At 37.4% G+C, this 72,089-nt stretch overlaps 3 protein-coding genes and 1 long non-coding RNA gene across 4 annotated transcripts; 2 read left to right on the forward strand and 2 right to left on the reverse strand.

Annotated features, from left to right (window-relative positions):
* Positions 1-7,976: 7,976 nt before the first annotated feature.
* LOC145161163 (G-type lectin S-receptor-like serine/threonine-protein kinase At4g27290) lies at positions 7,977-11,315 on the reverse strand. The gene is made up of 7 exons (XM_079080635.1): positions 10,027-11,315; positions 9,704-9,865; positions 9,444-9,592; positions 9,108-9,318; positions 8,778-9,015; positions 8,540-8,690; positions 7,977-8,288 (listed from the first exon to the last, which is right to left on the reverse strand). Exons 1-7 carry the CDS (start codon positions 11,297-11,299, stop codon positions 8,004-8,006), a joined length of 2,469 nt encoding a protein of 822 aa, XP_078936761.1. The 5' UTR covers positions 11,300-11,315; the 3' UTR covers positions 7,977-8,003.
* A 3,745-nt stretch (positions 11,316-15,060) lies between these two features.
* On the forward strand, positions 15,061-16,197 carry LOC145158544 (casein kinase 1-like protein 11). The gene is made up of 6 exons (XM_079077428.1): positions 15,061-15,136; positions 15,222-15,348; positions 15,460-15,533; positions 15,599-15,659; positions 15,758-15,891; positions 16,003-16,197. Exons 3-6 carry the CDS (start codon positions 15,492-15,494, stop codon positions 16,195-16,197), a joined length of 432 nt encoding a protein of 143 aa, XP_078933554.1. The 5' UTR covers positions 15,061-15,136; positions 15,222-15,348; positions 15,460-15,491.
* A 13,552-nt stretch (positions 16,198-29,749) lies between these two features.
* On the forward strand, positions 29,750-31,939 carry LOC145157019 (uncharacterized). The gene is made up of 3 exons (XR_013737046.1): positions 29,750-29,979; positions 30,770-31,281; positions 31,442-31,939. It is a non-coding gene; the product is annotated as an uncharacterized LOC145157019 (long non-coding RNA).
* Positions 31,940-33,862: 1,923 nt separating this feature from the next.
* Positions 33,863-38,243, reverse strand: LOC145158545 (putative F-box protein At3g16210). Its single transcript, XM_079077429.1, has 3 exons — positions 37,486-38,243; positions 34,033-34,075; positions 33,863-33,943 (listed from the first exon to the last, which is right to left on the reverse strand). Exons 1-3 carry the CDS (start codon positions 38,241-38,243, stop codon positions 33,863-33,865), a joined length of 882 nt encoding a protein of 293 aa, XP_078933555.1.
* Positions 38,244-72,089: the final 33,846 nt, after the last annotated feature.

Here is a 72,089-nt window from a genome sequence, read left to right on the forward strand (position 1 = left end):
CTCCCTCTAAGAGCCGCAAGGGAAAGTCTCTTGGTGGATCCTCTTCCAGTGGGACCAAAGCTGGTTATGCTAATCCCTCTACCAACCCAAAAGAAGCGGAGTGTTTCTATTTCCATGATAAAGGGCATTGGAAGCGAAGCTCCCCCAAATACTTGCAGGATGTCAAGGATGGGAAGGTTAAGCCCACCCATGTAGGTATTTATACTATTTTATCTAATAACTCATCACATTCTTGTTCTTGGGTCCTTGATACAGGTTGTGGATTTCACATTTGTTCTGATTTGCAGGGACTAAAAAGAAGTAAGGATATGGAGCATGGGAAGATGAACTTGATCATGGGGAATAGGAAAATGTCGTCTGTCACCAAGATTGGAGTTTATTCTTTATTGCTTAGTAGTGGGTTAGAATTAGATTTGAATAACTGTTGCTACTCGTTTGATATGACGAGAAATATTATCTCCTTTCATGGTTTGTACAAACAACGTTTTAGTTTTTCATTTGATAATGAAATTGGTGCTATTAATGCTTTTTATAATGGTGTTTTTTTTTATTTTAAAGAATTGCCTTATAATGGTGTATATGAAACTGTGATGGTTGTACACAACTTAGGAAATAATGTGTTGCACATTGATTCTTCCAATAGTTTGGATAAGGCATGCTTGTGGCATTGTCGTCTTGGACATGTCAGCAAGAAGCGCATAGGCCAACTCCAAAAGGCTGGAGTTTTGGAGTCATTCGACTTAAGGTCGGATGAAACTTGAGAATCTTGTTTGCTTGGAAAGATGACCAAGTCACCATTCACTGGTACTTGTGAAAGGGGTGAAGGTTTGTTGGATCTCATACACACCGATGTGTGTCGACCTTTCAGAACCGCCACAAGGGATGCTAACCGCTTCTATGTGACTTTTATTGATTATTACAGCAGATATGGCTATATCTACTTAATCAAACATAAGTCAGAAACCTTTGAAAGATTCAAAGAGTTTAAACAAGAAGTGGAGAATCAGCTGGGCAGGAAGATAAAGATGCTCTGATCTGATCGGGGTGGTGAGTATCTTAGTATCGAGTTCCAAGACTATCTTAAGGAATGTGGGATTGTTTCACAATTGACGCCACCTAGGACACCACAGCTTAATGGTGTAGCTAAGAGGCGTAATCGAACCTTGTTGGACATGGTTCGTTCCATGATGAGTCGAGCTTCGTTACCTATCTCATTTTGGGGGTATGCCTTAGAGACTGCCGCCCATACCCTTAATCTAGTCCCAACTAAGAAGGTTGCCAAAACACTTCACGAGATGTGTACATGGAAGGTTCCCTCGTTAGCACACATCAAGGTTTGGGGTTGCAAGGCTTTCGTGAGACGCGAGACTCATGACAAGCTCGAACCTCGTAGTGAGCGGTGTATTTTCATCGGCTACCCACATAAATCCTTTGGTTATCTCTTTTATAGACCGAGTGAAAATGTTGTCTTCGTTGTGAGAAGAGGAGTCTTTCGTGAGAGAGAAATCATAGGCCAAGGGGACAGTGGGAGGAAAATTGACCTTGAAGAGCTTCAAGAGTCAAGCAGTGAAGGAACCTCAAACACAAGCGATCAACCTGAGGAGGAAACTCCAGTTGAACCGATTGATAAATATGTACATCTGAGACGCTCCTGTAGAGTTAGTGTTCCACCTGTGTTATATGATTTTCATATAACATCTGAGGGTGATACATTTATCAGTGATAGCACACTAGTAAATTTGGATGAACCTGCCAATTACAAGGAATCCATGGCAAGCCCTGAGTCTGCAAAGTGTAAAGAGGCTATGGACAGCGATATTCAGTCCATGTATGACAATCAAGTTTGGAACTTGGTTGACAATGTATTTGGTCGTAAGACAGTCGGGTACAAATGGATCTTCAAGAAGAAGACCGACATGGATGGGAAAGTACACACATATAAGGCGCGACTGGTTGCGAAGGGCTTTACTCAAACTCACGGAGTTAAGTATGATAAGACCTTCTCACTAGTAGCGAAGATTAAATCTATTAGGGTTATGTTAGCCATAACTGCATTTCATGACTATGAAATATAGCAAATGGATGTCAAAACCACTTTCCTTAATGGGAAGTTGGCTGAAGATGTTTACATGAATCAGCCAGAGGGTTTTGTCAATGCAAAGTACCCTAATAGAGTGTGTAAGCTTGAGAAATCCATTTATGGATTGAAACAAGCATCTCGCAAATGGAATCTTTGTTTCGATGAGAAAGTCAAAGAGTTTGGATTTTCGAGAAGCAAGGATGAGTCCTGTGTATATGTCAAGGTTAGTGGGAGTACAGTTAGCTTTCTGGTGTTGTATGTGGATGGCATACTACTCATAGGAAATGACATTCCAACCTTATAGGAGGTTAAGTCCTGGCTTGGGAAGTGTTTCGCTATGAAGGACCTTGGAGAAGCTACTTACATCCTAGGGATAAGGATATTGAGAAACAGGAGTAAAAGACTAATAGGACTTAGTCAAAGTACCTACTTGGACAAGGTGTTGAAACGGTTCAGCATGGAGAATTCCAAGAAAGGTGACTTACCCATCTAAGGCAATACCAAACTGAGTAAGACTCAGAGTCCGAGTACAGAGGCTGAAATAGTTGAGATGAGTCGAGTACCATATGATTCCGCAGTTGGCTCGATCATGTATGTTATGACTTGTACTCCCCCTGATGTGGCCTTTTCTTTGAGCATAGTCAGCATATATCAAGGGAATCTTGGTAAAGCTCACTGGACTGCGGTAAAGAATATTCTTAAATACCTATGCAGGACTAAGGACTGGGTCCTTGCTCTTGATAGGAGTGATCACTTAAGAGTCACAAGGTATAGTGATGCCAGCTTTCAGACCGACGGAGATAATTTCCGCTCTCAGTAGGGCTGGGTTTTTTTACCCTGAATGGAGGAACAATAACTTTGAAAAGTTCCAAACAGGAGACTGTAGCTGATTCAACGTGCGAATCAAAGTACATAGCAGCAAGCGAAGCGTCGAAGGAGGCGATATGGTTGAAGAACTTCATCGGTGACCTTGGAGTTGTACCAGCTATAAAGGAGCCTATAGAGATTTTTTGTGACAATGAGGGTGCGGTTGCCTTAACCAAGGAACCAAGGGATCATGGCAGATCCAGGCACATCGACAGGAAATATCACTTCATAAGACATCGAGAGGAAGAAGGACTCCTCGTGGTAAAGTGGGTATCATCAGATGAGAACCCAGCAGATCCCCTCACGAAGGGACTGAGTAGGGTTAAGCATTTGCAGCATGCAAATAGCATTGGGTTGAAGGATGATATTAGTTTTAATGATTAGATAGCTATTTTGAAACTTGTAATAGATAAAATGTAATTGACATTTGATGATTAAATAAAAGGTGTTTTATTTATGAGTAAAGTTACTATCTTGTGTCAATTGTTTACTATTGTTTCATTTTGCATGTTTTGACTTCCAGAATAATTATATTATTCAAATTGTCCACAGTCGATCATACTTTGGAAGTAGGTATTGAGGCAAGACTATCATGAATTTGGCTTGTAGATTGTTCGAAGTGTTTTAGACATAGCAAGAGATTGCTACAACATTCATGAGTGCTCATAAGGCCTAAGTATTGGATTAAACCCACGCTCACTTGAATTACTTCATGGAATTTATCACAAGTGATCGTGAGACGATAATGTCATATAAGTCTTCAAACCAAGATATATGAGTTGTTGACTATGAGTTGGTTGTATATTGATAGTGCGAAAACGCATCAGTGACTTGATGTTATAAAACGCATTGTTGTGTAAGATTTAACAAATAGTTAATATAAGCATATAATGTCGAAGTTTATCTGTTCCTTTTAATTCTTGGAGGATTAAAATCGATATCTTGGGCCCCTCAATGATTTTGTTTTGACTTATGTGTCGGGCCCGGTCGGGACTAAATTGATGTGTTCAATTAAGTTCTCTGTCAAACAAATCGGAAATCGAGAAAAAAACTGCTGGGAAATAAGTATGACATTGTTCCATGTATTTTTCCGGCTCATATCTTGAAGAACAGAGGATTATATGATCCCTTATCTAAAGGACGCGTCACTGACTGGGTCATAGTTCGACAATGGCTATTAAGAGCTACGATTGCTAGTCGGTTTTAAGTCGTACTTGCAGTTATAGTTATTAGACTTATCCAAATGGGAGACTGTTGGATTAGGTGTCTAACCCCAAAACTATAATTGGTATGTACTTGACCCGAGAGTAGCATGGTCCTTTTGGGTTGCCTTTACTAATGCAACTTGATAGGATGGACTTTTGAGAATAAGGTTATTTGTGATTTGTTAATATATTACAAGTATAATATATTAATATGAAATCATATTATTTAATTAGTATTGATCAAGAATTAATTTGGAATTAATTTAGTGATCAAAAGAGACTAATTAAATATACGGGGACTGATTTGATAAATCAATGATTCTTATAGTGTGGGCCAATGATTCATGGTTATTTAGGATGGGCTAAACCAACATGGATAGTCCATGGAGGTTTAACCCATGGAGCCTAAGTAATATGAAGAGTCATGGTGCATTAGGGTTTGCATGGATGTAACCCTAGTACTTGTCACACTATAAAAGGAACTCCCTAGAGCTAAAATCAGTTGCCACATACATTCTTGGAGAGTGTGAATCGATTTTGTGCTAAGCAACTTATTCTCTCAAGCCTCCTTTTGCACTTGGTGTTTGTGACACATTAGAGGCATCACATTTGAGGTGCTAAAGCTTTTGAAGGCCAAGAACTACAAGTCCTATTAAGAGGTAAGTTATCTAACAAGTTATATTGTTCAATTGTCAAATTGTATGCTAGTTAGGATGTATGCCTTGGAAAATCAAATTGCATGTAGAGTTAGAGAGAACATAGATCCAAAGCATCTAGGGTTGCATGTGCACCATAAGGTTGTTAGAGTGCTCAAAATCCTTCAACATGTGCATGATACGAGGGTATTCTATCCCGAGGATGATTGGACCCGTCATAGGCATGCCTGATATTCCAGCCCGAGGCTGATTGGGCCAGGTATGAGTGTTCGTGCTTGTGAGCTGGTTGTTATATGTATGTTGGTTCAGGAGTTAAAAGAAGCATTGTCTTGTCAGAACTAAAAGGTTCATCTCCCAGTTTGTCTCCCATTGTCCATTATATCCCTGGAAATTTGGACATCAGAATGAGCTTTCTCCTGAAAGAATATCTAATCTCTTTTGTCAAGTAAAGGATTGTCGGCAACAACATATGATTAATGATTCTGTTTTCTGGTGGTAACCCTAGCTTTTCAGGGTTGAGTAGTCAGTTTAGGGGATAAGGGGAAATGGAATCAACGATGGTTAGCATGGGCGGTTTGTCGGGGAGTCAGACCGAATTCGAGATTCCAAATTGCAGATTTTTAGGTGAAGTAGGGTTGGTTTGTTGCATGGGATTATGGATTGTTTTCTTCAGATTGGAAACTTTATGCTGGGTTTGGTCGCCTTGAAAAGGTCATGGTATGTTCAAGGTTGTGGGTGTGTCCCTCAGGATGTCGGGCTTGCCATGGATGGTAAAGGATGATTTCGAGGACGAAATCAAATTTTAGTGGGGGAGAGTTGTAACACCACGGTTTTCATGTATTTTCAAATCCTTCCCTTCGTTGTTAATTATGTCTTTTTGGTCCTTGTATTGGAAGGAAATGGCGATGGGAAGCCCTAGTGGCAAGTTTGTAATTTGGGTGTGACAGGAGTATGCTGAGCGTACATATGAGTACGTTAAGCGTACTAGGGTGTACCCTAGTACGCTGGGCGTACTCATGTCCGATGGGAACCCTAAGTTTTAGGGTTTATGGGGTATTTAAGCATCCTTATGGTCATTTATCCCCACCTTTTCAGCCTCCAAAGTCTTAGAACCGTTCTCGCAAGACCCTAACCCTCTAGAGTGTGATTATGAGCCTTAAAGTGTATTCTTGGTGATTTAGAGGAAGGAGAAGTGCATCAAGGAGCTTGGAAGCTTCAAGCAACGATTGGATCAGGTTGGCCCCCTTCTCCATCATTTAAAGGTATAAAGGTCATACCTTTGTGGTTTATTTGTTAAATCTCATGTTTGGGTCTTTTTATGCTTCTTCTTGGTCCCTAATGCTCCATCTTGAGCATGACATGTTTTGGATGTTTTGAGATGTCCTTCTAGACCCTAGGAAGGGTCCTTAGTCATAAAAATGAGGTCCCTTGAGTTATTTTGGCTCCATGTTCTTTGTGGAAGGTCTTAATGGATTAAGACCATGTATTAAGGACTTTTTGGACGACCAAAGTCTTAAAGTTTGAGACTTTATGGTTCTGGAACACTTTTGAGTCATGGATCCATAATTTGGGCTTAAGTGCTTAAGCCATTAAGCACACATTGGACTTTTGGAGCTGCGAGGTACGCCCCGCGCACTTGGTCAGCCTCCCCGTATCTTGGTCAATGCGAGGTCTCGTGTACACTAAACGTACCTCCGGTGTACGCCCCGCGTACGCGACTAGAGTGGGCTTCATTATTTGGGCTTCGGTTATAGACTCAGTTTGCCTTGGGCCATGTTGGGCCATCTGGATTTTATGGTTTGGGCTTTTGTCTTGCTGGATTTTCTTGAGTGAAGTTCATGAAAGGGATTGGGCCCAATTTGAAAAATTGGGTCATAATTGGGGCTTAGAGGATTATTTTGGATCTTGGGCTTTTGGTCTTTTAGTTTAGGCCTTAGTCTTGGGCCATGTTTGAGGAAGGGTAAAAAGGTCTTTTACCCTAAATCGTACTATGGTGTGAGTCAGGAGCTAGTTATTGATGGGTTATCATTTGTGGTATTTGATAGTGCGGGTTGTAGCGGTTCTGCAGTCAGAGATCATTCGAGGGAGCAGTTGTTGATGGAGTGATCCCTATAAACGAATTCCAAGCTTCTTATTTTCAATACTTTCGCTGAGTATCACTGTCAACCGGACCTCCATCTTCATTACATTATTCGATCTCTCTAATTGCTTTCATCCCATACTCGATTTCTCTCCTGGTTCTTGCCCTTTTCGCTACTGAAAAAAAAAACACATTGGTTTGGTTGTTGGTTAATCCGACCTGAAGATTTGACAAAGGCCTAAGCCTACTCCGTTGATCTCTAAAGGTGTTCTCAGTCGCACGCACACAAAACAGAAAATCACCTTTCTCTCTCTCTCTCTCTCTCTCTCTCTCTCTCTCTCTCGATATGATTTTATGCTTTTATGTGCATGAGACTCTCTATCTCTCTCACTCTCTCCCTCTCTCTCTCTCTCTCTCTCTTGATATGATTTTTTGTTTTTGTGTGCTTGCGACTGAACTCCCATAGAGATCAATAAAGTAGGCTTAGGCCTTTGTCAAATCTTCAGGTCGGATTAACAACAGCCAAACCAATGTGTTTTCTTTCCAGTAGCGATAAGGACAAGAACTCATCTTTCCATCTCCCTTTCCCTCTCTCTCTCTCTCTCTCTCTCTCTCTCGAAGCTCAAGGTGTGGAACAACTGGCTTTTAATGGACAAGGACAATCTTAGAAGAGGCTAGGATCGTTTTCCTTTCAAAGAATCTCTATTTGCAGGCAGAAATGGTCCCTGGTCTTTTTCATGTTGACAGAGTTAACCCCAAACACAATTCTTATTCAAAATTGATTTCCGAAAATTACAAATTAAACCCTAGACTATATATGTTCCATAATATTGTTATATTTATTATTATTATATTTATTTATATTATTATATAACCCCTTATACCTTTATATAAAGCCTTTTTTTGTTAACTAACTCACTTAAAGCCTTTTTTTGTTAACTAACCCACTTGCCAATTGTACAAATTTCGTCTTTACTAGTATAATAATCAATTATTATTTATTGTCTCTATATAGAAACCGTTAATGGAAACGAACGTTACAAAATAAAAACATATGTATGTTATTTTGATAATTCAATACAACTTTATACCCAACATGGAGGGTATAAAACTAGTTATCGAGGTTCTAATGTTGTCATCGTGACGCCATTATTGGAAACAAGATAATGTTGAGGCACACTCCCTTCGGCAAAAAATGCAGGTTGTTTAGGTCGAGGCAATACACCTTCTTCACCAAACATCAAAACCACAGATGACATAGTTGGTCTGTCATTTGCATGATGTTGTACACATAAAAGACCGATATGTATCGACCGAAGTACTTCAGAGGCTACAAATGTGTTACGCATATGCACACCAAGCAACTCCACAGCCATACCTTCTTCAAAGAGTCTCCATGCCTAAATGTATATAGATAAAATAAAATTAAATGTATATAGATAAAAATATCTAAAAAACATTTGAGAAAATAATACTATTAGGGAAATAGAAGAAAATAAAAATATATTATTAACAAATTATAACTAAATGGAGAAAGTCTAATTCATTTTCCCAACTTTGTCCATTAAGTCGTTCATTATGCGGTAAATGACACAACACTCATATATAGGTTAGTGGAAATCCTTTCCGTATTGAGTTAAATAAAACTTACATGTGCAAGAAGATTATCGCTCTCATTCTCATGAGAGAATCCTCTATTTTTTTTCCCACTTACTATTTCCATTACTAGAACACCAAAACTGAAGACATCTGATTTTTCGGAGAAAATTCCATCTAAAGCATACTCCGGTGATAAATAACCCCTGTAGGAAAATTTGTAAAGATTTAAATGTCTTGAAAAATATATATGTATATAAAGAAAGTTGCATGGTTAACTAATGGATTCTTACAAAGTTCCAACTATGTTGTTTGTATTTGCTTCGTTTTCATGTTCTGTAAACATTCTTGCGAGACCAAAATCTGATATCTTGGGATTCATGTCAACATCCAGCAAAATGTTGCTTGCTTTAAGATCTCGATGAACAATTTTAAATCGTGAATCTTGATGAAGATAAAGGAGTCCTCGAGCAATCCCATGAATGATGTGAAAACGATCTGACCAACCTAGTATCGAACTTTTGATTTTATCTGCCCAATATAAGTTATTGGTATGATTTACATTATGAAAAAAAATTGAAAGGAAGGTGAAGAAACATGTGTCATAGAAAGTAAAGTTGTACCAAATATGAATGAGTCCAGACTTTTGTTAGGCATGTATTCATATATTAACATGTTTTCATCTCCTTGAATGCAATATCCCAAAAGCTTTACAAGATTTCGATGTTGAAGTTTAGCAATGAATTTAACTTCATTTTTAAACTCTCCAAGACCTTGTCTTGAAGTTTTGGATAATCGTTTCACAGCTATTTCTCGTCCATCATCGAGCACACCCTAAAGATCAAAGGGTATTAATTTCAGATATTGAACAAAAAAGTTAGATTTGTTTTACAAGTATAAATCAATGAAACGTTTATGAGAATAAAAAGAAATACGGGTAGCTTCCTAAACTGTCTTACTTTGTAAACTGGACCAAAACCACCTTGTCCGAGTTTTTTGTCATTTGCAAAATCATTAGTGGATTTCGATATGGTAGTCAGGCTAAAAGACGTTAACTCTGTATCATCATCTTGGCTCTCCATGATATACTCTTCATCAATAGTTTGCACTGGTACATCAGCAAATGGTAATAACAAACCAAACTAATATATGTCAATAAATGATTCACATTTCAAATTATTATATCTGACACTTCCTGTATATATAATCAAAGAATTACCTGGTATTTTCACTTGGGTTCGTTTCTTTTTTCTCCAACCATACAAGATTGCTAAAATCAAGATCACCATAACAAGACTAGATAAAATCGACACTACCACTATGGTTGTTTGCTTCTTTTTTTTGGAACCAGATCTGTAGGTTAATTCCGGGATTGATGGAACTATTAGCAAAACTATAACAAGTTAATAATGTTTGAAACCTTGAACGAACATGAACTGTTATTAGTTGAAAGAACAGGTAAGATTATTAAAAAAAATACACATTAAAAACCCAACTGGACCTTTGAAAGTTGTTTATATATTATCATGAAAATCAGCTTACTTGTCAAGTCGGAGACAGCCATTCTCACGTAAAGGTCCTGGCTTTCATCAACTGTTCGGATATCCATTAGATCATCGAACCACAGCAAGCATCCGCTTCCATTCATTCGAATATCAATATTCGCATACGCGTTACACGAGCAATTTTGCTTGCATGCTGTCTTACATTCACCAAGTGTCATGTTCCTATTGAACCATGCACGCCGAGTGTCTGGCATTTTAACGTTTTTAAACACTCTAAAGCCATCTCCATTCGGACAACCTAAAGCTGTTCTACGGCGACACCCACTTGACCACTGGGAGGCACTCCATTCTTCTAGGTTTCGTGGTTCGAACCCTTCCATACAACTACAAAGAGGTGAGTTATTCGGGTTGCACCTTCCATATGAACCACATAGTCCGAAACGGCTACACATGTCAATGTTCGCGCTCGAGTATAGGAACCACATCTGTGTTCGTTCATTCCAGTTCATTCGTAACGGGATGCCATCTGGAGTTAAGTAGATGTGGGTCACGACTGAACTATTAACAAGTGTGAACCTATAGTACACCTCTTTATCATTCATAATAAAGTCGTGTGTGTATATGGAGTTTGAAATATGACTAGGAATCCCATTGAACGTAAGACCATTCCATGGTCCAAACCTCGAGAAAGGAACAGAATCTCTTTCTATGAACACCTGTGGGAACCCGTTTGTATTCACGAACCCTACATACAGGCCAGGTGAAGGGTCATCGAGGCTCTTCCATGACGTTAACCGCCACTCAAACCCAGAGACCAGGTCCTTCCCTAATTTTGTCCCGGGAAGCAACTTGTCTCCAAGGTAATCAAAACTTTGCCAGATGAAACTTCCCTGACCAGCTGTTCTCACAACCAGATTTCCGGGGTTCAAAAGTTGTGCCACCGGATTTATGGTTGTGAGAGATATCGGGCCAGGGTTAGATGACCAGACAGTGGTGTTGTTGCTACCTGCCATAACCAATAGGGTTCCGTTGGTGTCAACTTTGAAGACACCTGACGTATCCGTTATTGGTTTCTCTCTGTTAGCAACCCACACCACTCTCGGTGGGGATTTGTTCTTGTACCATATGCCCAAATAGCGGTTTGTAATGTTTCCAGGACTGAAAAACCCGAGTTCATACATTTCATCAGCTGAAACAAGGGTTTGCCCGTCACTGAGAGTTTGATTAGCTGCTATGGTGTCTTGTGCCCTACTAATGCCCAAATCGGACATGAGGAGACCAAAAAATAAGAAATAATGAAGGATCTCCATTGAAGTTTTCTTTGGAAAATTGTTACGTACTTCATTTCTTCAATTGCAAATTGTTAATTTATTTATATTCATTTTGTCAAAGAAGGCTGTGGGGGTAAGGGTTGACCTAATTTGTGGTTCTCCAACATTTTACTCCAAAATTTGGACTTACACTTGAGCTTGCATTTGGTCGACGACACCAGCACCACACCCCACAATCTAGATGCTACGTCGGTCATGAGGTTACCTTTGACTTTTTGGGAATACAATTAATTACATTTTATCATCGCCACTATAAAAATATTGAGCTAAATCCACCGTCTATTGAATTCTAAGAAGTTCAATGAATTGCCGCCAGGGACGGATATGTAACGGTCGGCAACACTTATTTTCCCTTTATGCAGTGGAAAATTTTTCGATTTTTCAACTTTTTTAACCTAGTATTTTTCTTGCATCAGCAACACCTACTATAAATTTCTGCGTCCGCCCCTTATTACCGCTAAATCAACATTTTCTCTTTTTATTCAGTTTTACTTTTTAACGGTCAAACTTCATTAAATCCTACAAAGTTTAATACATTTCCATATCATCATCATTATATTTTTAAAAATAATTATAAATTTAAAAATAAAATCCTCCTTAATAATTGAAGATTTTTTTGCCACATGTCATTCTCTCATGAATTTTGACACTTGTCATTTTGTGGCATTTTTTAAATAAATATTATCCGTTTTTCAATTTTTGGTTTATTTCAATTTTTAAAATTAAAATCATATACTTTAAAATATTAAATATCATATATATGATATTAAATTGCAATAAATACATTTCTTCCTTTTTTATTTTAAAATTTTACATTAAAAGATATTTTCTGTTTATATTTTAATGTTTAATCTTTTTTTAAATCAATCCGTATAATATACGGGTCTCACACCTACTTTATAATAGTTAAAAAAAAGTACAATACTAAAAAATACATTAATTAAAATTTACGAAATCTAAAACATTTAATACCTAAAAATACATTAATTAAAAAAACACGAAACCTAAAAATTATAAAAAAAAAAAAAAACAATACCTAAAAATACATCAAATTTTAAGGAACTCTGAACTTCGTGATAGTGAAACAAATTATATACTTCGGCATGATTTAATAAAATATATTTGAGAACGTTTTTTACATAACAGTCGAAATTAATGTCCAATATTTTGATTAATGTAATATTTTATCAAAATTAGTTTGTATTAGATTTGTAAAGGATATATTTCTTTTTCAGTGGGTTTTTATTTTTAAATATTTCATTTGATTTATTTATTTGAAAAATATCATACCTAAAAATATGATATATTAAATAATATAATACCGTTAATTTTATTTGTAGTTTAATTTAAGAAAAATATGGTAATCAAATATAAAAATAATAATAAATATGATTATATATATATATATATATATATATATATCATACATACTTATAAAGCTAGCATTTTTCCTTGAACCTCATGCATTTGAAACCCCCATAAAAATTTGCAAACACCTCATGCATTTGAAACCTCCTATTTTAATGAAGACCACTCAAAAGTCTCTTAATAATGATTAACAATTCAAAGGTTTTATAACTTATATAATATATTTAATAAACAATTAATGGATACTCTACTATAAAAAGGTCAATCTTTTTGAGTAGACACACAAATACAAATCACATACAAAATTCACAAATAAAACAAGTTTAAAGTTTTTTGTGTTGGTTTGAGGGCTTTGAACAATTTTTTGAGCCATGTTATTATGTTGAAGTTTTAAATTTGTAAGTTTGTTATATAGTAATTCTTTTTTGTATTTTCTTGATTTAAGTATTCTTTTAAGAATATCATTGTATGTTATGGTTGAAATTTTAATGTAAATTAGATTAGATTCATGTTATCGATCATATGTTATGGAAGGTGATATATATATAATATTTAATTAACTATTGTATACATGTTTGTATGTTCATGTTGCTTCAAAACAATAATTAATTAAAAATCATGGATATGTCATATTATCCATATTATTCATGTAAGCATTTTTTAAAATGCAAATTGTCTATCTTATCACTTTATATTATAGTATATGTTTAACATTTTAATTATAATAATAAGTGTTTTTTAAAAATTTCTTTCACCTATTAATAATAACAAGTGGTTTTAAAATTAATAAGCAATAATTATAAATAATAAAATCAAATTACATGGATATGTCATATTATCCATGCAAGTCTCTTTTAAAATGCAAATTGTCTATCTTATCACTTTATTATTTAGTGTATGTTTCACATTTTAATAATAATATTAAGTGTTTCTTAAAAGTCTTCTTTAACTTATTATTAATAATAAGTGGTTTAAATTAATGAATAACAATTTTAAATGATAATAACATCAAACTATAAATTACATTTAGCTATAAATAAATTGTATTTTAAATGAACATCTTTATCTCAAAGTTAATGTCAATAACATAACCATTTTAAACATATATATTTTCAATATTTTAACAATATATTTTTAATCTTCGTTGCGCAACGCGCGGGAATTCGTCTAGTATATATATATATAGTTTGAAATTTAATTGAAAAAGAAAAGATTAAATTCATTGAACCATCATCACCCACACTTTATTCAACTTCTATTTAATCCTAGCAATCATCCATTCAACTCTTATTAAACCCTCATTGTGGATGCTCTTAGTGGCGATGAGTGTCGCCGCTAAAGGACAAGAATGTCGCCGCTAATACCTTTAGTGGTGATATGTCGTCGATAAAGGGTCGTTGTTGTTGGCTCGTCGCTAATACCATTACTAGAAAACAGCCCTTTAATGATGTGCAAACAATGACGCGCGCTGATAGAGGACACGCATTTGTGTGTGCCCTAAAAAATAATGTCAATTTTGTAAAATTTGAAGGATAGAGGACACGCATTTGTGCGTGCCCTAAAATTAGTGTCAGAAAAGAAAAAAAGAGGAAATGCGGAGGGCGCCTTTCATAAAATGTGTGTCATCTAAGTGTGTCGCTTTATAATTTTTTAATGAAACACGCGTTTTAAGGCGGGATTTCACCCACCTATTGGATCCCAAAAATTAAAATCTCCGCCTCTTCCAATTAGCAAGAAAAAGCCCTAGGACTTCGTCGGATCTCCGCTTACGAGTGGTGGTCGGAGGCATTGCACGATGGATGGGTTTCATTAAATAGTTTGGGATCTTACAAAGAAGAAGACGACTCAATGGGGTGAAACATAATTCCGAATATGTAGATGACTCCTTGGATGTGATTCAAAACGTCTCTCCAAAAAAGCCCTAATTTCTGACCCGCCACCTCCTCCATCCCTCACCAGTGCCTTCACGTATACATAGGCCCATCACTCGCATACAACTATAAATATATGCGATTTAGGGTTTCTCTTTGGCCTTCATCATCTCAATGGTTCACCAGATAGCGATCCATTTATGAACAAAAGGATTTAGGAAGCAATCAGAAGTTTAATCAGAGATATGGTGAAGTTTAGTAAAAGCCAACTTGATTTTGATCCTTCAAAATGAGTTCGATCTGTTCAAAGAAGTACAAAATATGATTGTAAATTTCATGTAAATTTCAAAATGTGTTCGATCTGTTTACCGCACTATACCACCCTGTAGTCTAAGAGGGTAACCCTAAATCTATATCTTAGTATCTCGCAAGTCGCAACTCCACTTTCCCTTCTCAGGCTTTCAGTGACCAACACTACACTGAAGTGAGGAACATCTCGAAGCAGGGGTTAAAAGCTGGCACCAAGAAGCAGAAATATGATAAAATTAGTGAAAAAAAGATGCTTACTCCCATTGAGGTATTGATTATTATTTACAGCAAATATACTTTTAAGTACTTATTCTCTTTTAGTTTTATTTTATTTATTTACTTTTACCTTACAGGTGCTTTGCAAATCTTATCCTACTGAATTCATACAATATTTCCATTATTGTTGATCTTTGCGATTTGAGGACAAACCAGATTATTCTTACTTGAAGAGGCTTTTCCGTGAACTTTTCATTAGAGAAGGTAGAATTTATTTATATTTTTTAAATAATTATATTTTTGTATATTATTTTCTTAAATACGTATCAGTATATTGAACAAGAAGTGTTCATGTGTCAAACTTTCTTTATTCAGGTTATCAGTTTGACTATATATTTGACTGGACCATGTTAAAGTATCCCCATGTGGGCTCCAGTTCTAGAGGAAGGGTAAGTTATTTGTTTGTTAATTTTCTATCTTTTCTGAAATATTTATTTATCTTTATTATGAGCAGACAACTGCAAAATTACCATTGAACCCTGGAATATCAGCAGAGAAAGCAGAAAGGACCCCAGGTTTGTTTAGATTTGTTTTTTACTTAATATACTTCTATTAATTTTTTTATTTTAATGAGAAGGAAATCTTAATGGTTGATTATTTTATACCATTTTAGTGAAACAAGAGGTTCGAGATAGATTTTCAGGGGCAGTTGAGTCATTTACTAGAAGAAATGGTTCTAGTAGCGGCTTGCATGGTGATCAATCAAGGCATAGATCTTCAGAGAATGTTACACCCTCCAAGGATGCAGTGAGTAAAAATTAAAAAAATTGTCTTTGCTTTTTTACCTATAAAAGCAATGTTCTTACATTTGAAAAATTGCTTTGACTTTGGATGATATTTATAAATTTTGACTTTTAGGTGCATGGTAAGTCAGATAGAGGGCGGATATCACGAAATGGAAGCAGCTCAAAAAGAGCAGTGATGGGAAGCAGCAGCAAACCAAGTTCATCTGGTGAGCCTTCTAAGCGGTTGGGTTCAGGAAGTGGTCGCATATCAACAAATATTACTTCTTCTATTTCTACTACACAAAGGCTACATTTCCAGAGGCCTTAAAACCTCATGGAAATGTAGTGGCAGCTGCAGCTGCTCGAGTCCACTAAGGAAACAAAGATAAAGAAGGAATCCATATAAACTTAAAGGTATTTGTATTTCTCTTTGCTTAATACAAAAAATGGGTTTTATTTTAATTTGTCATTAAAATTTTGATTTATATTTTATGATTTTTGTTATACAGGGATTTACGATCAGAATAGGACTCACTGATCCACTAGTTCGGTACCAAGCATACACTGATTATGGACTGGACATGGGAATAATTAAGGACTCTAATTACAAACAAATAGACAAAAAACTTCCATTATGCAAAACTGCAATTAAACTTTTTGGTAATGTCTTGTAAGCATCATTTTCTGATCTTTTTTGGCCTTTTTTTTAATCTTTTATTTCATAAATTGTTTTGTTTATTTCTCAGGCACTGATGGAACAGTGGCTTGCACTCTATGATCCTGCTGGTTGGCGTGTAGGAATGCAATGATTTTTTATGTGGATATTTTTATTATATTTAGAAACAAATGTTTTCTCAAATTTACTTTATACATGATGTAATTATAAGCAAAAAATTTCATAATAAAAGATGATTAGAAGATTAAAACCAAATTAAGGCTACAATAAGAAATATTAAAATTGTAACTTAATTAAAATGTAATTATAAGCAAAAAATTTCTAATTGTCGCCGATAATGCTATCTGTCGTCACTAATGCCTCGTTGACACTAATGTCATCTATTACGACTAAAGGTGTCGCCACTGATTGTAGTTTTTTTTTTAGTTTTTATGAAACTGTTCAATCCAAATACATAACAAACATTAGAAAAATATAAAAACTGCTATGAAATATTAATTGCAGAAAAATAGATCGAAACATTAAAATTTAATAATACAACAACAATATCAAAATATTAATCCAAACATTCAAGTTAAAAATATGTTATAATTTTACAAAACATTACATAAATTCAAAAATTAGATACATGTCATCATCGATTGTAACGTCCAAAAAAAAAACCAAAAATATCATTTTTAAATTTATAAAACGATAATCCCAAAGACAACATCATGGAATCCAAGGTGGAACAAAGTGTTTCAATGCATCATAAATATCAGAGTAAATCATAAAATGTGGAAACGGTGATGTGTGCACTACAATCATCCTGGGCTCCCCTCGTTCAAACCAGAAGTACCTGAAACATAAACTGAAAACCATGAGCACAGAGCTTAGTGAGTTCCCCAAATACCACATACCATACATATCAACACATAATGGCCCCCTCCCATCATAGGGCCCCGCCCGACATTGCTCCCCCCCCCCCCCCCCCCCGCGGGCATACAGATCTGTCTATCAACGGGCCCCGCCCAATGAGTGTAACGGGCCTCTCCCTAACTCGCATAATGGGCCCCGCCCACTGAGTATAACGGGCCTCACCCTAACTCGCACAACGAACCCCGTCCCGCATACAAGTATGCAAGCATAACTAGTAGTAGCATACAAAATAACCTTTGGGCCCCGCCCACTAAGCATACGAACACATACACATGCAAGAGTCACACAGACATCTAACACCCTAACATAATAAACCCTTGGGTCGGCATTGGTGCCTTCAACCCGCTAAACATGGTGAGGGAGACTTACCTCAGAGTGCTGAATCTCACAGATAAATCTTTGGCTGCTGGTCCGCTAAAATCTCCGTGCTATAAACATGAAATACCATCCAATTAATAATTGGATCCCGACTCATACTAAGAGTCCAGAATAGGATAAAATACCATTTTACCCTTTACCTAACTTGGCCCAAGGCCAAGTCCCAACCCAACTATCCAAAAGGCCCAAGTTCCAAAATGATCACCCAAAGCCGAAATATGGCCCAATCTTCCATATTGGGCCTAAATCCCATCGTGGGCCTTCGACCAAAAGAGTCCACAAAATAGCATCAGCCCAAAGAATAGAATTCTCATGGCTCAACAAAGCCCTAGACTCCTAAGGTCCAACATGGGCCCAATACCGAAAAGCCCAAACTTCCAAAGCCCACTGTTGAGTATGTTGGGCATATTCAGCTCGTACGCTTAGCGTATATGCTCTAGGGCTAGTACGTGCAGCGTACCAGCTTGTACGCCCAACGTACTCCCCAGTTATCCATCCCACATCATTAAGCACTTAATCCGCTCAGCCCTTTCTTCATATTCACAGATCCGACTTCCTTAAGGTGTCTTATCATGTAGAGTTGGCAACTTTTCATGCATGCACGGCTTCATGGGGTTCTAAAGCTCAAAAGAACTTAACATAGGGTCTTAACACATGCATGAGTCCATAAACACCTCCAATCTTGCATTTTTTATGGAAAAAAGGACCAAAAGAACCCTAGATCTACCATTAATCACTTCTGGAGTGAATCAAGAGGCTCAACAATCACTCTAAGGACTCAAAAAGACACAAAATTACACATAACTAGATCTAGCATCATAGATTAGCAAGATGGAAGATTTTTACTACAAAAGGTTAGCAAATGATGAACTAATCCCAGATCCTCAAGATCCAAGCACAACTCCAAACGGTTCACTTCTTCTTCTCCTTCACAAAGCACCAACAAACACACTTTATGTCACAAAACTCTCAAGAACTCACTAGGGTTTCGATTTCTTGACAAGGGAGGGTGGACGCTGGCTAAACATGACCAAAAGAATCTATCTTAAGGTTTAAATAGGGTGTAATACCCTATAAATTAGGTTTTCATAATCCACACGTACATCATGCGTATGCCCACCGTACGTGGACTGAATGCACGATCCTGAATGCACTAGTATGCCCAACGTACAAGGAGTATGCCCAACGTACTCCAGCTTTCCTAAAGTTGGCAATTTTGCCTCCTAAGGACCAATTCTGCAAAACATTACACACCAAGGGTCTAAACTAAAAAGTAACGTGAATCGGGTGTTACAACTATCCCCCACTTAAATTATATTCCGTCCTCGAAATCATTCCTTACCATCCCAGGTATGCCAGACAGCCTGAGCAAATCAACCGCCACCCCGATACGGACCGAGTAAGCAACCCCGGGCATTCAACAACCTTCTAAAAATGCAATCGAACCCAACCTTAGTAGGGTTCCCAAATCCTGGTGATGAATGGATCCTTACACAACTTAAGTTAACCCTTGAAGAATGACCATTTCTACTCTACCCGAGATCTGAAATCTTAAACTTGTCTGACTCCCCGACAGACAACCTATACTGAACCAGTGCTAAATCAAGTCAACTTTGAATTCCAAACGGACTACCCAACTTCTGATTACTTGATGTTCCCATTGGAAAACATAATCACTGACCATGCGTTGCAGCCGGAAACTTTTCACTTAACAAAAGGGATTAGATAATCCTTCGAGTAGAAGACTCATCCTGAAGATAACAAATCCATGAATATATTGCACCACAAGAGACAATCTGAGAGTTAAACCTTCTAGTGTTGAATAAGTCACCAATTCCTTAACTGCCGAACCGAAACACTATTGCTATAATTATGAAGTCCCATAACTTGCCAGACCTACACACATGTAGAATCATTCTAAGGCACGATCACAAGGGCCTTTTCTACCATCAGAACTGAAAACATCCCTTTTTCCCTAAACCCTTTAGTTGTTGCCTTTGGCATACAGATTCCTTAATTCATATCTTGCTGAAAGAAAGACCTTGCATACATACTCACGATTCCCAATGCTAGTTTCAACCAAAAGCCAACTCAGTAATTCATTCGTAACTAGAGATCTAAAGATTTTCACTTGCATTACACCCGAAATCTTCTGATTCACGGAAACCCTTCACTAAACCTAGATATAAAGATTCCCAAACCACTGCTGAGACTACCATTCTCATACCTGGTCCAGCCACCAGGTTCCTGAGAGTCCCACTGACAAGGCTACCTTAGCCTATGCATAACTCCATGCCACTCACTGACCACATATCATCCCTACTAAAACCATGATCCAATACCATAACCCAAACGGTCTCTGTCAGGTCCCACCTGTATTGCCATAACCACTCAAGCCTCACCCACGGGACTCACCCAATCTAAAGTACACAGGCCCAACCCCTCCTCGGACCCCAATGGTCCTCCTCCTATAACAGAGAAATGTTCTCCGACAATCCGGATCGCCTTGCCCAAGGCACGGACTGAACCTACCTTATACCACGACCCCCAGACAATGGTATATCTCAATCTAGCGAATGCTACGATCCCATCGCAGACTTACAACACTTCCATACTATTTGTTACTCTAGTAAATGTTACGGCCACCTTTCAGTCTTACGACACGTATAATCCGCCATCGATACCACTCGTGGTCTTATCGGACTTATACCATATCAACCCCAAATATCATGAGTTGAACCCACATCCAACTGAGTTACAATCAGGTGCTCGGGTCATGCTTTGAACCCTAAAGCCTTCATCGAACAAGAACATGCAGCAAGGCTCTAACACAGCCCTCAACCTGGATACATCCACATGCCTGCTATACATCACAAAGAAGACGTTGATCAGTTATTGGAAGTTTCCTGAACTCCCAACTTACACAACTTCAATCCAAATAGCCACTTGAGTCGTCTCCCCTCCTGATTGGGATGTGAAACTTACCCTAGTTTCACACCTGATCCATCTCCCGGAATTCTGAACGATTATCCCACACTTGGATTTGTCGAAGCTCTCCCAACCCACAAAATTCGGTGGATTCCCAACCCATATTTCCTTCTTATTGAAGGGTTTTGAGCATTCTAACACTCAGGGCCGGTCCAGACGGTGGGCAACCCGGGCGACCGCCCCGGGCCCACGTCTCCAGGGGCCCAAAATTTATGGGCTATATAGCGCATATATATATATATATATATATATATATATATATATATATATATATATATATATATATAAATTATTACCTAAATGATTTTTAGGGCTGAAGTTGGTTCAAACTCAAACTAGCTCAAAAGATAAACAATTTAACTTGCTTGTTATTACTAATTGACCGCGTTTATAGTGAAGAATAAATGATATTTTTTTTGAATCTTTAGTATATTTGTCTTTAAAGGACCATTTTTTTCTTTTCGCCCTGGGCCTCATATACGTTTGGACCGGCCCTGCTAACACTCCTATGGTGTACATGCAACCCTATAAACCTTGGATCTATGTTTTCTCTATTATACATGCAAATATTCAATATTCCAAGGTTTCATCCTAACTAGCATAACAAGAAGTATATACAATACAAGAATCTAGTAGAATGACATACCTTTTGATGGAGCTTGAAGTCTTTAACCTTTAAGAGCCTAGTGCCCCAAGTGTTGCACCTCAAATGGTTCACACAACACCAAAAAACCCTTGGAATAACTTGAGAATAAGGATACTTGCACCAAATCGGTTTTGCCCTCTTGTGTACACACACTACTGTCATTTCATGAATTAGGGGCCTCTTTATATAGTGTGGAGGATTAGGGTTACATTCTTGTAAACCCTAATACCCATGACCTTTCATTTCCATAGGATCCATGGGTTAAACACTCCATGGACTATCCATGAAAGTTTAGCCCAACCTAAATGAACTTGGCCCATCCTATATATATATATATATATATATATATATATATATATATATATATATATATATATATATATATATATATATATATATATATATATATATATAAGAGTCCATATTTAATTAGTTCTTTTTTATCACTAAATTAATTCTTGATCAATACTAATTAAATAATATGATTCCATATTAATATATTAGAACTTATAAAATATTAATATAAATCATAAGTATCCTTTTTCTTATTTTGTCTGTCTAATTGTTCTGATGTCATGCAACCCAAATGGACCATGCCAAATTGGGTCAAGTACATACCAATTTTAGTTATGGACTTAGACACTAATCCAACAGTCTCCCACTTGGATAAGTCTAAAACTATTATTGCGTATGACTCCAAAACCCGACTAGCAATCGTAGCTCTTAAAGCCGTTGTTGAACTCTGACATAGTCAATGACTTGTCCATTAGATAAGGGATCATATATTCCTCCATTCTAGATATCATATGGACTAATACATGGATTATAATCATTCTCTCTGTCCATTTGTTGTTTCTCGATTTCCGATTTATGACGACTGACTAATTGAACAAATCAAATTAGTCCAGGCTTGGCCAAGCACTTAGGGGTGTCATCACTAAATCATCGAGGGGCCCACATATATCACTTTTATCCCTCCAAGGGTAAAAGGAATGGATAAACTTCGGCTCATATGCTTGTTCTACTATTTGTGGAATCATACACAAAGGCATGTTTTATAACATCGAGTTACCAATGCGTTTTCATACAATCAATGTATAACCAACTCATAGTCAACAACTCACATCTCTAGGTTTGAACAATATAAGATATTACCGTCTCATGATTCACTCATGATAAAATCCATGAAGTGAGTCAAATGAGCATGGGTTTAATCAAATACTCGAATCTCATTTAAGGAGCACTCATGAATGTTGTAGCAACTCTTACTATGTCCAACACCTTAGACATCTACAAACCCAATTCATGGCAGTCTTGCCTTAATACCTACTTCCAACGTATTATCGACTGTGGATGGTTTGAATAACTTAGTCATTCGGGAAGAATGACCTAGTTATTCTGGAAGTCAAAACATGCAAAGTGAAACACAAGAATAATTGAATCCATTATGGTCTTAGAACTTATGAATATAAATAGAACACCTTTTATTTATCACCATATTGATTACACATTATTCATTGAATAATGTTTCAAATCTTAATACTTGAATTAAAACAATAGCCATGCCATGCTCCAAGCATGCACACTATGTTTGTCCAAACAATAGTTATACCATACACCAAGTATGCACCCTATGTTTGTCTATGATCCTTACTTTGTGGAATAGATCAATTGAACATAATTTCAATGATTCTCATTTCACAATCTCAAAACATTATCGTAAATGTAAGAATTCCAAATTCCTGCCATTTACCGAAATTTGTTAGATTCTAAACTTATATGCATTGATCCTCTTGTAATGACTATGCACAAAATCACAAAGACTTGGCAACAGACATTACAAAGTACTCCAATGGAGATCAATTCCATGGAAACAAAGTCTCAAATTCAAAGTACATTCCTTTGAACATCCTTCTTGCATTAAGTTTTTCTAATCTTACACAGATTGAATACCTTCCACCTATGGAGACATTTCCATATTCCCATTTTGACTATCACTTCTGAACAAGAGTTGCCTCTTTTCAGAATATGTCAATATGGTCCTTTCCAAGAATTTGCACCATACTTCCAACTGTCCATGAGCAACCAATCTTATGTAAAACTTAGATTGTCCTCGACAATTGCTTAATCACTTTAGTCATATCCAGTTCTAGTACTTTTTCCCTCTTAATGTCATAGGCATTTGGAAGAATTTAGAACAGATGAATATTATAGCACATGCAATCGATCCTATATCCGAAGCATATGGGACACGATTCATGATGTCTCACATAAAGACATGATTCTAGATCAGTCTTTTGCTACAATATTTTTTATTTGCCATGTTTTCATAATTCGACTATGAAAAGGGATTTCGTAATCATAATTGAATTTGAGAACGCAATATATATAGAATTTCCTTATGTTGAACCATTCCAACATAAAATTCATATATATATCCTTGACTAAAGATGATTAAAATCTCAATCTAAGCTTTTAGAATTGAAATGAAGTATAATTTCCTCTCCCGTAGTTATAGCAAAACAAATTTTCCCAATTGAAACTTTTGTTTTCTATAATTAACATTGCTAACTTGCAACACTTATCATAATTATCATGCTCCCACTAACATGATGATTATTAACACTTATGCTCCCACTAGCTTTGACATGTACTCAGAAATCAGCTAGACTTCTAGAAATCAATACGTTATTGACTTTCTTACAAAAGTTCAGATTTCTGATACGAGATGCTTTGATAAAACTTTATCAGAATCATACACCTTTCCATAGATAGCTCACATGTGTGTCTAAACAATTTTTAGAACTATGAAAAGGGATGTCATAATCATAGTCTCAATTGTTTAGACCTTTGCCATTTCTCACAAGTCTATGTTAGTGTGTCGGTTACCCACACACACTCCACTAACGACTTTGAGAATGCAAATATCACAATTTCTATCTACTTAAAATCTACTTAGTGAAAGCGTTTCCTCACCATCATTTTCATGAATCGGAGAGAAACCTTATGACACTTAGACTTTATGGTGTATGTGTTCCTATCCATGTTAATTTGTCAAAACCATAATCACAAGACAAGGTTAGTGACAAATCTAAACTCATATGGACTGAACTTGTGCAATCATAACTTCTTGCCACTTGGTAGCACAAGGCCTACCATTGCTTCCAGGTTGTTATGCAAACAGTTGAGAACTTGTAGAACTCAGATGCATAGTCAACTTTAACTGGAATGGGCACAGAAATAAGAATATGTCAACACGATAGGTTACAAACCTCAAGTCGTGTGCTAGTGATAAACTACAGATTTTATTCTTGATTAGTTCTTGAAACTCTTTCAGGATCTTTAAGACTCCCACTGTCTTCTTGACATATAAGACTCTCTCGCCAAGAACCATTCCTCGACAGACAAATATTCAAGAGATAGTGCGGATTCTTTATCAAGACAAACACTTCACATAATTGGCCTTAGTTGGTCTTTAATTTATCCAAAACATCACAACTTACCAATTTCAAATGTACCAAAGTAGAAAACCTTTTAATCTACATTTGACAAGTGTTATAAGCCTTCTTTAAGATATGTGTCACTCAAGTTACAATCTTGGAGTATGACTCTAAGAATTGTTTTGGAACGAAGTATGACTCATCTTCTTGATTTAACCATTTCAACAATTCAAGATTCCTCTTCTTAGCCATAGGAATGTACTAAGATGTCCTTAGATGACTAATTGTGATATGATTTCGTAATCATTAATATGATCACAAAACATGATACAAAAGTACTCTCCCATCTTTTCAGATTTGAGAAACTTTTATCTTTCTGCCTAATTTGATTCTTCTCATTCGTTCTCCCATACATCGAAACTTTTCCAATGTTTCAGAATTATACTTAAACTTGTAAGTATAACCATATTTACTAAGCTTTAGTAAATCATGACGAATAGTCATATCGATCTTTTGTGGTGGACTTGACCAGTGCACAAGAATGTGTACTCGATCCCTTAGTCCTTCACTTGACTCACATATACATGTGAACAAGGAATTAGTCTTAACTTTCCAAATATGAAAATTCTCATTCATCATATAATACAACTTGCATGATTCTAAGTTTCTGTCCAATTAAAACTTGGGTGATGAGAATCTTTCCTTATTTGGTAAATTTAGGCACTACCACAAAAGAAAGAACCAAATTCATATTTCCAATATTGCTAGAAACATACAAACATCAATTTTTTCATAAATGCCATTGCAAGGAGATATAATAAGATAAAACAAAATTTTATTTATAAAATGCGGAAAAAACTTTTTCCTTACAATGCAACTTTAAATGAAAACTATGCTATTACATATTTCCTAGCAATCTATCATAACTCCTAAGCAGCAGCTCAAAAATCCGATCTTCAAATCATGCGATTGAAATCCATATTTCGCGATCAGATTCAGCATACTCTTCCTTTAAGTTTCCTTCCCTTTGTTTGATCCTACCATACATCAAAATGTAATCTAGTCACATCATGTATTAAGAATCAACAATTACAAACTTAACAGAGTTAGATAGTGGACTTACCTAAAGCAGAGTGAAACTTTTTTACTTTACCATCCTCATGATATTTTAGGTAAATAGGGCAGCTTCGCAACCAATGCCCCTTCCTTTGGCAATAGAAACATATGGACTCTTTGGCAATGGTACATGGGACTATCTCAGACTTAGCCTTTCTCTGTACCATTTGGTCAAACAAGTTGACTATGGCCGATCCCTTTCCATTGGGAAGAGAAAGCTTTTTTGGATATCCAATGTTACCATTGTCAATGTCCATGGAAGTTTGGGAAGTTGATCTTCTAATCAAATTTGCTTTACCAGTGCTCCAAATCATTGTTGATTCAGCAGCATCAAGCAAATAGGTAAGATCATTAAGGGTCATGTCATGGTCTGTCATATAGTAGTCCTAAAGGAACTCACTATGTGACTTAGAAAGTGATTGAAGACCCTAGTCAACAACCAACTTCCTCAAGACTTTGACACCCAACTCTCCCGGCTTGTCAATATGTGACTTCATCTCCAAGATGTGACCATACATAGACTTTGCTTGCCAATAGGGCTTGAGTGACCTTGAACTATTCAAGAACTTGTGGGTTAGGGAGAATAATTGGAGGAGGTAGAGGAAGAGAAGTATGATTTCCATTATCCAACCACGAAACATCATTTTCATTAGGAAAGTTTGTTCCAAGAGATTTGGGAAGATCATAACTGTCTGAACCAGACATCTACAATGGGAGAAATTCAAGTTAGTTGATTTAAAGTCCTTAATAGAACACCCAAAATGAAATATTAAGGCTAGGACCCAACACAATATTTTATAACTTGGAAGAGGGATGCCGTAATCCAAGCTATAAAATATTTGAAGGTAGGTGAATGACGATTCACCAATTTCCACCATGAAAAACGAAATAGGAATTAGGTTTTAATTGGTTTGAAACTCCTAGATCTTTTGAGATTCATTGAACTTTTCAATGGCATATTTAAATCTCGATTGTGCCCTTTCAAGTTTTGTGACTGGGATGCCGAGGATCACAAAACAAGGTGTGAATAACCATGTAAATATACTTGGTACTCTTAATTTTTATCACCTAATCGATGTGTCGGTTAACCACACGCACTCCACTGATCTATGATAAACCTTAAGCCACCCTTTGCCAACCTTGTTAAATCCAAGTTAGTGTGTCAGTTAACCACACACGCTCCACTAACGACTTAAGCAAGGTGTAAAGTGTAATTTCATGGGTTAGCACCAAATTCACATTTTCCTAAGTAACTAAGATAAGGAATTTATAAGTGTTTAGTTACTTAGTATTTATCATTATACTTTTAATGAAGGGAGAATTATAGTCTTGTCCTACCCGTTCGGCTAACGGCCCTCCATCAGTCAAGGAAGCGGTGGGTGAGAGTGGACACCCATTAAACTGCCATTTTATAGGTAGTAACCTTATACCCCACTTATAGACCGGCTTCGTGAATGAGGCCTACTAACGGTAAGACTGACTTTGTTCTTATACATATATATAATTATTAAATATTAATATTATAATAGTATAAGGGTTGAATTTTAACTTTTAAAATTCAAAGGGTTTAACTTGGAATTAAAGTATTCATGAGGGGAAACTTTACAAATTCTAAAACTTGAGGGCAAGTTTTGAACAATTCAAAAACTATTCAATTCCATAACTTATGAGTTTAAAGTAGTTTTAATGAAAAACTCTTCAAGTTCCATAACTTGAGGACAAGTTATGGAAGACTTTAAAGCATTTACAAAATGAGACTCTTCATTTTTATAACTTATGGAAATCGTATGAGTTTTAAAAATCATAAATGTGACTTTTCATATAACTTGAGGACAAGTTACAAAAACACATATTATGAACAACTTTTAGATCAATTTGGATTGAAAACACATTATCACATAACTTTTCTATTAATCTAAATCAACTCATAAGAACAAGATAATTCAAATCAAACAATTTTTCATGAAATTAGCCTAACCATTCAACTAATACAAAACATGAATCTATTGACAATTATATTTGAAATTGGATTAGCATGAACATTACCACATCAAAAACAGGTTTATAAGTTCAAAAACAGCTTAGGGTAATGTTCCTAGTCCAATTCCAGCCAAAAAACTCGAAAATATGCAAACTGGAAGACCAACTCGTCAAGTTCTATAAGGAACTCGTCGAGTTCATGCTTTAACTCATGAACTCGTTGAGTTTTTGGCCAGAACTCGCCGAGTTTTCAGTCTGGGCAGATTCTTGGTTTTGAAAAATAAGTTGCATCAAGTATAATTGAAAACAAGCCTAGGCTCTGATACCACTGAAGGGTTTTGAGCATTCTAACACTCCTATGGTGTACATGCAACCCTATAAACCTTGGATCTATGTTTTCTCTATTATACATGCAAATATTCAATATTCCAAGGTTTCATCCTAATTAGCATAACAAGAAGTATATACAATACAAGAATCTAGTAGAATGACATACCTTTTGATGGAGCTTGAAGTCTTTAACCTTTAAGAGCCTAGTGCCCCAAGTGTTGCACCTCAAATGGTTCACACAACACCAAAAAACCCTTGGAATAACTTGAGAATAAGGATCATTACCACTAGAGTTTAGTCTAATATTCACCGAGACTAATTTTCCTTTGACAAAACCTAGTATCATTACCACTAGAGTTTAGTCTAATATTCACCGAGACTAATTAATATTCTTGTTATTATTACTATTATATAAGCACGAAACAATATTTCTCAACCACTATATACAGAAAGGGGTCAGACATACACTACAAGAAATAGGGGCTTCTGTGACTAAAATATCAGAGACTGATTAAATCAGTCATAGATACCATGTATCTGGGACTGATGAATTAGCCTCAGATACTATCAAGGACTGATTTTAATTTTTGAACCATTAGAGACTAGCCAAACTTATTCGGGACTAAAACTGTGTCCTTAATATGTTTACGCCAATTTAGGTGTTGTGGGAAACACATTGGGACTGAATTTCGGTCTTGTATAGTCTAGTACTAATTTTGACTTTGTAGGGGAAAGTTACACGGGACTGAATTTCAAACCCTAATAAAATTGTGCCAATTTTTATTGTGTATAGAATTTATTAAGGACTGAATTTCAGTCATCGATACAACTGCACCAGTTTGTCCTTTGTATGAGAATCTTTTTAAAGACTGAATTTTAGTCCCTAATAGACATGCATTATTTGACATTCAAACAAACACCTATAAGTGACTAAGTGACTGAATTCTAGTATCACAAACTAATTATTTAGTCATAGGTGTCATATATCATAGACTGATGAACCGATTTAAGTTTTGTAGTTTATGCCATATATCATAGATTAATACGTTTGCGCCAGTTTAGCTTTGGAGGTAAAGATATAAGGGTACAATTTGTAATTATACCCATCATCTAAAAGCGTTGTAATATATTTCACCCCTTAACCCTTTTCCACCCCTACTCCCTTCTTTGTATTATTCATGTTTGGGGAAATTAGGGTTTGAATTTGACAGAGAGACGGTGTCAATGCATTCCCTCACTAACCTTATAATTTCGTTGTTCATATTATTAATGTTTTATTATATTTTTATTGCTACAAATTTTAATTTATTTTAATAAAAAAAATTGGTTTCTTTTCTTCCCCGCCTTCACGTCAAATATTTTAAAATCTCGCTTATGTCCCAAATTGTAAAAAGAGGGAAAAAAGCCCTCCTCCTCCTCACTTACGTATGTTCAAATATATAATGAAGTTACTTTTCATAAAAGGGTGGCTTTTGGTTCTCTTTCGATTTTGGTTCTCTTCCGATATGTGAGTTACCGACCGAACTCCACCCTTGGTAAAAAAAACAAAGCGGCCATACCTCTACCATCTCTGACAATGTCTCCGGCCGGCGACTCCACACGCAAGTTCGATTCCACTGTCGGCGACTCCACTAAGAGGTTCGATTCTACTGCCTTGTATAGGTCTAATTTTTGAATGTAACCTTCGATTTATGGCTTACACAGGTTCGATTTTGAACTGTAATATTTTTTTAGGTTCTCTCTACGGATTCTTATTTGATTATATTAGGTTTCTAAAATTTCTTATCTACATTTGTATGCATTTCAATTGGCTGTACAGGTTCGATTATGCCTTGTATAGGTCCGATTTTGAACTGTAATCTTCTAATCATATCATATCTATTAGGTTTGTTGTATTTCTTCATGATATTAGGGATTTCAAGTTCAAAATTATTACAATAGCCATTATGAATTTCTGATATTCTTAAATATGATGTTTATGATATTATTTTTCTGTAATTATATTGGTTCTCATTTCTGATTTCTAAAAATCTGATGAAGTGAATATCTAATTTCTGAAATTGCAATGGTTATGATATCAGATTTCTAAAATTATGATTAATTGAAATTCTTCTATATATATATATATATATATATATATATATATATATATATATATATATATATATATATATATATATATATATATATAATTTACTTTTTTGAAGTTACAATGGTTCTTATTACTAATATGTGTAAATCTGATTAAGTTAAAATCTTGTAGTTCTAATGTTAGCCTTCATAGTTACAATGCTTCATATTTCTAAAAATCTCATTATAGGAAAAACTGAAAAGTTGATGTTTTTGATATTAGTGTTTCGATAATGTTTGATCTAATTGAATTAAGTATGAAATTATGACATTTCTAATTGTTTCGTTCATTTTTCAGGCCACTTTGCAGCATATGGACTACTCTAGTGGATAGATAATTTCGGGTTTCATCCTGATCCATGAAACTCAAGTGGCTGGGCTCTAGTGTCATATAAAGTCCTTACTTTTTTGAACCAAAAACTGCACTACCTCTATATGCTTATCCTTAAATTCTCACCTGTTGTTAAATGACTATCCTCAGAAAAGAAATGGTGCAATTGAGTAAATAGACTTTGTTCCAATAATTATTGATTGAAGGTAGTCAAAACATAGATTTATGATTTTAATTAGCAAATGGGAAAAACATAAAAAAAATTGTATATTTTGTTAACCAATTGTAATTGTAGTAGGTTCCATATGGTGGTTTATTTTGTTTACCTGTAAATGATCATTTCTTTTGATTTATGTAATGTGAATATTTAAAAGGGGACTAATATACGTATTTCTTTTTCATGCGGCTTATGTAGGAATTGCAACCATGGCGGGTTCCGTATGGTGGCTTATTTATTCATGTCAATAAAGTAAATTAAAGTAAATCTCTTTTCTTGTCTGTTTTTTTAGACATGTTACAATAAAGTTTTTTTTATTCTTTTAAGCTCTTGTTCCATAAAAGTGGAGTGAATATTTTTCATTATCTATATTAATTTTATAACTAATTTTAATATGTTGAGTTTTTTTTTTAATATTTTAGGTACAAATTGTCCAAATTAAAGAGGTGGTGCCTACTAAACTAATTTTAGCCGGAATGATCATCACTATGATATGGAATGTGTTTAAAGCAAAAGATTGGTAGACTGTTTGTAGGAAGCATTAAACATTACTCTATGGAGGGGAGACATCGATAAAGCAAGGAAGAGCTCAAAGTTACTAACAAGAAGCTAAAAAAACTGAAGAAAATATAAAAAAATAGCAAAGTGTATGATCTTGAAGTTCTTAGACTATCAAAATGTACCCTGCCCTTCTGGTGAAGATGAAGATCCTATACACGAGGATAAAACGCATCTATCAGGTCCCGATTCTTAGTCAAGATCTACTTTACTTATTAGTGATTTTATTGTTAGTCTATTATAGTTAATCGTTTTAAGTTTTAGATTTGGAGATTGTCGAATATTGTTCATTTCTTTATATTATTTTTTTTGTTTTGTGTAGTTACATGAATTCCAATGTGTACACTAGTAGTTATAATATCTATATGGGAAATAAAACTTGTTCAGTTTTCAACTATTGTTACTGCAGAATATCAATCTTACATAATAAATATTAGTCCTATAAATGACATATCGGAGACCAAATATATCAGTCATAGTAATTTTTTCAGTCTGAAAAAAATCATATTCGGGGCTAAAGCATATTCTTTCTGAGACTAACATTCTGCCTTTGATAATTCATATCAGAGAATCACACATGACATGTAAATATGTAACAAATGAATTTTAATGGAGACTAATTGATATATCATTAAGGATTGATATCTAGTCCCAAAATAAACATATTGGAGACTGAATAAGATTGTATAAGGGATTGATGTTCAGTCCTTACAAGATAACATCAAGGACTGATATTACATAAATCCAGGGAACCAGAGGAAATATATTAAAGACTGGCCGAGATAATATCAGAGGCTGATTTTCTGTCTTTAATACTAACACATAGCTGAGACTGATTTTCAGTCCAGGATACATAAAATATTGATTATCTAAGACTAGCTCTCGGGGACTGGATGGGGACTAGTGAAATCAGTCCCTGATGTGCATCAAAGACTGATTATTAATCAACAAAGACTGATTTTGTCAGTCTTTGATACCCTTTTTTCTTGTACTGATAAAACACCGGAGGGCGGGACCATTTTGGCATATAGCACTTCTGAAATCCAACAACCCTATGCGGCCCTTTAAACCAGATTCCCCGTACCGCGAGTGGTTAAAAGATATCATAACGACACTTATATAACTCATAATAATAGCCCAAATACTTATTATAAGGTCCTAATAATATTATTATATTAAAACATAAGATATACTAAAGATAGGGTAGGCGTAGCTCACTTACAGCGGGTTTTTCGCAAAACCGGGCTTCGCTGGAGCAGCGTTCTCGAACCGAAAGGCTCTTTTCTCGGGACTCTAGGAGCCTCGGGGCTTCCTTCGGGTGCTAGGGGGTTTACCTAGACTTTAGGGGCCTTAAGGGAGGCTAGAGAGAGTATAGAGAGAGAAAATGAAGTTGGGATGGTGTGAAGAATGAGGGAACCCGACACCTCTATTTATAGGCTGGAATCCTGCTCTACTCGTAGAGTAGGAGGTACTACTCATCAAGTCCATGGCCAGGTGTCACCATCTGGTGGCTTGCCTTGGGGAGAAAGCCTTGGCCCATATTCAGCCACGTCACCCGATTTCGCACAACACTCTGCCGACTTCTAAACCCCGTAACGTTCGCATACGAGCTCCGTTTTCGACGTTCTTGATATCCACGCGTAGGTAAAAACAAGATCTACAACTTTCATTTAGACTCCGTCGGCTAAATCTCGACCGATCTTAAATTTAATAGTAGGAGGAGATTATATTGTTAAATGTCCGCGTAAAATTCATAACTTCTACATACAGACTCCATTTTCGCCTGTCTTTTTATCGTTGAGTTCCTATTAATGAGATATTCAACTCTTATTTAGGTCGCGTAGGCCAAAAACCGCTCGAACTAAAATTCGAGTTTCGGGTCGTGCACTGCTATGCCAAATCTTAGAAAATTCATAACTTCCTCATACGAAGTCAGATTTGGGCGTTCTTTTTATGGACGCTCTCGGTTTAACGTATACTACAACTTTTTTTTAGATCACTAAGGCTAAAAGTCTTTTATCAAATATTCACTATTTACGTCTCCCGGTGTCGTGCCGGTTTTGCCGTAAAACTTCGACGAGCCATAACTTCTTCGTTATAACTCGGATTTCGGCGTTCTTTATATGTACGGAACCCTTGAGACATATTCTAAAGCTTGGTTAAGATTATTTAGAATTTGTCGAAAATTCGTTTTCGACCCCTATTATCTCTAAATTGACTAGCCCAGATCTACGAGTGTTACACCTAAGCCTGATGATACTCGGTCTTCGGGTCACCACCCCACATTAGGAAACGATTCGAAAAAGGGTGTTACATAACTGCCTATGAGACAACCTTAAAACACTTCCATGTGTAGCTTCTTGAACCTGCAATTACACAAACAATGAAGTAATTCTAAATAATTACCTATTTTTGATTTTTCAAGCACTAAGCATTTCAAAACAGTTTTACGAACCTGTATAAAGAGTTCTTTTGCAACATCAGATAGACCTTTTAACCTGGAACAAATTTCTTTAAATTTTTTGATGAATCAAATACCTATAAAAACATATACCAAACAATTAGTCCTTCAGTGCAATTAAGATGAGAAAGGATAAAAAATGTAGGTCATGGAAGAATCAAGAAGAAGATTACCGGAGAAATTATAGGTATCCCAAAGAAGGATTATATGATCCTTCCATTGACAACATGTTGATTTCAACTTCCAACTTCCATTCCAACACTAAAATTAGATTAAATTAAAGTTGGATCTTGATTAAAGAAAAAGACTACAAAACAACTACACAATATTAAGAAGCAAATAAACTTCAGATCTACGTGAGCACTTTGCTAATCTGATGGCATGTTGTTGTTTACTAAAAGTGATGGATCTTTCAAAAAACAAATAAAATCAACCGATACATACCCAATTTAGTGACTGCTACTTGTTAGTTCTCCCCGTGTGGTAACAACAATATGCATTTGTGTAATACTTGGTAATGACATATGAATGGTTTTTTGACGACAACTCCTAGTCATCGGAGACGGTAAAAACCGATTGGCACATTAAAAATAACGATTTAAGAAAAAAACAAATAAAACATAGGAAAATAAGAGATGAATTATTACATGTGCCTGTTATCCAAGAAGTAGCAAACCCTAAAATCAAAACAGGGCGCGTGCACGAGTGGATAATAGCTTCGGTTCAGCTTCAGTTCATCACGTCAGATCTTTCAAATTTGTTATTAGAAATATTTTAGGTTTTTTTCATAAGGATAATGTGGGATTGTTACGATGATGGAGGAGGCGAAATGGTGGATTTGAAGAGAGATATATGTTGAGATCTAGGGGATTGTCGTTTGATATTTAAATGATTGGCAAGATTCTTGATGATTTAATTTTCTTGAACGATTGTGGTTACCTAAAATTAAGCGGACATTGATTTTATGGAAATTATGAATAGTGTGATATCAGCAAAAGAAACAGGAAGACAACATATATTTTCTTTAAATTACGGAATTATTAATGGAATGAAAAATTAATTAAATTTATTATTTATTACTATTATTTGATTAATTACGAAATGACAAGTGGAATATTAAATAAATCAAAAAATCCAGAAAATGTCATGCGTTCAAGTACATGAAAAAGTGACACATGTTGTAAAAAACTAGGGATAATGACTTGAAAGGGTAACGAACTTTCGACTTTGTTCACATTTAGTCACTAAACTTTTTTTCGTTATCTATTTGCCATTGAACTATTGAAACTGTTCAAATTTTACCCTTATGACCGGCTGTTACCGGTCATAAGGGTAAAATGTGAACAGTTTCAATAGTTTAGTGGCAAATAGATAACGAAAAAAAGTTTAGTGACTAAATGTGAACAAAATCGAAAGTTTGTTTCCCTCTAAAAAGTTCAATGACTAAATGTGAACAAACTTCCTCTTGTATTATGTTTTAGCAAATTATTTATTTTTGTTAAATTGTGGCAACATTTGTTGATGAAGAAATCTATGAAATAAAAAAAAACAAAACCCCGAAAAATATATTAAAAAAAACGAAAAATCGAAACCGAAATAAAAACCAATGGTTTGGTATTTTCCAAAATAAAAAATCACAATTTTCCAATCTGATTTTGCTTTTACAAAAATTCAACTTTCGGATTTCCATATCTAAATCCCTCCCCCTTTTTATAATCGACAAATGATTATAAAACCAAAAAGGGAATGAGAAAGCGCTCAATTCAGAATTTTCTATCCAAAACTCCCCCTTTATGACATGAGAGATAGAGAGAGAGAGAGACATGTAAACACCTCTATATAAGGTGGGTTCATACTACATTTAGAGGTGTGCTTGAGAGATGTAACATTGAGAGTGTTAGTGTGTGTTAATTATGTAGATTTAGATCTAGATCCTTTTTTGTAAACACCTTTCATAATCGAATGCATCTCTTAAACACCCAAATCACCGTGTTCTTTAATTCCGTATGCCAAACCAATGGTCATAATTCACATCAGTGAGAATGGTTCATTTTTTTGTAAAACCAAAATCAGATTGGAAATTTTGATTTTTTATTTTGGAAATGTCAAACCATTGGTTTTTTATTGCGGTTTCGGTTTTTTGTTTTTTTTTTAAATATATTTTCAGGGTTTTGTTTTTTTATTTCATAGATTTCTTCATCAACAAATGTTCCTACAATTTAACAAAAATAAATAATTTGCTAAAACATAATACAAGAGGAAGTTTGTTCACATTTAGTCATTGAACTTTTTAGAGGGAAACAAACTTTCGATTTTGTTCACATTTAGTCACTAAACTTTTTTTCGTTATCTATTTGCCACTAAACTATTGAAATTGTTTACATTTTACCCTTATGACCGGTAACAGCCGGTCATAAGGGTAAAATGTGAACAGTTTCAATAGTTCAATGGCAAATAGATAACGAAAAAAAGTTTAGTGACTAAATATGAACAAAGTCGAAAGTTCGTTACCCTTTCAAGTCATTATCCCTAAAAAACTACTCTTTTAATAGAATAAAAATAGAAGTAAATTACGGAATTCCTTAAAGTTTATTACACATATCATTCTAAAAAATATTATTTTATTTGATTAATCATAGATAAAAAAGAAGTAAACAAATAGTCCTAGACAAATTTTATAATTGGTCACTACTCATTTCCTTTAATCGGCAGTTAGATTTAGTTGTTGTTTTAAGAGATTTATAATTTTTATTTTTCAGAAGATAAAACAAAAATTAAATAAAAAACTAGGAATATAAATCATATTTTTCTTCCGGCAACAAAAATATGATTTATATTAAAAAACATACTAATTAATAAAAAATTTCTAATTAATAAATTTTATCGGAGATGTTGCCTTCTCTACCAAAAAAAAAATTTGTATGCCTATTACGAAGGTCCGGGCCTCAAGAATCTTATTCTTCCTTATATATGAAACTCAGCCCCAAAGCTTATCAGAAACATTTTCATATCAAACCTTATATATAAAACTCAGCCCCAAAGCTTATCAGAAACATTTTAATCTTGATTAAGAGACAATAAGATAAACAACATGGAATCCTAGCAAATCGAAAATGTCTCCAAATCGAAATGCAACTAATTAAATTCCAAAGCCAAAATTAATATCAAACAAAACACATATATGAAGGTGAAACCAGACTCTCTATGTACTCAATGCCATATATCGTTCGAAAATTTTTAAGACTTATCGATTTACACGATCGTTTTAATGTGTCATAGATAAAGATCCGGAACGAGCCATCCATCATAATGATTCTTCCATGATCCAAAATAGAAATTGGGTAAAACAGGTTGCGCCAATTAATACATTTTAAACCGAATCTGAATGAAAACGCTTTGGACCATGAGTTATGTTCCTTCATCAACAAGACATCAAATCTGTTAAACCTGATCATGCTGATGATACAAATACATCCATTTATTGAACCCAAAAGAGTGCAATGACATCGATCAGGTATATCTATCTTTGAAACCACCATCTCCTTAATATTCAGACACAAGATCACCACCATGTCGTATTTATAAGCAACCCAATATAAGAATCCGTTTAGAAACGTACCACCGATATCTTCGTGAAACCCATATTTTGGAGAGAAGTCTTTTCGTGTGATCCATGAACTCTTTTTAAGATCGAAGACATCAAAAGTGTTCCAGTCGCCATAGAAATCATCATGAACTTCAATTCGAACAATTTTCAGGTCATCTGGGGTTGCACCATAGCCAAATCCAAATGCATAGGTGGCGCCATTAAATGGATACGGTGGATCCGGGATTTCCTTCGACGCCCGGGTCAATGGATTGTATAGAATCATATGAGGGTTTTGGAACTGATCACTAAGAACTAAAAGGACTATCCCATTAAAGGTTCCTACAACGGTGACATCTATACCTTCTTGGTGTCGAAAAGGAAAAGGAAGCTTGACTATCGAATGATCTTGGTCGTTAGTTGATACATTGTCGTCGATAAGATGAAGAGGTGAGGTGGGGAGGATGATCATTCGACGTGATCTCGACTTCATAAAGTAAGGATCAATAATCAGATGATTCCAGTGTCTGGATACGCATCTAAAACGCAGTAAGGACTTTGCCGGAAGTCGAACAAGTATATCGTGAAGAATGTCATCAGGTATATCGATGCCGGCCATCGGAAAATTAGAATGACGACGGAAGACGGAAGAAAATTGCGCTGCAAGAAAGAAGATATGGGTTTAAAAGTATGATTAGGGTTTAGGCATATAAATCAATCTCCTTCCTTTAAAAAGCAATTAATTTGAAATGCAAATAAAAGTCTAATTATTTTTATCTTTATGAACTTTTTAGATATTAATTGCACGAAAAGCTGTGTTTATAATCTCATCTCAATCATGTAATAAAATGGAAATGTTATATTTGATTAAGGAAATTCTATTTATAGGCGATCGGAAAGTCTCTCATTTTATGCATTAGAATTTATAAATTCATTTGATTAAAACTTATAATAAACACTATATTAATATTGTATAAAATGACATTTAACTTACTTTTTTTTTTAAAAGTTGTTTTGACAATCCAAAAAATTAACTTATTAAAAAAAACTATTCACACTAATTTTTAATTAAATAAGTTTATGCAGTCTTTTAATACTCTTCTAAATATATCATTTATATTAATTGTAAAAACATAATATTATAACATAATTTTAAAGATAGATTTAACTTTTTTTTATATATGTTAGTTTAAGATATTGATCGAATTCATTATGTTAATTGTAAAAGTAATATAAAACTTTGGAGATGGGCATTATCATGGCATTTTTTATTTATGTTTTTATATAATTTTAATAACATTTTTTTTAATTACTTATTCTTTGTTTATTTTTTATTTGTTTTTTAACGTTTATTTTATATGAATATTATTTAATTTTATTTGCTTAATATATAAAAGTAAATAATAAGACAAACTTTTATTTTGATGATCTCATCCATAACTTCAAAATTTAGAAGAATAATGAAATAAATGTCATAATTACAAGTCAATATATTTGATTTTCAACATTATTTAATTACGCATTGATTATATACATATCAAAGAATTAGACGGTCATTCAAGATCTTGTCATGATACTATTTAAAAGTCACATCATGATATGCGAAAATATCAATGATAATATTATGAATATGATATATGACATAAAAATTATATTTAAACATAATTAATCATAGATATTTATTTAATACTTGTTTTTAGCATACAATACATTCATCATACCCTGCCTGTCATCAGGCCCCGCCCGGTATACATATCACATACAACGCATGTAAGAGTCACACAGACAACTAGCATCTTAACCGTAATAAATCATGGGCCGACATTGGTTTCTTCGACCCGCTAAACACTGAGAGGAGACTCACCTCAAACTGCTGGAAACCAGATAACTGCGTGGATTGCTGATCCGGAAAGTCCCCGTATTAATAATCAATAAAACTCCAATTAACAATTTGGCCTTAACTATAACTTATGAATCCCATTTATTTGTCCAACTCCCAGGGTAAAAGACCATTTTACCCTTTCTTTACTTGTCCCAACAACCAAGGTCCAACCCAATGGCTCCAAAAGCCCAATATAACCCAAATTCCTACATGAGGCCCAAAACCCATTATGGGCCTAAATCCAAGAAGGCCCAAAGCCTAATAATCCCTAAGGCCAAAAAGACTATTGGCCTAACAAGGCCCAAACCCTAAAAGTCCAAATATAGCTAGGGATGTCAAAAAGTCATGTGGGACCCCGTTCCCATAGGTGCCCCGTCCCGTTTGGGGTATTTATTAAAAAAAATCGGGGGTGGGGGCACGGTTAACCCCCGTTTTAATTTCGGGGGCGGGGGTGATGGTGGGCAATCCCGTCCTGAAACCCCCATGAGAACCATGTTAATAAATTATACATATATTTACATATATTAGTTATATAAATATAATAAACAATAACATGATTTTGAGTTTCCGAAATTCAACAAAAAAACATATTTTTAAGTTGTTAGTATAATGTTTTTAAGATTCCATAACTTTTTTATTTTTAACATGTAAAATTTTGCTATAAATAATTATCTGTTACCTAAAAAATAGCTTCTTTTAGTCCAAAAAAGGTAGCAAAAAATCAGTCGGGGCGGGGGCGGTGGTAATAAGGGGGGTTCGGGGGCGGGGGCGTGGACGAGGGAACGAGGAAATTTTGGGGGCGGAGGATACACTCCCCGTCCCGTTTTCCCCTGTTGACATCCCTAAATATGGCCTAAAATGCAAAAGTCGACAAAAAGTCAAGCTGCTGAGTACGTTGGGCGTACTCAGACTTACGCCCAATGTACTCTTTCCGGGGCCAGTACGCGCAGCGTACGAGCTGGGTACGCCCAATATACTACACAGACAACCAACCCTTCCATTAAGCACTTAATCGGTTAAGCCACTAAGCCAAACTCTCATATCTGATCCTAAATGGTGTCTTAACACATATAGTTGGCAACTTTACACTCTTTCATGATTTAATGGGGCCGAAAACTAAAAAAAGAACCATAAGAGTAACTCTAACTCATGCATGCTCCAACATAACTCATCAAGGTTGCATTTTTATGAACAAAGGACCTCAAAAATTCCAAGATCTACCATCCCTAGCTTCTGGAGTAGCTCATACTCTCAAGCATGGTGTAACGACGTAAATTTTAAAACAATTTTTCGTTTTTCAAACACAATAAAACTCATATAATATTCTCAAAATCTCATGTGTATCCAATGTCATCACAATAAAACATATCCCAGAATCTCAAAAACATAATCCTATGCCAGTGTGTACAAATCATGCCGGCACCTTCCCGCGATCCCGAGAACAACCTGAAACACATAACACGGTAAGCATGAAGCTTAGTAAGTTCCCCAAAATACCACATACAACACATACGCCACTCAAGGCTACAGTACGACCCTCCGGTCGATGTGTCCCAGCGGGACCCTCCAGTCCCGTAGCTCGTTGGACCCTCTGGTCCGGTCATAGCTCGTTGGACCCTTCGGTCCGGTCTGTATCGTTGGACCCTTCGGTCCGGTCTATATCGTTGGACCCTCCGGTCCGGTCTATACAACACATAGCATACATATATCACAATGTACATAATCTCATACATACACATAGCACACAAAACCCTCCGGTCTACACATAAATACCACTCTAGGTAATGTATAGTGAGAAGACTCATCTGGCAAGCCAGCAAATAACAGTCTCGTACTCGGAAATCTCGAACTAGCCTCCGCCTATCACATAGGATAAATATCTCTAATTAATGCTCTATTAATACTCGCCTATTCTAAAGGCTACCCGCTTTCTCTGTCTAACTCTTGAAGTGGATAAAAGGCCATCCTACCTCTCCATGGTTTCCATTACTCACGTTGACTAAACCCCAAAGTCAACAGAAGTCAACTTAAGTCAATAGTCCATGTTTGACCTGACTCGTCGAGTGCACTCATGCAACTCGTCGAGTCCCCTCATTTCCTCAGAAGTCTCCAGAAAGTCCAGCTCAGCTCGTCGAGTTGACCCCCAACACGCCGAGTTATCGCATGAACAAACTCATTGGGACAAACCCTAACCGACTCGTCGAGTCAGGCCATGGACTCGGCGAGTCCCTTCGATCAGATTCCTCATTCCAACGATTTAAGGCAGATCCATCACCCCAAACACTAGATCTACCATCCTAAAGGTCGATTGACACGTAAAGCTGCAAGCTTTACGTTTAAACATGGCATATAGGGCTCATAATGCCAATATAACTCTAACAAGGATAATTAACCACAATAACTCTTATATGGCTAAATAAAGCTATCATCTTTGGACTCTCTGGACCTCACAGAGTCCAGATCTGAAATCTAGACCTCAAAAGGGACCTTATGCATTCAAAGTCCCAACAATGGTGGAAGAAACCCTAATCTTCCATAGCAACATGATCTAAGCAAAATAACAAGAAAGGTGCAAGCTTTTACCTCTTACTCAAGCCCTTGCACGGAGGTACACCAAATCCACTGATTCTCTAGCTTCCTTGTTGGATGATCTCCTCTTCTCCTCAAGAGATGCACTAGTCTACTCCAAGTTTTGGCTTCCAAGACTCTCATGGCTCTCTATTCACGTTTAGGGTTTTCTCTTAAGGAAGGGTAGCCGCAAATGAGGCTATAAGTGCCTTTAAATAGGTCCCAAACCCGGGAAATTAGGGTTTCTCTGCCTAGTACCTACTCGGCGAGTCCCACCTTTGACTCGTCGAGTCCATTCATTAAATTCATGCGAGCAACTCGATTCGACTCGGTGAGTTGGACCCTCAAATCGTCGAGTCTCTCCTTCAATATCAAGATTAACATACACAATGATATCCCTGAAAATCTGGATGTTACAATTCTCCCCCACTTGAATTAGATTTCGCCCCCGAAATCACTCCTCAACAACATATAGATCTAATCCAATAACCGAACAGCACCATCGAAAGGATCTCACACCACACAGCTATCTTCCTCCCTGGACACCTGAATCCATACAGGAACTCTCTCTGGAAAAAAAAAAGACAGACCCATCTGCTACTACCCTACCCCTATTGCCTCTCCAGAATCTGGAAATTCTAGTGGTCTGTCACACAGCCAGACCGCACTCTCAAGATATCACCACGTTATTCGCTCCTCGAATAACAAACCCTGATAACTCACTGCCTCTCTGATTCTCTAGTTGGGACTGATAAAAACAAGTCCATGCCCAAAAATAGCTACCGATCACTCATCCCAGACATGATGTCAATCCAGATCATATACCAAGGAATGAAATGATCCAATCACACCAGGGACCCATCCACTACTGCAATCAAAACCCGTTTGAACAACGAGCTCTCTACACCCTGGCCTCAGACACAGAAATGATCATGCTTGCTCATAAGCATCCTCCGACATTCAACAAACGAAAACCTTAACTCCCTTCTCAATATCCCTTTCAAGACTGAGCACCAGGTCATCTCCTGACCCAGCAGGTTGAACCTCCAAAGGTTACCCATTGCACTAACCCAACCGTCTCAATGGTTTCCTCCTCCATATAACTATACCGGCCCATTGTGACACACAAGTCACGAAGTTCGCTTTACCCCAAGCGAATGCTACACCCCCAACTGAAAATCAACTCAACCCCGACCTCTGTCGTCTACTGCTCATAGTTCCATGCATCTCGCAGTACCTCTCGTACCCGAGTACTGACCCACACAGGGCTAAGACATCAGATGATAAACAATTCCCCTCATCATGGGATCCACATCAGAATCCAGAATCTCATTCCGCCTACCAACGCACCACCAGAGCCAAACTCAGACTCAAGAGTTTGGTCTGACCCAGAGTTGGAACCACTCGATTCCAATGAAGCACTCAACTCACGACTCATGACTCGCAACCCGCGGGTATACCTCTTCTCTAATTCCCTTGGGTTGCGACAACCACAACTCAAATCAGAGTATAACGATCCCCGACAAATATAGAGACCTCCGTCTCTTTCCTGATCTGGCCCCCAGGCTCCCGAATACTCAATCCAATAAGGCTACTCAAGCCTAAGAACTCTCCTGCGTCATGCTCTGATCAACAAATAATGCGACTCCCTGCCGCACCATGACACCCCCTTACTGACTAGTGAGTACTACGGCTCCCCGCAGTATCACAACACCCTCTCGCTGACTAGTGAGTACTACGGCTCCCCGCAGTATCACAACACCCTCTCGCTGACTAGTGAGTACTACGGCTCCCCGCAGTATCACAACACCCTCTTGCTGACTAGTGAGTACTACGGCTCCCCGCAGTATCACATCACCCTCTCACTGACTAGTGAGTACTACGGCTCCCCCGCAGTATCACAACACCCTCTCGCTGACTAGTGAGTACTACGGCTCCCTGCAGTATCACAACACCCTCTCGCTGACTAGTGCATGCTGCAGCTCCCTGCAGCCTCACCGCACTTTCTCTTACCACCCATGGTCTCAACCTCAAGTCGGCTCCACACGCTGCATCCATTAACCCACGTTCCACGGCCCAATCATAGATAGGTGCACACATACCCAACCAAAAGTAAGTGTCACTACTCCTGACGGCCATCGACACGACAACTCCTTTTCTCGCTGCAATCCTCATTCTTTAATAATCTCATTTAACATCAACTAGTCGATGTGCTTCCCCCGGATACTTTGGTACACCAACACAGAATCTCACGATGTCTTGCCCAATCCACTGTTCTTATATTCACAACCTCGTGCTTGGATACCGCAATGCTCTTTCGGAACCTCTCAACCGATCTTCCTCTCGCACCACTTGAACCTTCAGAGTATTCCATCTCCCAACTTAAAACATCGAGGCATCGATAATGACTCAGAACATGTTGTCGAGAACCCGAAACTCCCCCTCTACTGGCCACTAATCATACGGAACTACTCACCTGTGACATCCCCAAAATCACGGCCAGAAAAGACCAGTTTCATTTATGCTTTTAAATAAAATCAGAGTAATCCTTTGATTAAAAGAGTTGTAGAATTTGTTCCCAAAACAAAATATGATAAGAATTTATCAAAGCATTTCATAAAGAAATGTATTTTTCATTATATAACAAAATCTCGGGATGTCATGTTTCGATACAGACCAAAAGCATAAACAATACAAAATAGACCTTGCAACAATTACATATAACAACAGGTCTATAATCCAAAAAAAATCTTGACAATGTCATCCAACTTATGCCCTTGCGCCACTACCTGTAATACAACGAAAATGAGTGGGTCAGGCTTGGGAGCCTGGTGAACATATAGGGTTTTCGACCCACAATAAATAATTATATTTAATTTCACCAACCAACAATAACCCGATTACCCATTCTCGTTATCCTCACTTTATGTCCCTAAAACAACAACTATTACAAGGGACCTAATCTAGGATTTTCATCGGGACGAACATTACTGCAAAGGGGCTTCCTTAGCAATAGATGTCCTAAAGGCAACCATGAGGGGGATAGAGTACACCGGTGAACACATCGTTCACAACACCTACAGGTTATGAGCCTGCTAGTGTTCCACTGGACTGTCTAGAATGAGTCTGTGGTCGTCATCCATACTCCGCTAGATGACTAGATCAACAACGACATCGAGGCCTCTCATCATTTTATTTCATCACACACCAACTGTCTACCCATGTTCTACCCAACATATTAGTAGATAAAATATATACATTTATATACAACTTAAAACCTGTACAAAACATCCATTCAACAACTAGTTCAAATAAGCAAATAATATATAAACACAAAGCACGTATTTTATAAAGAATACTTCATATCTATGTGTTAGAAGAAAACGAATATACACTCACTTGATAAGACAATGATCGGACAGCACCTCGTTTCTTAAAATAAATTTTCCCGATAAAACCGGGATGTTTTCCTTGAAAATCGGGCTTCTCGTGGGCAGAGTTTCGGCTCGGAAAATTCACTTCTCGGGATCTTCGGGGCTTCGGGACTTGCTTCGGGTCTCGGGAATAATAACTTCCTCATACGTAGTCAGATTTGGGCATTCTTTTCATGCACGCTCTCGGTTTAACGTATTCTATGACTTTCGTTTAGATTACTAAGGCTAGATATCGCTCTAACTTAAATTCGTATTTTACGTCCTTCAGCGTCGTGCCGGTTCTGTCGCGAAATTTCAACAGGTCATAACTTCTTCGTTATAACTCGGATTTCAGCGTTCTTTATATATTCGGAAACCTCGTCACGACTACTACAACATTATCCATAGATATCGGCTTTATCTAACATTTCATTTTGACGCTTATTTTTATTCTTAATTCAATTAAGACACACAATTAAGCACAAAGCACATAATACTCAATTTAATACACTTCTATTATTTCAAAATGAGTTACAAAGGTTAACCTAGACTATTACAACAACATTAATGCTTAGCCTGGAAACACGGGCGTTACATCACCTCGACCCTGAAATTGGTTGACGAATCAACTGTTACCCCTTTCAGGGGTATAGATTACAATCTATACCTTCACTTGCAAATCTCAGCTATTGAATTCGTAATCTAACGACCCGATCGCACTCGAATTCGACATATGTTAACCCCGAGAAGCATAGGCCACGAAGAATCTTCCAATTCACTCATCCTTTCTCAACACATACCACATACATTACCTCCCTCTGCACCTAGCCTCGATCACCAATAACCCTGGACTCATGAATCCGCACCGCAGGTCTCTATATCCAGATATTTAACCTCTCTCGAACAAGTCTCTGATCCCCTCAATAAAATTGTCACACCCCAAAACCGGAACGGCGGAAACGTTCTGGGGCGGAGGACGTTATGTACAGTATCACAACACAGAAATATAGTAAACAAGCAAACAACATCATCCATTGCATTAATAATATATTTTAATACAAGTGTGTTCTGTACAGTTTATAAGACACCAAAAATAATGAATCAAAATAAAAGATGAGTCTTGAAAGTGCTCCATCTTCTCAAAAGCTGGCATCGGTACCTGTCTACTAACGACCTGAGAATACAAGTTATTTTGAAAGAGTTTATCAGCTTTAAAGCTGGTGAGTTCATAAGCACTTTAGTGTCATTGTTTGTATGTAAATGTTTGTAAGCATTTGAATGTATGAGTTTGTAAATGTTTGTAGTAATTGTTTGTATCTCTTAGAAAATCCTATATTTTCTACTAAAAGTAGCCTTCTACCAAGGCATAAAGTGTGTTGTGTGTTTGTTTGTTTGTAAAAGTATATATCTTTCCCAAATGTGACTATCATTAATAAAATATAGTTTGTACATTATTGTTTATGTGAAGATCACAAAGTAAATGTAATGGGGAAAATAATGAAGTACTGTAGTTTTATGTTATAGTAACTACTGCTGTACTAACTACCTTAAACCAATTGTTAATTAAGGTATAATGTGATATAATTTGTAACCATACTTGATCGACCTAGTAAAACACGACACACGAAGACGTCGAAATGGTATGACATTCATCACCCGAAGACCTGCAGGTCCCACTGTAGCTAGCAGCAAGGTGTAGGACGGTCAGTCCAGTATAGATCTATACACGAATCCACGCTCTCCCTTCAGAAGACTCTGGTTACAAGACGAGCCATGAAAATTGCCATGCCCCGAAGTAGTGCCTCACATTTATGTTATAGTGTGTATGTATTGTATGTACTAGTGTAGTGTATGTCCTCTCTGATTCTCATCATAGTACGTTCTGTTTGTATATTATATAGTGTGTATGAATAGTATGTACTAGTGTATGATCCCTCTGTATAGTGTATAGTATGTTCTCTCTGCATAGTGTATAGTATGTATCGACTCATGTATGAACCGACTCTTTGTATGTTTCATTGTACTAGAAATTAGCAAGTAGTATATCTCTAAACTATACATATTATAGTTTACTAGAACTGTTGTTTGAATGACTTAGCAAGCTTATACACCTTTGCTACCCAAAGGTGTTGGAACTGAAGTAAAAGCTTTATATCCATACATATATACATAATATATAACTAAGGATCAAATGACACTCGGACAAACAACAGAGTACTCTAACTCCACAACCAAACAAGGAACAGGAATTAAAGCGAGTTATCAGTCCTAAGTCCTTCAAACCTTACTTATATAACTATATATGTACTGGACATGGTTTTGACAATATATAAGTTTAAAGAATTGAAAGTAATGGTTTAGTAATTAAGAACAAATTTTATAATAAGTTTAACATGTAAAAGAGTCTGATAATCATTTTGAAGTAGTTTTGTTGACAAAAAAGTTAGAAGTATAGTAAATCCACATGTTTGATAGTTATAAATCACATGTGCTTGATATTATAACTAAAGTGATTCAACTTGTATTCCCCCCCCCCCATAAAAGCATTTAAAAACATTTAAAAGGTTAATTAAGGGGTATGAACTCACCTGTAGTGAGTGATGCGACTGTAAGATCAGTTTAGGAAGTTGAGTGTCAATTGCGGACTTGAGCACAAACGAATCCTATCAACCATATAATGACATATGTATGTATACAATTAGTGTTGGTAACAACTAATTATTGAATTAGGACCACCTTAGGGACTAGTAAACACTTATATTGAAGTGTTACAACCATATATGATTGTATATAAGGGGTATATGGCTATACAAGGGAGTGTATGGTCAAAATACACCATTTGTGTGTGTGTGCGGCCATGGTGTGTGTGCGGCCGCACACTCCCCATGAAGTGTGTTAAAACGTATTTTAAGGCCTTAGGACTCATCTAGGAAGGTTTCTTACTTCATTCTCTAGCCTTATATGGAGTTCATTGCCATTTTAGGACCTAAAAAGGGTGTGTATGGTTGAACATGGTGTGTGCGGCCGTACACATGGTGTGTGCGGCCGTACACTCCTAGAGATTATGAGAAATGGCGTTTTTCCTGCATATCTTCAAGTGTTCTTGGCATATAACAAGCTATGATAAGGGTATGCACGATTTAGAGGCTTAGAAGTATGGTTAAACTCCAAAAAGTTTAGTATGTGTTCTTGGTGTTCTTGGTGTTTTTGAAGATCTGACACCAAAAATGTGTTTTTCATGGATCAAAGTAGGGAAGAAGGCTAGTTAAGTTCAAGTATCAACTAATCAAAGGAAGGATTACTTACTTTTATGAAGATCAAGATGAAGATTTGGATGGTACTTGAGAGAGAAACGTGTTCCAGCTTTGAAGGAGTGGGAAAAGTGTTCAAAAATGACTAAGTGTGGCATTTATAGGTAGGAGAGTGCGGCTGGGTTGGGTGTGCAGCCGCACACACCTGTGTGTGGCCGTACACTCAAGTGTGCCGCCGCACACTCCATGTGTTGGAGTGTTTGGCCCGAGTGTGCTTGATATGCATCGTGATATCCCATTTCTAGGCTCCTACCTTGATTGTACTAGGTTTAGAACACTCAAATAGACCCTAAATAGTGTTAAAAGATAGCAAAACGAGTCTAACTTTGATTGAATTGATTTATTGTACGAGATAGAAATTTCAGGTTGTCACATCATCCCCCCGTTAGAGGGAATTTCGTCCCGAAATTAGAGTTTAAGCAATTAAATAGTTACAAATAACTAAGCGAAAAGATTAGGATATTTCAATTTCATTTGATCCTCGCGCTCCCAAGTGAATTCTGGTCCTCGCTTGGCATTCCAGCGAACCTTCACTATTGGGATGCGACTTTGCTTCGTCTGCTTGACCTGTCGGTCCATGATCTCTACAGGTTCTTCCACGAAGTTAAGACTCTCGTTGATCTCGATCTCGTCGAGCGGGATTACAAGAATCTCGTCGGATAGATACTTTTTCAAGTTCGAGACGTGGAAAGTAGAATGTACGTTACTAAGTTCGCGGGGTAGATTGAGTTTGTAAGCTACAGGGCCGATTCTAGCGAGAATCTCGAAAGGCCTTACGTATCTTGGATTTAGCTTTCCACGCTTTCCGAAGCGTATCAAGCCCTTCCAGGGTGAGACTTTCAAAAGGACTCGGTCTCCCACCTGGAATTCCAAAGGTTTCCTTCGCTTGTCTGCGTAGCTTTTCTGTCGGTCCCTAGAGGCTTTCAATCATTCACGAATCTGAACGATCTTCTCTGTCGTTTCCCGTATGATTTCCGGACCTGTGAGAGTGCTGTCAGGAACTCGTCCTTTAGCTAACTGGGTGTCACCCACCTCAGCCCATCACAAAGGGGATCTGCACTTTCGGCCACAGAGGGCCTCGAATGGAGCAGCCTTTATGCTCATGTGATAACTGTTGTTGTAGGAGAACTCAACAAGGGGAAAATGAGTATCCCATGCTCTCCCAAAGTCGATCACACAGGCTCGCAACATATCCTCTAGTGTTTGGATAGTTCTCTCACTTTGTCCGTCGGTCTGTGGATGGTAAGTTGTACTCATGTCCAGCCTCGTCCCTAGGGAATTTTGTAGCGACTGCCTGAACCTCGAAGTGAATCTACTATCTGTTGGGTTATGAGCATTCTAACACTCCTAAGTGTACATGCAACCCTAAATACCTTGGATCTATGTTTTCTCTATTATACATACAATTATGAACATCCAAGGTATTATCCTAATCTAGCATACAAAATAATAAATATAACAAGATAGAATACATACCTCTTTGATGTAGAATGTCTTCATGAAGCTTGAGTGCCTAGTGCCCCAAGTGTGACACCTCAAATGGTTCACACAACACCAAATACACTTGGAATAACTTGAGAGAAACTTGAACACTCCTTGAAATCGTCTAGCCCTCACACTCACACATTAGTGCACGATTTCTTGACCCATGGGATTCTTTTATATGGTGGCTATTAGGGTTACACCATGTAACTCATAACTTTACCCATTCCTTATGCTCCATGGATTTTAACCTCCATGGAGTATCCATGGGTCACCCCATGGACTTAGTCTAGCATAAGGAATCTTGGATCACAAGCCCACATATATAAGAATGAATGATTTACACAATCAACCCATATATTTAATTAGTCTCCTTTTGATCACTTAATTAATTCCAAATTAATTCTTGATCAGTACTAATTAAATAACCTTATTAATATATTAGAACTTATAATATATTAACCAACCTTAAGTGTTATTTCTCTCATTATAGTCTATCCAAATGCATGATGCCATGCAACCCAAATGGACCATGCCGGGTCGGGTCAAGTCTTACCAATTATAGTTATGGACTTAGACATTAATCCAACAGTCTCCCACTTGGATAAGTCTAAAACTATTATTGCGTATGACTTCAGGAACCGATCAGCAATCGTAGCTCTCAAAAGCTTCTGTCGAACTCTGACCTTGTCGATGAACTCTGACCTTTGTCAATGACTTGTCCATTAGATAAGGGATCATATATTCCTCCATTCTAGATATCATATGGACTAAGACATGGATTATCAATCATTCTCTCTGTCCATTTGTTGTTTCCCGATTTCCGATTCATGATGACTGACTGATTGAACAAATCAAATCAGTCCTGGCCTGGCCAAGCACTCACATGTATCATCTTTAAATCATCGAGGGGCCCACAGATATCCCTTTTATCCCGAAGGTAAAAGGAATGGATAAACTTCGACTCATATGGCTTGTTCTACTACTTGTTGAATCATACACAAAGGCATGTTTTATAACATCGAGTTACCAATGCATTTTCGTGCAATCAATGTATAACCAACTCATAGTAACAACTCATATCTCTAGGTTTGAAGAATATAAGATATTATCGTCTCATGATCACTCGTGATAAAATCCATCAAGTGATTCAATGAGCGCGGGTTGAATCCAATACTCAGAACTTATGAGCACTCATGAGTGTTGTAGCACCACTTTGTCTACCAACTTGGACCTCTACAAACCAACCCATGACAGTCTTGATTCATATCTACTTCCAACATATGGCCGACTGTGGATGGTTTGAATAACTTAATCATTCAGGAAGAGCGACTTAGTTATTCTGGAAGTCAAAACATGCAAAGTGAAACACAAGAATAAATGAATCAAATATGGTATCAAACCCTATGAATATAAATAAACACTTTTATTTATCACCATACTGATTACTCATTATTCATTGTTTCGGTTTTATCAACTTTATACTTGAATTTAAAACAATAGTTGTCCCATGCTCCAAGCATGTACACTATGTTTTCTAAACACTAGTCATGCCATACACCAAGTATGCATACTATGTTTGTCTATGATCTTTACTTTGTAAAATAGATCAATTGAACATCACTCCAATGATCCTCTTTTCACAGTCCCAAATCCTTACTGCAAATGCAAGAATTCCAAATTCATGCCATTTACTGAAATCTGTTAGATTCTAAACTTATATGCATTGATCCTCTTAATGATTATGCACAAAGTCAGAAAGACTTGACAACAATCATTACAGAGCATTCCAAAGGAGATCAGCTCCTTGGAAACATCCTTCTTTCATTAAGTTTCCTAATCTTACACAGATTGAATAATTTCTAACTTTGAAACATTTCCATATTCCATTTTGACTATCATTTCTGAACAAGAGTTGCCCCCTTACAGATTATGTCAATATGGTCCTTCCAGAATTAACATTATACTTCCAACTGTCCTTGAGCAACCAATCTTTGGTAAACCTTAGATTGTCCTCGACAATTGCTTAATCATTTTAGTCATATCCAATTCTAGACCTTTTCCCTTCATAATGCCCCAGGCATTTGGAAAATTTTAGAAAGGATGAATATAGCACATGTAATCGATCCTATATCCGAAGCATATGGGACACGATTCATGATGTCTCACATAAAGACTAAACCAGTCTTTTGCTATAATATTTCCATTTCAATTTGCCAAGTTCTCAAAATTAAGATTATGAAAAGGGATGCCGTAATCATAATCGAATTTTAGAACGCAAATAATGGACCCATATATATAATTTCCTTATGTTGAGCCATTCCAACATGAAATTCATATATATATCCTTGATTAAATACGATTAAAATCTCAATCTAAGCTTTTAGAATTGAAATGAAGTATGATTTCCTCTCCCTTAATTATAGCAAAACAACTTTTTCAACCCCTGCAACCTCACGAATTGAAACTTTTGTTTTCTATAATTAACATTGCTAACTTGCAACCTTTGTCATAATTATCATGCTCCCACTAACATGATGATTATTAGCATAACACTTATGCTCCCACTAGCTTTGACATGTACTCAGAAATCAGCTGACTTTCTTACCAAAGTTCAGATTTCTGATACTTGATTGTTTTGATAAAACTTTATCAAAATCATACACCTCTCTTAGATAGCTCACATGTGTGTCTAAACAATTTTAGAACTATGAAAAGGGATGTCGTAATCATAGTCTCAATTGTTTAGACCTTTGCCACTTCTCACAAGTCCATGTTAGTGTGCCGGTAAACCACACACGCTCCACTAACGACTTTGAGAATGCAAATATCACAATTGCTATCTAGCTAAAATCTACTTAGTGAAAGTGTTTCATCACCATCATTTTCATGAATCGGAGAGAAACCTTATGACACTTAGATTTAATAGTGTATGTGTTTTTATCCATGTAAATTTGTCAAAACCATAATCACAAGACAAGGTTAGTGACAAATCCAAACTCATATTGATTAAACTTGTGCAATCTTAAATTCTTGCCATTTGGCAGCTCAGGTGCCTGCCATTGCTTCCAAGTAGTTGTGCAACCAATTGAGAACTCTCAGAACTCCTATGCAAAGCCAACTTGAATAGGCACAAAAATTTCAACACGATAAGTTATAAACCTCAAGTCGTGTGCTAGTGAAGGACTTTAGGTTTTATTCTTGATTAAGTCTTGAAACTTTCAAGAGCTTTAAGACTCCCACTGTCCTCTTGACATATAAGACTCCCTTGTCAAATATTCAAGAGATAGTGCGGATTCTTTATCAAGACTAACACTTTACACAATTGGCCTAAGTTGGTCTCTGTTTTATCCAAAACATCACAACTTACCAATTTCAAATGTACAAGAGTAGATAACCTTTTACTCTTACATTTGACTAGTGTTAACAAACCCTCTTTAAGATATGTCACTCAAGTTACAATCTTGGAGTATGACTCTAAGAATTGTTTTGGAACGAAGTATGACTCATCTTTTTGATTTAACCATTTCAACAATTCATGACTCCTCTTCTTAGTCATAAGAATGCACTAAGATGACTTTAGAGGACCAATTGTGATATGGTATCTTAATCATTAAGATGATCATAAACATGATACTAAAGTACTCTCCCATCTTTTCAGATTTGAGAAACTTTTATCTTTTTGCCATACTTTGATTCTTCTTATTCGTTCTGTCTCACATTGAAACTTCTCCAATGCTACAGACTTATACTTAAACTTATAAGTATAACCATATTTACTGAACTTAAGTAAATCATGACGAATAGTCTTCTTGATCTTTTGTGGTGGACTTGACCAGTGCACAAGAATGTGTACTCGATCCCTTAGTCCTTTCCTTATTCACATAAGGAATTAGTCTTAATTTTCCAAGCTGAAAGTTCTCATTCATCATACTATACAACTTGCATGATTCCAAGTTTCGGTCCAATTGAACCTTGGGTGATGAGAATCTTTCCTTATTTGGTAATATTAGACACTACCACAACCGAAAGAATCAAATCCATTTTTCCAATATTGCTATCAATGGAATCTTATAAGCAACAACTTTTCACAAATGCCATTGTAAGGATACTTAAAATAAATAAAATCAAAACCTTTTTCTTTTATTTTAAAACTTTGCGGAAAAACTTATCCTTACAATCCATATGAAAACCTTGTTGTTATCTATTCCTAAGCAATATAAATATCATAACTCTTAAGTAATAGCCCAAAATTCTGATCACCGAACCATGCGATTGAAATCCATCTTCGCGATCAGAATCAGCATGTACTTAATAGAGTTAGACAATGGACTTTACCTGAAGTAGAGCCAAATTTATTGACTTTAACATCCTTAGGTAAATTTGGCAGCTTCGTAACCAATGCCCCTTCCTTTGGAAATAGTTACCTATGGACCCTTGATAATGAGACTATCTCAGACTTCGCCTCTCTCTTTACCATTGGGTCAACCGAGTTGACTATGGCCGATCCCTTTCCATTGGGAAGAAAGAGCTTTACTGGATATCCAATGTCATCATTGTCAATGTCCATAGCGTTTTAGGAAGTTGATCTTAGCAAATAGATAAGATCATTAAGGGTCTTGTCTTAGTCTGTTTCATAGGATTCCCAAAAGAACTCACTATGTGACTTAGAAAGTAGTTGAGCCACCAACTTTCTCAAGACTTTGACACCCAACTCTCCCGGCTTGTCAATATGTGACTACATCTCCAAGATGTGATCACACCTAGACCTTGCCTTGCCAATATGGCTTGAGTGACCTTAAACTTTTTAGGAACTTTTGGGTTAGGGAGAATAATTGGAGGAGGTGAAAGAAGTATGATATCCATGGGACACCATCTTCATTTAGGAAAGCTTGTTTCAAGAGATTTGGGAAGATCATAAATGTCTAGACCAGACATCTTTTTTGGGAGATATTCAAGATAGTTGATTTAAAGTCCTTAATATGACACCCAATATGAAATAGTAAGGCTAGGACCCAACAAACTATTTTATAACTTAGAAGAGGGATGCCGTAATCCAAGCTATAAAATATTTGAAGGTAGGTGAATGACGATTCACCAATTTCCACCATGAAAAACGAAATAATTTATTAGGTTTTAATTGGATTTGAAAGTCCTAGATCTTTGAGATTCATTGAACTGTTCAAAGGCATGTTTCAATCTCGAGTGTGCCCTTCAGGTTTTGTGACTGGGATGCCGAGGATCACAAAACAAGGTGTGAATAACCATGCAAATATACTTGGTACCCTTAATATTTACCCCTTAATCAGTGTGCCGGTTAACCACACACGCTCCACCGATACTATGATAAATATTAAGTTACCCTTTGCCTACCTTGTTAAGTCCAGGTTAGTGTGCCGGTTAACCACACACGCTCCACTAACGACTTAAGCAAAGTGCAAAGTGTAATTTCATGGGTTAGCACCAAATTCACATTTTCCTAAGTAACTAAGATTGGGTATTAATAAGAGTTTAGTTACTTAGTATTTATCATTAATACTTTTAATGAAAGGAGAATTATAGTCCTTGTCCTACCTGTTCGGCTAACGACCCTCCACCAGTCAAGGAAGCGGTGGGTGAGAGTGGACACCCATTAAACTGCCATTTTATAGGCAGTAACCTTATACCCCCCTTATAGACCGGCTTCGTGAATGAGGCCTACTAACGGTAAGACTGACTTTACTCTTATACATATATATAAATATTATTAACTTATAATATTATAAAGTATAAGGGTTGAATTTTAACTTTTAAAATTCTAAGGGCTAACTTGGAATTAAAGTATTCATAAGTGAAAACTTTTCAAATTCCAAAACTTGAGGGCAAGTTTTGAAACTATTCAAAACTAATTAATTCCATAACTTATGAGTTTAAAGTAGTTTTAATTAAAAAAAAACTCTTCAAGTTCCATAACTTGAGGACAAGTTATGGAAGACTTTAAACTAATTAATAAAAAAAAATAACTTTTTTTATTGTAACTTATGGAACTAATTAAGGTTACACCTTTTTTTTTAATTTAATGAAGAGACTCTTGAACCTCCATAACTTGAGGACAAGTTATGGAGTCATAAAACCATTTAATTAGAACTAGACTCTTCATTTTGTAACCTTTGCCAACTTTTATGAGTTTTATGATTCTTAAATGTGACTTTTCATATAACTTGAGGACAAGTTACAAAAACACACTTTGGAATCAACTCTTAGATTAAAATGGATTGAAAACAACTATTTCACACAACTTTTCTATTAATCTAAGAACCTCATAAGAACAAGATAATTCAAATCATCAATCTTCAAGAAATTAGCATGAACATACAAACTAATACAAATCTTGAAATTATGACAATTATCTTAGAAATTGGATTAGCATGAACATTACCACATCAAAAACAAGTTTATAAGTCCAAAAACATCTTAGGGTAATGTTCCTAGTCCAGTTCCAGCCAAAACAATCGAATATATGCATCCAACTCGATTTTTCAGCTACTTTTGCAAGTATAACAAGAAAACAAGCCTAGGCTCTGATACCACTGTTGGGTTATGAGCATTCTAACACTCCTAAGTGTACATGCAACCCTAAATACCTTGGATCTATGTTTTCTCTATTATACATACAATTATGAACATCCAAGGTATTATCCTAATCTAGCATACAAAATAATAAATATAACAAGATAGAATACATACCTCTTTGATGTAGAATGTCTTCATGAAGCTTGAGTGCCTAGTGCCCCAAGTGTGACACCTCAAATGGTTCACACAACACCAAATACACTTGGAATAACTTGAGAGAAACTTGAACACTCCTTGAAATCGTCTAGCCCTCACACTCACACATTAGTGCACGATTTCTTGACCCATGGGATTCTTTTATATGGTGGCTATTAGGGTTACACCATGTAACTCATAACTTTACCCATTCCTTATGCTCCATGGATTTTAACCTCCATGGAGTATCCATGGGTCACCCCATGGACTTAGTCTAGCATAAGGAATCTTGGATCACAAGCCCACATATATAAGAATGAATGATTTACACAATCAACCCATATATTTAATTAGTCTCCTTTTGATCACTTAATTAATTCCAAATTAATTCTTGATCAGTACTAATTAAATAACCTTATTAATATATTAGAACTTATAATATATTAACCAACCTTAAGTGTTATTTCTCTCATTATAGTCTATCCAAATGCATGATGTCATGCAACCCAAATGGACCATGTCGGGTCGGGTCAAGTCTTACCAATTATAGTTATGGACTTAGACATTAATCCAACACTATCTCTATCGGAGATAATGGATATAGGAACACCATGCAGTCGTATGATTTCCCTAATGTAAGTTCTTGTAAGCTTCTCCATCTTGTCAGTCTCCTTGATGGGCAGGAAGTGTGCGGATTTGGTCAATCTATCGACGATGACCCAAATGGTATCAAGTCCACCCGATGTCTTGGGAAACTTGGTTATGAAGTCCATTGTGATCCGCTCCCACTTCCACTCTGGTATCTCTGGTTGTTGTAATAACCCTGAGGGCTTCTGGTATTCGACCTTGAACTTAGCGCAAGTAAGGCATTTACTTACGAAGGTAGCAATCTTTGCTTTCATGTTAGGCCACCAGTATAGCTTTTTAAGATCCAGATACATCTTATTTGAACCCGGGTGGACAGAATATCTAGTGTTGTGCGCCTCGGTCATGACCAAGTCTCTGAAGCCACCGTGTTTCGGTGTCCAGATCCGGTCCATGAGGAATAAGGCTCCACCACCCTTGACTTCCAGATTCTTCTCCATCCCTCGCAGGGATTCACCTGCCACATTTTCCGGTTTCAAGGCCTCGAGTTGAGCCTCCTTAATTTGTGTGGACAGATGAGAATGGATAGTCATAGTCAATGACTTGACTCTTCGACCAGAATATTCTTTCCGACTTAGGGCGTCTGCTACTACGTTGGCTTTACCCGGATGATAACGAATGTCGCATTCGTAGTCATTGAGTAGCTCGACCCACCGTCGTTGTCTCATATTGAGCTCCTTCTGGTTGAATATGTGTTGTAGGCTTTTGTGGTCTGTAAAGATAGTGCTTTTTGTACCATACAGGTAGTGTCTCCAGATCTTTAGAGCAAATACAACTGCTCCTAACTCAAGATCGTGTGTGGTGTAGTTGACCTCGTGTGTCTTCAGCTGCCTTGAGGTATAGGCGATGACCTTACCTCTTTGCATCAGAACACAACCGAGCCATTGATTTGACGCATCGCAATAGACCACGAAGTCTTCTACTCCTTCTGGAAGGGATAGTATAGGTGCGGTGCACAAGGCTCGCTTCAGCGTTTGGAATGCCTTCTCTTGTTTCTCTTCCCAGTCAAAGGCCACGCCTTTCTGGGTCAGTGTTGTAAAGGGTTTCGCTATTCGCGAGAAGTTCTGTATGAATCAGCGGTAGTAGCCAACGAGGTCTAGAAATTGACGAATTTCGGTAGGCGTCTTCGGTGCTGACCAATTCTCAATGGCCTTAATTTTGGAAGGGTCCACGTGGATTCCTTCTTCACTAACCACGTGTCCTAAAAATTCGACCATTCGGATCCAAAATTTGCATTTAGAGAACTTTGCATAGAGTTTCTCTGTTCGTAGGGTTCCTAGGACTTGTCGCAGATGGTCACTATGTTCCTCCTTACTTCGAGAGTAGATAAGTATGTCATCGATGAAGACGATGACGAACTGGTCTAAGTAAGGACGACATACCCGATTCATTAAGTTCATAAACATTGCGGGTGCATTAGTCAATCCGAATGTAATCACTACGAACTCGTAGTGTCCGTAACGAGTTCGGAAGGCTGTCTTCGGAACATCCTCCTCTAACACTCGTAACTGGTGATACTCGGACCTCAAATCAATCTTTGAAAAGTAATTCGCCCCTTGCAGCTGGTCAAACAAATCGTCTATGCGAGGCAGAGGGTAACGATTTTTAACCGTTAGCTTGTTGAGCTCCCTGTAGTCGATGTACATACGAAACGATCCGTCTTTCTTCTTGACGAACAAGACCGGTGCTCCCCAGGGTGAGAAGCTTGGTCTAATAAAGCCCTTGCTGAGCAGTTCGTTAAGTTGACCGGATAGTTCCTGCGTCTCAGCTGGTGCTAGACGATAGGGCGATTTGGCTACTGGGGTAGCTCCTGGAATTAAGTCGATTCTGAACTCGACTTGTCGTTGGGGAGGTAATCCTAGTAGTTCTTCTGGAAAGATATCGGGAAAGTCGCGTACTACGGGAATGTTCTTCAGGTCTTTGGTTTCTTGGCTCGTATCAACAACGTGTGCAAGGAATGCACGATATTCCTTACGTAAGTACTTCTGAGCTTGAATACTCGAAATGAGATTAAGGCTCGTGTCGGGTTTGTCGCCATAGATAACAATAGTTTCGTTAGATGGAAGATTAAGGCGAACAACCTTTTCATAGCACATGATGTCGGCACGATGCAGACTCAACCAATCCATGCCGATAATGACGTCGAAACTTTTAATTGAGACCGGCATGAGGTCGATTGTAAATGAATGATTATCTAGAGTTAAAGTACACCCTATGTATATACTGCTAGTGCTCTCAGTTTTTCCGTTAGCCATTTCTACAGTGAACGGTTCCTTAAGTGCTCGTGATTTTTGCTTAATTAATTGAGCAAATTTTTGGTTCACGAAACTCCTCTCTGCTCCACTATCAAACAGAATGCATGCATAAGAGTTATTGAGGAGAAACGTACCAGTGACCACTGTGGGGTCGACAACCGCTTCCTCGTGGCCTATGGCCAAAACTCTGCCTACTCCACCGGTATTCCCTGCCTTTGGGCAGTTGCTCTTGTAGTGGCCCACCTCGCCACAACCGTAGCAAGCCTGGCCCGCACCAGCGTCGGGGACTTGGTTGATTGGCTTTGCCGGGGATCTGCAAAAGCGGACAGTGTGTCCCTTTTTGTTGCAGTTGGAGCACTACAAATCCCGGCAGGGTCCATTGTGGTGGAAGTTGCATTTGTTGCACTTTGGCAGGCTTCCAGAGTACTGCTTTATCGGAGCAGCAGCGACAGGTGCTATCGCGGCATGAACCGCCACAACCTGCTACTTTTTGGCAGCTTTTTGCTTCTTTTTGTCCTCCCAGAACTTCCGCTTGTTGTCAGCGACTTTGGAGGGTTCGAAGATGGCTAGGGTTGTCGTTGACGACGGGGTACGGACCCCATGGTCAATGAGTCGTTGTGCCAATCGCTTGGGACTATCAAACGTAGCGGGGTTTGAGGATAAGACATTTCCCTGGAATGGAGGCACCAGCCCCCAGATGTACCTCTCGATTTTCTTTCCCTCCGTAGGAACCATGTTGGGACAGAGGGCCACCAACTCACTGAACCTGGCGGTATAGGAAACTATGTCGGAGCCCTTCATGGTTAGGCTCCATAGTTCTTGTTCTAACTTTTGGATCTCGCCCCTCGGGCAGTACTCCTCAATCATGAGGTCTTTCAGAGTTTCCTAGCCCATATCATTTGCCACTATCAGGGTTAGTGACTTGACATGGCTATTCCACCACGTCAGGGCTTTTTCCTCAAAGGTGCAAGCAACAAACTTGACCTTACTCCCTGCTGGGCAGGAGCAGATCTCGAAGATCGACTCCGTCTTTTCGAACCATTGCGAGAGGGCAATGACTCCGCCAGTCCCTTTAAAGGACTTTGGCTTGCAATTGGTGAAGTCCTTGTAGGAGCACTCTCTCGAGCGCACAAGGATTTCACCTTGAGTAGAATTAACAGGTGTTCCACCTCCGCTGGCACCGGTAGAATGATATTGAGCCATGGCTGTTGCCACAGCCGCAGCTACTGCAACATTTAGAGCTGCCGTATCGATTTGTGGAGGAGTTGGTGGTATTGGAGTTGGAATAATCGGATGATTACGCCTTTCCGACTTGCGAGGAGGCATCTTTCAACTATAAGTTTATAAAGATGAACATGATAGTAAGAATCAATTCTAAGCACAGTGAGAGTGATCCATGGGCTAAATTGCCATAGTCCAACAGTTGAATGGATGTATGTTCTGAAATAGAGGCACAATAGAAGAGTAGAGAGACACAAGAGTACTACTTTTCCAACCGGTTAGATATCTGTCAATATTACTGGTATTATTGATGTAACAAGTTCGGGAAAAATGACCTAAAAGTAGGTCTTACATCAAACCAGTGATGGGAAAATTTTGACAGAAGTACGACCTAATCAAGACTTAACAGATCCAAAGTCTTTACAAAGATAGGAAATTAAACTAGAGTTTTACATAACTAAGTTATATCCAAAAGAGAGAGTTTAGTAGGCTCTATCTACGACGAGAACCACTAGAATGAGTCCTTGTCTCTGACAGACGGTGCTCCATGTTTCTCATGCGCCTTTCAGACATTTCCTGACGAGCTCGAAGTTCCCTGACTTCGGCTTGGGATGCAGCTAGCTGTTGCAGCAAAGCTTCATTGGTTCTCCTAGACCTTTCCATAGCCGCTTCGAGATGGCGAATCCGGACCGTGTTAACACCAGAGTTGGCGTCAATTTCCATGACTCGGTCGATGGCTGCCCGACCTTGCTCGACATTCCGAGCAATCCTACGGACTATGATGGGCAGGACTCGGTCAGCTGAGCCACCCTCGCTTAGGTTGTAAAAGCTTCGGTCTCCATTGAAGGGTAAGGGCTGACCCTGCTCATCACTCCAGCGATTCAAGTTTGTCGCCCACAAGGGTGTGGGACCTTGAAATGCTGATCGGGGGTTGAGATTTGGGGCTTGTCCCTCTTGGGGTAGGTTGTTGACTTCTGGCTCGGAGTCGGAACTATCAAAAAAGCCTTCTGCGAGGTGATCATCCAAAGGGATTGGATGGTCATCTTCCGGCTCATAATCAAGCCATCCAGCATTGCCTTGATTTGGGAAGTACGGGTCGCCCAGAGGATGGAATCCAGCCATGATATCTACGCAAGAAAAGGGATATAAGAATCTTATATAAATAGACGTACTACTTAAGATAATCATAAGACGATCTTTATTAGTTACTTCAATACTTGTATAGTGCATACCAGTTATATGTACCCAAAATAGGATAGACCTTCGAATAAGTGACCCTAACTCTAAACCCACAACCAAACAAGGAACAGGGAGTAAAGCAAAGATCACAGGTTCTTAGTCTATGACATCTTAGTTATATATATATAACTTTGGCGTATCCACTTAGCAACTATTGACCTACTAATAAAGACCTTTTTTTTGTTCTCAGATAAGAATTATTGTAACACAAAATACTCCTATAGTATTTTAGAATTATGTTTTGTTCTACTGTTATCATTGTAGTGGTGTTGGTAAGTTTTTAGACTTCTTGCCATACCACAACCATTCCTGGGCATATGCTAATCACTTCTCGGACCAGCATAGTTGATCAGGCTATGCCACTCCCAGAACTGACCATACATCCCCGAGCTTACTTGTGATATTCAACAATCGTAATACTTTCGTTCTGTCCTAGTGACACTGATTTTAGTATGAATGCAGGTTTGTATACTTAATTAAATATTTTATTATTTAAAAGTATAAACTCTTGTTCAGAGTATTTTAATCCCATTGTGTTTATAGTTAGTATATCTTTTATGGGTTGATATACTCGATTCACTATAAACAATGCTCTGATACCAATCTGTCACACCCCAAAACCGGAACGGCTGAAACGTTCTGGGGCGGAGGACGTCATGTACTGTATCACAACACAGAAATATAGTAAACAAGCAAACAACATCATCCATTGCATTAATAATATATTTTAATACAAGTGTGTTCTGTACAGTTTATAAGACACCAAAAATAATGAATCAAAATAAAAGATGAGACTTGAAAGTGCTCCATCTTCTCAAAAGCTGGCCTCGGTACCTGTCTACTAACGACCTGAGAATACAAGTTATTTTGAAAGAGTTTATCAGCTTTAAAGCTGGTGAGTTCATAAGCATTTTAGTGTCATTGTTTGTATGTAAATGTTTGTAAGCGTTTGAATGTATGAGTTTGTAAATGTTTGTAGTAATTGTTTGTATCTCTTATAAAATCCTATATTTTCTACTAAAAGTTGCCTTCTACCAAGGCATCAAGTGTGTTGTGTGTTTGTTTGTTTGTAAAAGTATATATCTTTCCCAAATGTGACTATCATTAATAAAATATAGTTTGTACATTATTGTTTATGTCAAGATCACAAAGTAAATGTAATGGGGAAAATAATGAAGTACTGTAGTTTTATGTTATAGTAACTACTGCTGTACTAACTACCTTAAACCAATTGTTAACTAAGGTATAATGTGATATAATTTGTAACCATACTTGATCGACCTACTAAAACACGACGCACAAAGACGTCGAAATGGTATGACATTCATCACCCGAAGACCTGCAGGTCCCACTGTAGCTAGCAGCAAGGTGTAGGACGGTCAGTCCAGTATAGATCTATACATGAATCCACGCTCTCCCTTCAGAAGACTCTGGTTACAAGACAAGCCATGACAATTGCCATGCCCCGAAGTAGTGCCTCACATTTATGTTATAGTGTGTATGTATTGTATGTACTAGTGTAGTGTATGTCCTCTCTGATTCTCATCATAGTACGTTCTGTTTATATATTATATAGTGTGTATGAATAGTATGTACTAGTGTATGATCCCTCTGTATAGTGTATAGTATGTTCTCTCTGCATAGTGTATAGTATGTGTCGACTCATGTATGAACTGACTCTTTGTATGTTTCATTGTACTAGAAATTAGCAAGTAGTATATCCCTAAACTATACATATTATAGTTTACTAGAACTGTTGTTTGAATGACTTAGCAAGCTTATACACTTTTGCTACCCAAAGGTGTTGGAACTGAAGTAAAAGCTTTATATCCATACATATATACATAATATATAACTAAGTATCAAACGACACTCGGACAAACAACAGAGTACTCTAACTCCACAACCAAACAAGGAACAGGAATTAAAGCGAGTTATCAGTCCTAAGTCCTTCAAACCTTACTTATATAACTATATATGTACCGGACATGGTTTTGACAATATATAAGTTTAAAGAATTGAAAGTAATGGTTTAGTAATTAAGAATAAGTTTTATAATAAGTTTAACATGTAAAAGAGTCTGATAATCATTTTGAAGTAGTTTTGTTGACAAAAAAGTTAGAAGTATAGTAAATCCACATGTTTGATAGTTATAAATCACATGTGATTGATTATAACTAAAGTGATTCAACTTGTATTCCCCCCCCCCATAAAAGCATTTAAAAACATTTAAAAGGTTAATTAAGGGGTATGAACTCACCTGTAGTGAGTGATGCGACTGTAAGATCAGTTTAGGAAGTTGAGTGTCAATTGCGGACTTGAGCACAAACGAATCCTATCAACCATATGATGACATATGTATGTATACAATTAGTGTTGGTAACAACTAATTATTGAATTGGGACCACCTTAGGGACTAGTAAACACTTATATTGAAGTGTTACAACCATATATGATTGTATATAAGGGGTATATGGCTATACAAGGGAGTGTATGGTCAAAATACACCATTTGTGTGTGTGTGCGGCCATGGGGTGTGTGCGGCCGCACACTCCCCATGAAGTGTGTTAAAACGTATTTTAAGGCCTTAGGACTCATCTAGGAAGGTTTCTTACTTCATGCTCTAGCCTTATATGGAGTTTATTGCCATTTTAGGACCTAAAAAGGGTGTGTATGGTTGAACATGGTGTGTGCGGCCGTACACATGGTGTGTGCGGCCGTACACTCCTGGAGATTATGAGAAATGGCGTTTTTCCTGCGTATCTTCAAGTGTTCTTGGCATATAACATGCTATGATAAGGGTATGCACGATTTAGAGGCTTAGAAGTATGGTTAAACTCCAAAAAGTTTAGTATGTGTTCTTGGTGTTCTTGGTGTTTTTGAAGATCTAACACCAAAAATGTGTTTTTCATGGATCAAAGTAGGGAAGAAGGCTAGTTAAGTTCAAGTATCAACTAATCAAAGGAAGGATTACTTACTTTTATGAAGATCAAGATGAATATTTGGATGGTACTTGAGAGAGAAACGTGTTCCAGCTTTGAAGGAGTGGGAAAAGTATTCAAAAATGACTAAGTGTGGCATTTATAGGCAGGAGAGTGCGGCTGGGTTGGGTGTGCGGCCGCACACACCTGTGTGTGGCCGTACACTCAAGTGTGCGGCCGCACACTCCATGTGTTGGAGTGTTTGGCCCGAGTGTGCTTGATATGCATCGTGATATCCCATTTCTAGGCTCCTACCTTGATTGTACTAGGTTTAGAACACTCAAATAGACCCTAAACAGTGTTAAAAGATAGCAAAAAGCGTCTAACTTTGATTGAATTGATTTATTGTACGAGATAGAAATTTCGGGTTGTCACAAAAATACCCGGTTCTCCCCCACTTAGGGTTCGAACCATCACCCATTGGCGCACCAACAATCTATCCCACAGACTGTTTCCACTAGTAACATCACACCTACTCTTGGAAGGTGCTACGCAACGCTCGATGATCTCCCCGGCAGAGATCCAGCAACTTCCAATACCTCGAATCTCAGATGAAATCCTCAGAACATCCCATCATGACTGCCTCTAGTCAGTCAGAATCTCACACATTCCATCACCGGACTTCCCAACTGTCCAGTGTCAACCCTGATCTGGAATAGTGAATTATCATCCTCCTCATCCTCGACTCCTCAACCCACGCCCCCATCACGTCTCTCATGATAGGAGTAGAACCCACATTACCACTCTCGATACTCATCAAGGATATTAAGAGCCACCGCCCTGATATTCTCCTCTTGATTAACCGATGCTGCAACTAACACATGCCCTACTATGTTCAAGTAGGGTGTATCCTGGTCCTTGACCATCTCAGTCCCCACTGACAACCTGTTCAAGCTATATCCTCGCGGCAGACCTACTGCCATATACTCTGATTGAAGATCACTATCAGTGCAATCCCACAGGGCTCGCCCCCAAACTCAGAAACCGAAATCTCAACACCTCTTACGTCTCCCACAGGAAACGGAATTTGCACCACTCAGGTCATAGAAAGTGACATCTCCACTATCGGCCGGTCGTCCAACCCAGACCGTATTCTTCCATAACGCACCATCCCTACTCATTCCTGAGTCTTGCGACTCCAACTGGCATCTCACCAACAATCCCTCGGAGCTAACTCGATTTCCCTCTCAAGGGATACTTCACTAAAACTCGTTCATCATGGCCTTCTGTCCTCGTACTCTTTCACATCGGCTCTCGGTCTAGACAATCACCACGGAATAACCGGTAAAACCAGAAGCACTAATCGCCACGTGTCACGGTACTCAAACCATTTGGCCACCTCTCGATCTGCTACTCATCACGGTACTCGAACCATGACACCACCTCTCGATTTGCTACTTAGATCCTCCAGAATACTCCTTGCATCGAGTATGGGTCCTCTGCTTTCAGTAGTACGGGCCCATACTACCTGCCACATCTACCCATACTCTCTACATGGACCATCCCATATTCCCTAAGTAGCTGCTCAACCTTCTCAATCGCCAATCCCAACACGCGTGCTCGCTTCCCAGCGAAATACTCTACTCTGTCAGCGTACTCATCTGACTAAGGTCACATCCTAGGCTCTTCCTAGGTTCTCACACTCCTCCGCCATCAGCTGCTAAGAAACTCCTTATGATGCCAGTCATCTACCTCCTGAATATCATCACATTCACTTGGTAGATGACTCCCACCATCGGGAATTCCGCAAAGCACGAAGCAAGCAGCATTCGGGCATTGAATAAACACGTAAAACCCACTCTAGGTGATAACTCCACTTGCTCTACTCATACACAAAAGATATCACCGAACTCTACAACTCTACCCCCTCGCGGGTATCTAGCTACTCTCTCAATAGGCTCCACAAATGCTCATCTAGGTATCTCTCCTAGATTACTCCTCTACTTAAATCCCTCTCTACAAGGATTCCCGCTGGATACTCTCACTCAGCACATACTCGAAAGTGCATCACAGATAGAAGCAACTCCTAGGCTAAGGCATCACAAATCAGGTCACTCTAGTCCTAAATATGAATACCTAGCCTACTCTAGCATGCATAATATCTCATAATATCTCATAACACATAACGTAAGGGTATTTTGGGAAATCACCGTTCGGGCGCTGGCTGATTGTACACACTGCTCTTTTCCGCTTCCTCTTGAAATCTTTTACTCGTTTTGGAAAAATCGTTTCTTTTGAAAACTTTTCTCAAATCCTCAGTTTGAGTCCAGATATGCCCGAAGGTGTATCCGAATCCCTCAAACCAAGGCTCTGATACCAACTTGTAATGACGTAAATTTTAAAACAATTTTTCGTTTTTCAAACACAATAAAACTCATATAATATTCTCAAAATCTCATGTGTATCCAATGTCATCACAATAAAACATATCCCAGAATCTCAAAAACATAATCCTATGCCAGTGTGTACAAATCATGCCGGCACCTTCCCGCGATCCCGAGAACAACCTGAAACACATAACACGGTAAGCATGAAGCTTAGTGAGTTCCCCAAAATACCACATACAACACATACGCCACTCAAGGCTACAGTACGACCCTCCGGTCGATGTGTCCCAGCGGGACCCTCCAGTCCCGTAGCTCGTTGGACCCTCTGGTCCGGTCATAGCTCGTTGGACCCTTCGGTCCGGTCTGTATCGTTGGACCCTTCGGTCCGGTCTATATCGTTGGACCCTCCGGTCCGGTCTATACAACACATAGCATACATATATCACAATGTACATAATCTCATACATACACATAGCACATAAAACCCTCCGGTCTACACATAAATACCACTCTAGGTAATGTATAGTGAGAAGACTCATCTGGCAAGCCAGCAAATAACAGTCTCGTACTCGGAAATCTCGAACTAGCCTCCGCCTATCACATAGGATAAATATCTCTAATTAATGCTCTATTAATACTCGCCTATTCCAAAGGCTACCCGCTTTCTCTGTCTAACTCTTGAAGTGGATAAAAGGCCATCCTACCTCTCCATGGTTTCCATTACTCACGTTGACTAAACCCCAAAGTCAACAAAAGTCAACTCAAGTCAATAGTCCATGTTTGACCTGACTCGTCGAGTGCACTCATGCAACTCGTCAAGTCCCCTCATTTCCTCAGAAGTCTCCAGAAAGTCCAGCTCTGCTCGTCGAGTTGACCCCCAACTCGCCGAGTTATCGCATGAACAAACTCATCGGGACAAACCCTAACCGACTCGTCGAGTCAGGCCATGGACTCGGCGAGTCCCTTCGATCAGATTCCTCATTCCAACGATTTAAGGCAGATCCATCACCCCAAACACTAGATCTACCATCCTAAGGGTCGATTGATACGTAAAGCTGCAAGCTTTACGTTTAAACATGGCATATAGGGCTCATAATGCCAATATAACTCTAACAAGGATGATTAACCACAATAACTCTTATATGGCTAAATAAAGCTATCATCTTTGGACTCTCTGGACCTCACAGAGTCCAGATCTGAAATCTAGACCTCAAAAGGGACCTTATGCATTCAAAGTCCCAACAATGGTGGAAGAAACCCTAATCTTCCATAACAACAAGATCTAAGCAAAATAACAAGAAAGGTGCAAGCTTTTACCTCTTACTCAAGCCCTTGCACGGAGGTACACCAGATCCACTGATTCTCTAGCTTCCTTGTTGGATGATCTCCTCTTCTCCTCAAGAGATGCACTAGTCTACTCCAAGTTTTAGCTTCCAAGACTCGCATGGCTCTCTATGGACGTTTAGGGTTTTCTCTCAAGGAAGGGTAGCCGCAAATGAGGCTATAAGTGCCTTTAAATAGGTCCCAAACCCGGTAAATTAGGGTTTCTCTGCCCAGTACCTACTCGGCGAGTCCCACATTTGACTCGTCGAGTCCATTCATTAAATTCACGCGAGCAACTCGATTCGACTCGGCGAGTTGGACCCTCAACTCGTCGAGTCTCTCCTTCAATATCAAGATTAACATACACAATGATATCCCTGAAAATCTGGATGTTACACATGGCTTAAAGGACAATAAAAAGCATAAAAACAAGCCCTAAACTAGATCTATCATAAGGGACCATCAAGTTAGGATCTTTAATTATACCTCAAATAACTTGCAAAGTTGATGAAGATTCTGGATCTTCAAGCTCCAAGTCCACCAAAGCTTCACCACTAAGCTTGACCTCCTTCAAAGGATCCAAAAACACCTCAAAATCACAACAAAGGCTCACAAACACTCAAACGAGAGCTAGGGTTTCGTTCTTAGGGTTTTGAGAGATGGAGGCTAGTCATAAGAACCCCCAAAGGCAACTTAAGGTGTTTAAATACGGTACAAACCCTAAAAATTAGGGTTTGCCCCAGCCAAGCGTACGCCCTGCGTATTCCCACGTACGCCCAGCGTGCGTGGGCGCCTTCGCGGCCATCTTGAGAGCCAGTACGCCCAATCTAATTTAATGTTTAATATTTTGTGTTATTGTAAATATTAACAAAAATGTAAAAATTAAAATTATAAATAAAATTTTCGGATTTTTTTTATAAAAATAATAATTTTCATGATTTTCTAAAAAATATGATTTTCTAAAAAAACATATTTTTTTGAAACTGGATTTTTTTACAAAAAGTTGTAATATTAAAAACACTATAATTTTTTTAACCAAAAAATTAATGTTTCAGGTGCATGTATGCATGTGTTTTTCAAATGCATATATGCATATTTCTTATACTATAATGTTCGTAAGTAAATCATAAAAAACCCATTTTTATTAATAATCTATAAACACAATAGTAGAAGTATTTTATTCGATACAAAATAAAAATATAAAAACAAAAAATGCTACAAATATTCAAAATATTATCATTTCTTCGTGTCAAGATTTCCAGTTTTCTTCAATTTATAATTTTTCTCCTCTTCAATATTTCCCACAAATTCTTCCAAATCTAAAAGCAAATTAAAACGAAAATTGATTAATGCAAGAATACTCACAAAAATGCATATGTATATATCATGTAAGATTCACATTTGATTATATCATGAAACATCCCAAAAATACGGTCCAAAAAATTTCATTTTTAATTGTGAATAAAACCCATAGCTATCAAACATCACCTGAAAATCATAAGTTATTGTTTCTCAAAACATCATAAACATCTGTCAAAACATATCAGAGTAAAAACATCCCAGGCTAAAATCATGGTGTGTTCACTGCAATCATCCCGAACTCTTCCCATTGCTACCGGAAGTACCTAAAACCAAAACTGAAAACTATAAGCACGAAGCTTAGTGAGTCTCCCCAAACTACCACATATCATACACATAATCATGCTACTAGGAGATATGGGCCCCGCCCGCACTCCGCTAACTAAGAGATACGAGCCCCGCCCACACTCCGTTGACTACGAGATACAAGCCCCGCCCACACTCGGCTAACTACGAGATATGGGCCCCGCCCACACTCAGCTACTAAGCATGCATACAAGTATCACACATACAACAAGTATAATCAAATCTATCAATCAGTCATATATCCATACTCAAATAATGCTTATGAGATAAAAACACACCAGAAGGGTACTCACCTCATTTTTTTATACAACTAAAGAATTGTTGAAAATGCAATGTCTAAAACTTTTTGTGTTTCCACTTTAATCATCATCACAAACCACCACCACGAACGAATGTAATTCTTGAAGAATTTGATCATTCTTAAAGAATATGTGTACAATACAATGTCTAAAACTTTTTGTGTTTCCACTTTTTCTGGTCGATATTGATTACCACTTACTGTTGGATTAGTGTCTAAGTCCATAACTATTTTGGTATGTACTTGACCCGATTATGAGCATGGTCCTTTTGGGTTGCCTTCACCATAGCAATATGTAGGATGAATTAAGGAGAGAAAGGTTTAATTATGATTTATTAATATATTATAAGAATAATATATTAAAGGAGAAATCATATTGTTTAATTAATATTAGTCAAGAATTAATTAAGAATTAATTTAGTGACTAAAAGAGATTAATTAAACTTAGGGGACTGGAGTTGTAATTATAAGATAATTACCATTGGGCTATGGATCACCTAATAATATATAGGTTGGACGAATTCTATGGGAAGCCCATAAGGAATTCGTCCAAGGGATATGTTAAAGGAGTTCATGGGCTGCTTAGGGCTTAAGCAGCCAGATTAGGGTTTCCTAGTTGTAAACCCTAATAGCCTACATGTATATAAAGGACCCTTAAGCCCCAAAAATTTGGACAAGTGTTCCTTTAGGGTTTCCAACCGTTTTTGGTGCCTCCCGTCTCTTCCCTCTTCATCCAAGTTGCTTAGTGGTGTTTGTGACTCCATTAGAGGTGCAACACTTGAGGCAATAAGCTTTCTGAAGCCAATCAAAGCAAGGAATTGATTGTTATTACTATATAACAATCAAAGGTAATTACTAAACCCTAATTCAGTTTATAATATGTTAGATCTAGGGTTTATAGCTTTGGATATTCAATTGCATGTTCATTAGACAAACTAGATCCAAAGCTATTAGGGTTTTCATGTACACCATAAGATTGATGTATTGCTTGAAACCCATCAGCATAACCATCCTCTCATGACATCTACCTACATAAAAACACACCATCAAGACTTCAACATCACAAACCATCACCTTCAGCCTCTATAATTCTTTAAGAATCAAAATT

The sequence above is a fragment of the Lactuca virosa genome, chromosome 2 (genome assembly GCF_052849685.1).
Source record: "Lactuca virosa cultivar CGN04683 chromosome 2, Lactuca_virosa_CGN04683_v6, whole genome shotgun sequence".
Taxonomy (NCBI): domain Eukaryota; kingdom Viridiplantae; phylum Streptophyta; class Magnoliopsida; order Asterales; family Asteraceae; genus Lactuca; species Lactuca virosa.

Excerpts from the sequence above, each read along its gene's own strand:
- LOC145161163 (XM_079080635.1), bottom strand. The coding sequence starts at position 11,299 with ATGGAGATCCTTCATTATTTCTTATTTTTTGGTCTCCTCATGTCCGAT. Across the intron at positions 9,319-9,443 it reads GTTTTGGTCCAGTTTACAAA|GGTGTGCTCGATGATGGACG; the intron begins GTAAGACAGTTT and ends TTTGATCTTTAG. Across the intron at positions 8,691-8,777 it reads AACAACATAGTTGGAACTTT|GGGTTATTTATCACCGGAGT; the intron begins GTAAGAATCCAT and ends ATTTTCCTACAG.
- LOC145158544 (XM_079077428.1), top strand. The coding sequence starts at position 15,492 with ATGTTAAAGTATCCCCATGTGGGCTCCAGTTCTAGAGGAAGG. Across the intron at positions 15,660-15,757 it reads GAAAGCAGAAAGGACCCCAG|TGAAACAAGAGGTTCGAGAT; the intron begins GTTTGTTTAGAT and ends ATACCATTTTAG. Across the intron at positions 15,892-16,002 it reads TTACACCCTCCAAGGATGCA|GTGCATGGTAAGTCAGATAG; the intron begins GTGAGTAAAAAT and ends TTTGACTTTTAG.
- LOC145158545 (XM_079077429.1), bottom strand. The coding sequence starts at position 38,243 with ATGGCCGGCATCGATATACCTGATGACATTCTTCACGATATACTTGTT. Across the intron at positions 34,076-37,485 it reads TGTATCATCAGCATGATCAG|GTTAAAAGGTCTATCTGATG; the intron begins GTTTAACAGATT and ends AATTTGTTCCAG. Across the intron at positions 33,944-34,032 it reads CAAAAGAACTCTTTATACAG|GTTCAAGAAGCTACACATGG; the intron begins GTTCGTAAAACT and ends GTGTAATTGCAG.